General features: G+C 33.8%; 6 protein-coding genes across 6 annotated transcripts in view; 4 read left to right on the forward strand and 2 right to left on the reverse strand.

The window, feature by feature from the left end:
- The window catches only part of LOC130648405 (L-tyrosine decarboxylase-like), a 9,413-nt gene extending 5,826 nt beyond the window's left edge, over positions 1-3,587 (reverse strand). The window contains exons 1-2 of the mRNA XM_057454454.1: positions 3,428-3,587; positions 175-457 (exon numbers count right to left, since the gene is read on the reverse strand). Of these exons, the coding sequence (XP_057310437.1) occupies positions 175-457; positions 3,428-3,504 (360 nt within the window). The 5' untranslated portion in view covers positions 3,505-3,587. The remainder of the gene's footprint in view (positions 1-174; positions 458-3,427) is intronic.
- A 6,232-nt stretch (positions 3,588-9,819) lies between these two features.
- LOC130648404 (L-tyrosine decarboxylase-like) lies at positions 9,820-21,247 on the forward strand. The gene is made up of 15 exons (XM_057454453.1): positions 9,820-9,976; positions 13,558-13,840; positions 13,967-14,270; positions 14,387-14,556; positions 14,628-14,814; positions 15,072-15,211; positions 15,865-16,045; positions 17,103-17,302; positions 17,516-17,746; positions 17,852-17,990; positions 18,246-18,478; positions 19,258-19,439; positions 19,697-19,806; positions 20,046-20,233; positions 20,630-21,247. Exons 1-15 carry the CDS (start codon positions 9,885-9,887, stop codon positions 20,864-20,866), a joined length of 2,877 nt encoding a protein of 958 aa, XP_057310436.1. The 5' UTR covers positions 9,820-9,884; the 3' UTR covers positions 20,867-21,247.
- Positions 21,248-22,845: 1,598 nt separating this feature from the next.
- LOC130648408 (putative nuclease HARBI1) lies at positions 22,846-24,624 on the forward strand. The gene is made up of 2 exons (XM_057454457.1): positions 22,846-23,251; positions 23,326-24,624. Exons 1-2 carry the CDS (start codon positions 22,968-22,970, stop codon positions 24,422-24,424), a joined length of 1,383 nt encoding a protein of 460 aa, XP_057310440.1. The 5' UTR covers positions 22,846-22,967; the 3' UTR covers positions 24,425-24,624.
- Positions 24,625-43,716: 19,092 nt separating this feature from the next.
- LOC130649257 (transmembrane protein 272-like) lies at positions 43,717-48,670 on the forward strand. Its single transcript, XM_057455511.1, has 5 exons — positions 43,717-44,170; positions 45,864-45,909; positions 46,123-46,236; positions 46,468-46,527; positions 48,189-48,670. The coding sequence occupies exons 1-5, from the start codon at positions 44,084-44,086 to the stop codon at positions 48,575-48,577; spliced, it is 696 nt and encodes a 231-aa protein (XP_057311494.1). The 5' UTR covers positions 43,717-44,083; the 3' UTR covers positions 48,578-48,670.
- Positions 48,065-51,504, reverse strand: LOC130649259 (uncharacterized). The gene is made up of 3 exons (XM_057455512.1): positions 49,801-51,504; positions 49,486-49,627; positions 48,065-49,058 (listed from the first exon to the last, which is right to left on the reverse strand). Exons 1-3 carry the CDS (start codon positions 49,912-49,914, stop codon positions 48,649-48,651), a joined length of 666 nt encoding a protein of 221 aa, XP_057311495.1. The 5' UTR covers positions 49,915-51,504; the 3' UTR covers positions 48,065-48,648.
- Positions 51,505-62,869: 11,365 nt separating this feature from the next.
- Positions 62,870-72,089, forward strand: part of LOC130649325 (adenosine receptor A2b-like) — a 9,390-nt gene continuing 170 nt past the window's right edge. The window contains exons 1-3 of the mRNA XM_057455582.1: positions 62,870-63,237; positions 69,306-69,973; positions 71,825-72,089. The exon at positions 71,825-72,089 is cut by the window's right edge and continues 170 nt beyond it. Of these exons, the coding sequence (XP_057311565.1) occupies positions 63,204-63,237; positions 69,306-69,973; positions 71,825-72,085 (963 nt within the window). The 5' untranslated portion in view covers positions 62,870-63,203 and the 3' untranslated portion in view covers positions 72,086-72,089. The remainder of the gene's footprint in view (positions 63,238-69,305; positions 69,974-71,824) is intronic.

The following is a 72,089-nucleotide window of genomic DNA, read 5'->3' on the forward strand; positions in this document are numbered from 1 at the left end:
GTTGGAATAGTTAAAAACACGTTGCACAATTTAACCTTAATATGAAACAGATGTGATGTAATTTTATTTGTTTTCAATTCATAGTACAGCTAACATAAAACACTGTCTACGTGCAATAATTAATACGAATAACACTTAAAAAACTTTCATATTAACTAAGAAGGAATACAACACCTGATATCTGGTACTGAAGAAGGGAATTGAATCTGTCAGTTCATCATGCATAACTTTCAGTTGATTTTCTGTGTCCTCAATTTCGCTGCAATAAGCTTTGGAGGCTTTCACGTTGTTATCAATATAGCAAGGATCGCCGGGATAGTATCCCTCACGACAATCCGAATACCAATTGATGATTTGCGTTGTGAGACGAGAGAAAACCTCTCTGTTCTCCGCGCGAGGTCCAAGGAACCAGGCGCCTAATGCTTCCCATGGTTTTTTGTAGCAATCTGAATGCGGCCTACAATGAAAAAATATTTTTTTTTTTACACTGGGAGCACTTACGTTGATAAGGCAATTATATTTCACTGATTTGTGGTGCTTGCTTTAATAACATTTTGGACTCAAAGTTGCTTATTTTTGCTAATGCGAATTCACATTCCAAAACGTTTTTTAACTAAGTCCTCTGATTGTTTATAGCCATAATTTGTATCCGTGTCAAAATTTTTCTTTTTGTAAATAAAATTAGATAAAGTTTTATTCACGGGCGAGCGGGCGAGGGAAGTGGATATGTTGTATAGATAAGAAGATAATATAGCTAGTTAACCAATTCAGTCTCGACATATGAATATACCGAGGGTTCGAGGTTTGTGTTTTACAAAGTATACCTTGCCGCTCTAAAAAAAACATTGAGCGCAATAAGATAGAACGAATTTCCCCAAGATTGCACAAACATAAATTCAACATTAATTGTCTCTTTAGCATGTTATGGGTATGGTTCACGCAAGAGGGGCGAAAACAGTTTAGTTACATGGCTAACTCACCCCGTGGTGAAAAACGAACAAGTTTACCCCGTGGGCTGAAAGTAATATCTATATTATAATACCCGTATACGTCTGTCCGTCACGCAAAATGGTACCGCAATTAGCGACACACAAAATTCGGTAAAAAAAGAACGGACGAACCCGTGGATTTTTTCCACGGGCTACTGACTAGTTTCATATAATCACTTATGTGAAACACGCAAGTAGCACTTCAAGAAATAGTACAATATATAAGCACATGAGCCATAGAAAAACATTCCTTCAGCATTTTTTTTTTGCGCATTTACTCCTAATATGTACGCTCTTCGCCTGGAGCAATGTGGTGACATGCAAAAATCATGAACTTTCGCCCCGGAGTGAAATCTCGCCCCCTATGCTATAATCACCCCGGGGTGAGATTCACCTCATCAAACGCATGTAACTACTAAGTACAGCTTGACCAAGCATGGGGCTGGTTTCACCACGGGGCGAAATTGTGCATGTAACCAGGCCCTATGAATTCCTTTCCGAGTCTTTGCTCTCCGTCGTAAAAAAAAGATATTAACGAAATATTGTTGACAGGAATAAAGTAACCACCTGTATGGTTTAAGAACTATGTGCAGTCAATGCTGTTGTTTGTAACTGTTTACTGGGGTTTGTGTCGGTGTGTAATGTTACTTGATAAAATAAAACGCCTGTCACACTTATAGACATAACAAAAAAACTATCGCGAGAATAAATATTTGTGTCTGTGTTTAAAGAAGTTATGATGTAAGCACAGCCATCTGAAAGATCAATAAATAAAAAATATTTTTTATGTGGTTTCTTCTGATCCACCGTTATATGATTGACAATTTTACTAATAATTGAACGAAGACCGGTGGATTTATTTACCATGGATGTAAACATATTTGCGACAGCTATGAAATCACCAGAGAAAAGAAATGCGAATGACAATTAGTGTACTTTTTTAATAAATGTATCTATGCACATCGACATCCCGACAGAAAATTTGAAATATGAAAGTCTATAAATTAAAAACAGGTTAAATATAGTTCAAGTATTAGCACGTAAATACGACAAGTGACAAAAACGCGAGGGAGGATAGTGAAAATTACTAAATAAACACATCTCACTCTTTATCAGGAATTTTCACTGGTAGCGACAATTGATGAACCCTGTTAGAAAGACCATTGTGTTACAAACCTATTTTGCCTAATTTAATAGCGGCTAAGCGGCCCTGGCACACCTTGGTGATGCGATTCCTTATAATTTAGGAAGATTAGGCTGGCGTAATAATTAGGCACTTCCCAGCAATAATTATATATGCCCGCGCTGTAGTTTATTGTGAACAAGAAGAACAAATATACTGGATGATTTTTTTATAATAAGACAAGCTAAAGATTTGAACATATGCTAGAAAAGAAAGCATTTTTACTTCTACTTGACATTTATTTGGATAGTTAAATCGACTACCATATTCGAGGTGTTTGTATTTCCTCTGCATAATGTAGCTAGCTAGACAATTGTCTATCAAGTATAAAGTGTGTATTTTGCATTAGACTACAAAAATATAAAAGTTTCTTTAACTTCATGTGTTTTCCTCGCACGCCATCTGTAAATTTTGCTTTGAAGCGAACGTCGACTATACATCTCATTAGCTTAAGAATCTGAGTATTTTTGTACCACGTGATCAGTCAGTAAATATTATCCACTCCATAATAAATGTTCACAGTCTAAGAGACCCTGTGGACAAAGATGTTCCGTGGTGTTGTTTTAGGCTGCAATATTTGCATTTATATGTTTGTTTGGACATGTGAGTTATTAAAATTTGAAAGTTTTCGAATTCTGTTTTTTTAAAAAAACAAATAAATTGAGATTAACAGAATTGCTTTTGTTTTCAGGTCCAAGGGTAGTCCTTTCTCCAAAGGCTCTGATATTTAATCATTGACGATAAAAATACTATCTTCGCTCGCGTACATACGCTCATTCTCAGCAAGTTTCTGCCGAAACAAGGATAGAGAATATTGAAAATGCATAACATGTTTTTCCAAACGCAAAAAGAAAGGTGGAGTAGTAAAAAGTAAAAAGTGACATTCAAAAGGTGGAGTCCATAGAGAGATTTTATCGCTTGTGTGTTTTTTTGTATTTAGGTTATATGCTTTTGTGTTTTTAAATGCCGCAAGCGATGTAAAAGGAGATGCAAACATTTAATCTTCAAGTCATCTGGTTATCTATTGCTTAAAAAATCCCTCACAAAGTTCACGAGGAAGTTTTATTCTATCGCTGAATCGTAAAAATTTCTAAACCAGCGGCGTTTTTTGACTATTGCGCATGCACAAGTAAATCGCCCGTGCGATTCACAGTGGCCCAAAATGCTTTTCTATAGAAATTCATTTGAAGTCGAAGTACTCCGTTGTCTGTAAATAAAAACTTATAAAATAAATCATTCCGAAGTTAGTACTTACAATGGATCAAACACAGTCCCTCCTTCGTTACTGCTCATCCCTTTACTTTGTTTTTTTCCTTTATCTGCCATCATCATAGAAATTGTAGTTCCAACAAGAACTTACAGAAAGCGCGAATGTGCGAAAACTAGCCTGAAGGATGATATTTGAAGGCCTGGTTCCGGCTGACTGCGTTTATTTTTATTTTTAGAAGAAAGGATCATAAAAAACAAAATAAAAAATCTATGGTCTTGAATAAACGCCGCCTGTTGATTAGTTATTTTCGAAACTGAACTATATTCCTTCCGCTCGTTCTTTGTCTATCCATTTCCGCTCGTTTTTTCCCTCTAAAATATATTTGAATAAAAGAGAAAGCTGCGCCTAAAGTTTGTTTTACTTATTTAGTCATAAGTCTGATCACAGTGATTAGTTTAGGTAGCCGAACACATGATCTCGAGACCAAATGTAAGATAGCTTTTTTTAATTGTCTGTAACCACAAAAAGATAGTCCTAATGTAAATATTAAAAGTGGTGTCATGTTGAAGATAAGCGAAGTTTGATGGAATAAAAAATATGACCACTTAACTGTTCAGTCTTTGTCATAGAATAATATAGATGTGGCCTCTTGATATAAAGAAGGGGAATTGAAACAAAGCTCGTTATATCTACAGTTCGTTGCATCGAAAGGTGCGAAAAAATCAGGAAATTTTGCCTAAATTGCTTAAAACTCGTGACCCCTTTCCAGCAAGATTGATTTCAATTACTGAAGTGCTTTATATTGATCTGCGATGGAAATATATACTCTTTTTTATCTTGATTCACTGTTCGTATTGCGATGAATGTTTTTTAATTGTTAGTTTTTTCTTTATATTTATATCTTTTTTGTTATTTTCTGTTGCATTTTGTACTTTAAGTTCGTTATCGAGGTTTTTTAAGTTCAGGGGAAGAAAAAAATTGGTTCGTTAAATCAAGAGTTCAATATATCGGGAGTATGTTATATATAAAATATTTGTAAAAGTTTTAAAGGCTAAATCCTAGGGGAATAGACTCTGATTCGTTATATTGAGACGTTCGCCACTGTATTATCATGTCATAAACAAACGAACTTATTCTATCGCAATCGATAGCTATAGCTGTCATCGACGGGCAACGATGAAATAATTAGTGGATAAAAATCAACCAATTAGATCACAGCAATTAAAGTAATTAACTTTTTACGAACCCGGATGAAAACAATAGATTAATTAAAAGCTTTATGATAATATAATTTCTCTGAAAAAAAAAACAAAAAACAATTATCGCAAGCTGTATCTCAAAAAAATAAAAAATAAAAAAAGGTTGATATTATAGTACTTGCTATGTTTTTGTAAAAATATTACGGAAATTGTAGCGCAGATCTATCCAAAGTTCAAAATTGTAAAAATATGTTTTGTCCTGTATACATAATTAAAGATCTGTGATATTCATTGGCTTGTTTTGTCATAGATAATGACGTGTTGAGAGTTAATCTACTGAATGTGCGTTAATCAAGTTTTAATAACAGCGTGACTGTTAAAGTTTCTAATTTTGATGTTTGTACAAATAGACGTAAAAAAGCTGGGCCTTAGTTCCTTGTTGGACAATATCAAATGACATGAATTAAAAAAACAAATATTCAATTAGTGGCAAAAAAAATATGTCACGCGGCGTTGTTAAATTTGGAATAAACGTGATTGCGTAAATAACGTCTTGGTGGAATTAAATTTTGACAGGCGAGAAAAAACTCCGCACGAATGTAAATCGACGTAATGAGTCATGATCTAGATATAGGTTCGAGAAGAGGTTGTTCCATATAGACCTATATCGACATTCGGCAGCTCAAAGTGTATTCCTCAAACACCTGCCGCAGGGAGATTTCTGCAAGATCAACCGGAAGTTCTAAAGCTGTCTCTTTTTTATATTACAGTGAGAACATGGGGTCTTGTCTCTTATGTCAACGAAATTTTTTAAACAAAATTGAATGGAAAAAGAAAAGTTGCGAAGAACTTTTTTTTTAGTTAAACGCCAGTGGCGATGTTGCATGGCTGATTCTTAATCACATTCTTTATATTATCTTGAGAAATCTGATCCACGCAAACAAACTCGGATATGCTTGCCAGCCAAATCTTTTAATGAATGATCTCTTTGGTGTTGAACTAAAGACTTAAATTCACGTGCTCCTTCAACAAAACCTGCCGGCAAAAAGGTGTATCAAGAGGCCACATCTATATTATTCTATGACAAAGACTGAACAGTTAAGTGGTCATATTTTTTAAAGGGATTGTAAAACAGAAATTATCTTTCAAAATTAAAGTCAGTAATACGAGATTTTTATATTAATCGGTGTAAACTAGATGGATAGGAAGAAAGAAATCTCTCTTTTGTCCACCTAGGTCTAAATAGTATTGCTGTTATGATGATGTTGTGAAAAATTTTTGCATAGAGAATAAGCAGCAAGAGCTACGATTTTCAGGAAGTGGCAGAAATGTCGTAGAAAGAAAATTCGTACTTTATTTATCACAGATCAAAATTTAGTCAGACAAAAATTCTATCTGCGAAGAAGAGCGCCAAGTACAAAGCACAATCTCAAAGAGAAGATTGTTAAATAAATATTTTGTCGAACTGTCAAATGTGACTCCTGTAAACAAATGGAATATTTACTAACAAGTATTTTAAAAGCACAACTTCTAACGTGTCTTACGACTTCCTGACTTCAATAGTGGTACCATGTTCTACAGTTTGCAAATACAGTTGACTTTATCTCTAATCCGAATCTCTATTATCCGAATCTTTAATCCGATCAAATTAAAAGTCAACATCAATTTTCCTTAAGAATCTCTTATAATTTACTTTCTAATATCCAAATCTCTGTAATCTAAAAACCTCAAGAATCCGAACTAATTTTCAGGTCCCTGTTCTGCCCGGATAATGAACATCGGCCTGATTAAGTACGGCAGCTTGCACCGGTTAAGAACAGGGCAGAAAATACATAATCAGGGCAACATAATCAGGACAGGCCGGCTTATTACTCAAAAAATATTATTTGGCACTTATAAAAGGGACATATAATCAGGGCAGGCCAGTTTATATACGACAGTGCAATATTATTTCTCATTTATTATAGAACGAACATAATCGGGGCAGGCCAACTTATGTATGACACAGTCAAATATTATTCGAAACTTATAGAACGAACGTAATCGGGGCCGACCGCTTTTATATCATTCGTCATCACTTCTGACAAGCGAATAGCCCTGGTGGCAAAGTTGTTGTTGCTCTCAAATGAAACGAAATTTCGCGGCAAATACTAAATTTTGGGATTCGCAAGTTTAATAACTTTTCAAACTTAATTCCCGCAAAAAGAATAATTTAGGTTCCGTGAAATTTAGTTACTTCAAAGTATATTATGCTGAAATGTATTTACTACAAGATTAGTTTATACTAAGAATTACGTCGAGACTTTTTTCTTCCGCCATGTCTAGTTTTTAGGGGTGTTCTATCTTCCAGAGAATGTTTAATTCACAAAAGTTCGAAGAAAATGCCAATCACAGCCTGCCTGGCCAGCCATCATATCAGCGTTCATAATCCGGTCACCACTACATAACCAGTGCAAAAAAAACATAATCGGATCATGTGTACATAATCCGCCTGTCCCGGTTGTAAACAGGCCGTTTTCGCAATCTGGGCAGAACATCCCTTTGATTAAATTCTCTCTATAATACAAATTTTTAAATGTAAACATACCATTAACACTTTCGAATGTTTTTGTTTTTCGCAATTTGAATCTCTGCCGAATTCGAATGTTTTGATCTTTTTGTATAAGACAAAGAGGAATCGCAAAAAAATTTATTTTTGTTCAAACTTACTTATTCGTTTTTATTTCTCACCTTTTTTTTAATTTTTTTTAAAAAAGTTCGACCCTTGAGATTCGGATTAGGAAGAGTCGACTGTAATTTAAAGCAACATTTAATCAGTTGTTCACTTTATCGACCTGATCAAGGCGACAAAGTCTATTCGCCCTTAACATTTCGGAACATAACATTTTAGTGACTATGTTACTTGCTAGATGCACATTGTGAATATGAAGTACAAAGATGAAATAAATTAATATGTTAAGAAAAATCGTAAATTGGTTTAGCTAGGAATACGAAGTTGTTTTGAAACTTAACTTTAGCACAACAAAAAAGACACCTCACCAATAACTTTTCACTTACTTTATGTGTACAATGTAATCGCGTGCTTTCATATGTTGATTCAATAAATACCATTTACGTGGGTCTTAACTCTAGTCTGTCGTAAGGAAGTTTCGCCGTTAAGCAAGGTTAATTTACTTTCAAGCGGCGGCTTTGATCTTCTCTTTCTTAAATAGAACATTTACTTTCAACAGTTCGTCAAATTGTGATGTTTGCTTTTGCACTTTTTTATTGCGTACCGTGTATTTCACGTTAGATCTGTGTAATATCAGTACCTGCATAATGGCGAAGCAAAATGGTAATTGAATTCTGATTATGTAAACAAAGCATATGTTCTAAATTTTGGAAACTTTAAAGGTGACAAAATACGGGCCTAATTTTCCTCGTTTCTAGATTCTTTGTTTACCTTTTTGTCAGGGTTTTGTTGGTTATTTAAGTTTTTTTTCTTGAACATGACAGTAAAGTATGCTATATCGTAATTCTTTATCTTCTGTTACTTTATTCTCACTCTTCCAAATGCAAAAATAAAAACCATTTCCATAGTCTAAAAAGTCGAATAAAAACATCAAATGACAGGAAAGTACTTCCTACAGCTACAGCTTATTCAACCTCCCCCTTCGAAAGTCCCTTACTCCTCTGCACACCTACCACTCGCGTTAACTTTTGAGAAAAATTGCCGCCCGTTTACTTCAGCTAAGACAATCCCCTGGATAATTCCCCGCAGGAGAGATTTAATTGCGCTACAGCTCCCTTCATTGCAGGACTGTGATTAGCAACAGCACAGAAAGAAATTAAGAACATTATACTGGATAAATAATGTGCATAAAAATTTAAAGGAGGAAAATTGCATCCATGATAATTCTTAAACACTATGCAATTTTGAGAATGTACTATCATTAAACTAATGACGTTAATGACGGGTAAAAGGAAAACTGGATTTAAATAAATAAATGTTTCTAGACACAAGTTTCTCTTGGCGGTTGACGTTTGATAGTTCAAACTGAGCAATGTGACATAAAATCATGCCACATTGTCTCTTTAAAACAATTAACTGACGTGTAATGTTCACTACTACTGTCATTTTGAAATTTAAAAGTTAAACAATGCATACATTTCGTCATAAACACAAAACGTCAACCTCTGCAATTTAGCTAAAATGATAATTAAAAAATGGTCTAAGAAAATGGGGAGCTTATATCATGTGGCAGTTTTTCATAAACGAACAACATAGTGAAAATAATCATCTGCTTATGGCTTAATGAAGACTTTATTTGATAGCATGACTTTCATAGAAATGTAAAGAGGATCCTATATCCTATATCGAATAGAGATAACTACTCTGAAGAGTTTAACCAAGAATATTCTAAACTTTGGAACCAAATTTATCCTAATTCCCAGGATACACATATAAATTGGACATATCTGAGATTGCAAACTGTTGTAAAAGTCACCCTAAAGTACTTTAAACGAAACACGAGAAAAAACATTTTTCATCAATGATAGGAGACAGGTTTATAAGTTTCTTTTTTTCATAAATTCCAAGATGCAAGCAATATGTTAGGAAACTCTTAACTTTTTGTCTAACTTCATACTGAATATTTTCATAACGTATAATCTTATAAAAAAGCGTGTAGTTTGCGATCATCAATGTAGCTATATTTGTGCCCCAGGCTCTTTTCAGATTAGAACTTGCTATAGGTCATTGAAGAATAATTTTCACTAACATAACGGGCACTATCTACCCAGTAACGTTTATTTCGCGAATATAAAGGAAAAGTTGTTGGGCTAAAATATCACTTATCGCCTGCTTGCAATATGGAATTATATATCATCATGGATTTCGCAGGTCAAAATGTAACTGACTGCCCGCTTGCAATATGAAATTATATACCATCATGCATTGCGCGGGCCAAAATATCATTTACGCATAATATTTGCAGTCCACAAAATTATAATTAAAAGAAAATCAAACACCAAGAAATTATTTGATTGTCATTTGACACGCATGGATTTTGATTAATCGCTCTCCAGTTTACACTGGCTCGATAATGGACATAGACAAGGAACTAACGGCCAGGTAAAAACAACAACCTCCTTATTCATCAAAAACACCGCTTGTTGAAAAACAGTAAATATTATTATTTTCTATATATAAACTCAAATGCAGTCAACTGTGACCACTCCTATATATACCCCTTCTTGGGGATAATTTTAACACATCACTAGATGGTTGTTAGAGTTGGAACATCAAGTACAACTCAGTGAAAATGGCCGAGAAGCGAAAAAGACATAGCTTAACACCTGGTAAGGGTAAGCGACCAAGGCAAGGCGAATGCAGTGGAACAGTGTTTGACCCATTGTAAGTAATCACTTCAGCATTATTTTTACCACATTTAATTACAGCTTTTCGTTTTTCTAGCTCACTTTGACTTATTACACGAAAATAACTAGTCAACTAATTAACACGAATTTGATAATTTCGCGTTAATTAAAACCATGTTAATTTCATACCTATTAGATTTCTCCTCCGTTAATTTAAAATTCGCTTAAAAAAACATCTGTATATTTCAACGCATCTTATATAATTTATATGTACCTTTTGCAAAATGCCTTTCAAAAATATAATAATATGATTTCGAGATCTTCCTTTTAATCTAGAAAGCGGTCAACACAACATAAAACGGAGAGATGAAGTGTTCTTTTCTTATTTCTAACAATCAACAAAAGTCGCCAACGAAATTAAAACTTGATTAGTTTAAACCCCTTTACTGTATGGTATGCTATATCAGAACAATAATGATTTCCTATGCATATACCCAATTTCTGTTGTTCTTTTTTTGCTTTAAATTCATCTAATCTCGAGAAAAGAAATATTTTAATGGTTGAAAATTCGCCTTATATAATACCGTTTATAATACCGTTTGTTTTTTTAAATTCGCGTTAATTACCACACACTTAAATACCGGAATTTATAAATTCGCGTTAATTTCATGCATCATAATTAATCCTGCTTTATTAAGTTGACTACTTATTTTCGTGTAATAAGGTATATATGCTGACTCAAACTTTAATGCCAGGAAAGAAGAATAAAACACTTAAATGCGTTACATAGTCCCCCACTTCACCCTGTCGTTATTAATTCGATATTTATAAAACGTACCAAACGCGTTTGGGACTTAAAAAACATTTTTATATATATTAAATGTTACTTCTTTTAATAGATTCTATTTGGATATGGGAGTAAATTATAATGACACAATACAATGTGTATTACACCGCCCTGTTTTAGACTGATAACGCCCTGTCTTGGACTAAGGCCGCTTTTTGTCGGACTGAGACCTCCCTGTCCTGGACTCAAGGGGCCCTGAGAAAAGGAATATTCAGGCTGAAATTAAAATTTAACAATTATTCAACCTAATCTCCCCGCAATCGTGTGAGCGCGAAATATTTGTGTCTCGCATAGAAAAATATGAAAAAGCAACAACAATAGACTTAAAGTAATGTTTTTGTCACTAACCATGAAATCAAATGTCATAAATAATCATACAATTTTGGTTGGTTTAAATATATGATTGCTAAACTTCTGACCGCCAATAACCTATGCAAGACGATCGGTTTAAATAAAAAAAGATAAAATTTATATACTCTGAATTTCGAAAAATCTGCAATATATTTATATGTCCATAAAGCTCAGCCCTAAATGAAACCCACGGCAGAAAACAAAGTTTTTTGGGAAATGTCACGTCCATTCTTTAAAGTTCTATCGGACATTTTATATATAGCTAGTTATATTTACGCACTTGCTACAAACCCCTACTTACACTTTAAGGAGTTATTTAACTTTTTCTTGAAACTGCGCCTATGAACGCCCTCCAATCTTTTCTATTTTATTATTTTTGTATTTTCACCTTTTATAAGGTTTTTGTGGGTTTGGCGCCCTATGAAATTGTATATTTTATCCAAAACAGTAAAAAAGTGTCTTTTCAAACTGCGCCAAATAAAAGGACTTAATAAACACCTAAAAAAAAGCAATTTAATTTCTTTGAACATTTTCCACATTCTTAGAAATTGATAAATTATGGCTTTACAGGTTACAATATTATTTAACAATCCAATAATTAATTTATAATACTTCATTATAATATTATGAGGCATATATCGACATCATATATGCCAAAGAATAGATTTGCGAAAACTTGTATTTAACAAGAAATTGCTTAAAAGTCATCATTTTGAGGCAGGGTTTTTATCTCTCACCTGACAGATATCATCCGTATTGATTAAGTTTTATGACTTACAATCCAACAAACTGAGCGCTTGGCGTAGATTAGGAAATGATGTTTACAAATTATCTACTGCGCATGCGCACTATAACTCATCTATGTACATAACTGTCAATCACATTATCTTACTTAGCAGCTTCATGTGAAGTGTAAATAAAACTCTTTGATTGTTTGACATAAGGCAACTCAGTGGATTATTTTTATTTCACAATTTTTTTAATAATATTTTTTAATTTTAACCAAACATGTTGGCACAGCTGTTTTTAAGACATTAAATTGAGCTTTAAAATAATAATAATGATCATTTATGTGATCTTACAACAACGTACAATGAGAATAAAGATAGAATGAACTAGGTCCATGTTGGGTCAGAATGATGCATATTAAGTCAAGTTCAGGGAAAATTATTTAATCCTAATTCTAAAGATTCGGGTTTTAAAAGTTGTCACCAAAGGTTAGTACAGCCGAAAGTCATTTGAGAACGATGTTTAACTTTCAAATTGTAAAGGATTTTATAGATAAGCTATATATAAGCTTTTATTTAAATTTACTGCATACCTCCAAACACTAAATATTGCTTATCATAAACGACTTTATTTACGTTTTTTAACACTTACTGAGATTAACCAGGCTTTCTTTGGCATTTAAAAATTTGAAGCAACAACTTCATATTCATAAAAATAATATTTCTGATAAAAGCATTTAAATGAGATTAAAAAGGAATTTCATTTTAACCGCAATGGGTAACCTTTAGTGTTCTTGTAGTGTCATTTTCACACTTTAGAGACACTAAAATGACAATATTTAGTGTCATTTCATGCTTAAATAATTTATGTAGAATAAAATAATACCCTGGTCAAGGTCTATAATAGCAATCTTCATTACAATAGCAAACTTTATCGGGGTGAAAACCGTCGGGAAGTATTCACTAGTGCGGTGCTAATTAACATGTAAATTTGCAGGACGCGATTTATTAATTTAAAAAAGCAACCCTACATCACTTTTCATCATGTGGATTTCCAGGCTCATACGAAAAAAAATAATGATTTCGCATCATGACTATACATAAAACAAGTAGCATATCGTAAAATGCCAAAATCAAGCGCAGCGCTTATCAGTGAAGATGGCAAGATTTTAATGCTCTTATCTGAGGGTTATCCACGGGTGCGCTTATAAATGAGTATAAAGAAATGCAAAATTTCAATTATGTATATTCTTTTTTCTGCATCATTTTATCCGTTTTATATTCTTCTTCATCAGTTGTTGAATAATCAGAAGAAATATCTAAACAAACATCACTTCGTTCGTACTCAACACCACAAAAACTATATACGTAACAAAATTAAAGAAGCAGAAAAAAGTCTCGCATTTTAAGTGAAACAAACATTGTATTCTAGATCTTCTTTCCCTATATGCGCTTATCTGAGAGTGCGCTTATAAAAAGGTGCGCTTGATTTCGGCATTTTACGGTACCTATTGCATGATTCAGCATGATTCTTTAGTACCAGATACATTGACGATATTCTATAATTACAAATCTTTGTGTTATTGCTGCAAACATATGTGGTGAAGGAACAATTAACGGGTAGAATGTCATGAACTTATAGGTTGGATCCACATACAGCAAAGAATATTAGCAAAGTGTTTATTTTATTAGGCCACAGTCAGATTGCTACAAGAAACCATGGGAAGCCTTGGGTGCTTGGTTTCTTGGACCACGTGCAGAAAACAGAGAAGTATTTAGCCGTCTTATATCGAAAGCCATCGAGTGGTATGCAGATTGTCGTGAGGGATACTTTCCCGGCGATCCTTGCTATATTGATAGCAAAGTAAAAGGCTCGAAAGCCTATCAGAGCGAAATTGCAGACACGGAAAATCAACTAAAGATTATGCATGATGAGTTAAGCACATCAACGCCATTTTTTAGCACAAGATATCAGGTGAGATGCTATTTTTTTCTGCATTACTTGCTTCACCAATAATATCACCTAAGTTAAATAAAGTCATAAATAGAGGAAGATAGGAGTGTTCGTTCTTTTAAATTTATCAAACATTTGTAATTTCAGGGACATATGTTATGGGAAAATACAATGCCATCCATGCTTGGTTACTTCTCTGGCATGCTTTGGAATCAGAATAATGTGGATTCTACCATATCTCCAGTCACAACACAATATGAAATTGATGTTGGACAGCATCTGTGTCAACTTATGAACTTCGAAAACGATGAAAAAGTTAGTCCATGGGGTCATATTACAGGATGCGGTTCCATAGCAAACTTAGAGTCTTTATGGGCAGCAAGAAATTTGAAGTTTCATCCATTGGCCGTACAAGCTGTTGTCATGTCGAAGAATGCTGGCAAACTTGCTGGTAAATGATAAATCACTTAATAACTACCTGATTGGTGGTCATCGATAGTATCTTCTTTCTATGATTTGAAACTTGTCTGGACATATTTTAAGCAATAGTTATATGATTTTTTTTAGTCGCTGCAGATACTCCAGTATACATTCCACAAATGGACTCGCACGTAGAACTAAGTAAATGCACAAAGTGGCAACTGCTCAATCTTGATGTCGACACTGTTTGTAATTTATCAGGAGAAGTTTGTGATAGGGCAGGAGTGGATAAAAAAGTGCTAGAGGAGAAGTTAAAAGTAAGACACTTGCTATTTAACTTTACTCCTTAATCTTCTCCTGCATTGCTTATTTAATTTTATTCCTTTAGAGCGAATCAGTTATTAATATTGGAATGACAGATTTTATGCAGAAGCATAAAATATTAAAAACACCAGTGGTGTGTTCTCCAGGAACTTTTCATTACTCGTGGCCAAAGTCTGCGACTGTTCTTGGAATTGGCGATCAATACGTTTTGCCTGTCCATGTCGACGGAAATGCAAGACAAGACATGAAGGGTACTGTTTCCTAATTTATAACTCCAAGATTATAGTTTTGCAGAAAACAAGAAATAATATCCACGTATTCTATTCCATATATTTTTCTTTAAAAATACAAGAACATTACGTAATTAATCTATAACCAATTTTGTTAATGAAATTACTGCAAACACCACTCTATAAATGCTAAAAATATATATTAAACGAACTAAAATTTGTGGAGAAATATATGCAGGTTCATTTATTTAACGTTGTTATGTTACTTTTTTCTTAAGAATTGGACCTAAAACTGGCTGAATGTTTGAAAAGGAAACAGGCTGTCTTTATGGTGGTTGCTGTCATTGGAACTACAGAAGAGGGGGCAGTTGATCCGCTCGACGAGATTGTTGCTATGAGAGATAAGTATCGAGCACAGGTAGGAATTAAATTGAAAAAGGGAACAAGGACTGTTTTATCGCGCTACTTATATTTAAGTAATTCGTTTGTCCCAACATTCGGATTTACAAAATCTTTGAACCTAGAAAATCAACTATAAAAATTGTTTTCGAAGTTACAGTAACATTATTTTGTACAAGTTGACTTCCAATATGATCAAGTTTTGCAAATACATTTTTTAGATATAAAAATAAACAATCATGATGACAATGCTACTAATTAAGAACAAAGTAAGAATGGCAAAGGATAAAATTCTACTGATCTTCTCATTTTCCTAAAAATCAAACAAAATCAAAAAAATGTTAAGAATAAAAACAACTCACACTAAAGGCAATTTCGTGGTTTGCATAAATGTATAGATTATGCTCATGCAGTGAATTTTTCTTCTCATATGATCAAAATATTATTGCTTCTAAATCTATTAAAGTTTGAACTTCGTTTAAACCACTACTCTTTTTTCTTGCATAAAGAATATTTTAACTTATTTTTAATCCTACAAAATTCATAACTTATAATCACGTGTTTTAAAAGCGCCACTGACGCAACCCAGTGCAAGTAGAATTAACTACAAATGAGGTTTGTTGCTGAACTTGAAATTATACTTTAACCGTTACCCTTTTTTAATCCGTTTAGGGACTTAATTATGCCATTCACGCTGATGCTGCGTGGGGTGGATATATGTTAACTATGATTCAACCTCCTTCAGAAGAAAGAAGAGCTACTTGCGAAGAACGCGGAGAGGATTTCGTTCCAGCAATACCTCTTTCTGATTATGCAAAGAAGCAGTATCAAACCATCAAACATGCAGACACAGGTACGCTTATTTTTTTCTCTGATCATGTTTTGTAAACGGTAGAAAAAGCTAATCCAAATGGGGTTTATGTAAAGTAACGTAATAAAGTGTTGTGTAGTAGTTTAAAGCAAGCTAACTATCAAAAATTGAATGTTAAGCTAAGGCTCTGATTCGTAATAGACCGGTGAAACATTAATAAGGAATTTTATTAAAACCGAGAAAAGTCATTTTTATCATCTTAGTATAACCAACTAGCTGTTCGACCTTCCTTAACCCTATTCGGTCCGGGGGGGGGGGCGGGTTCCGCCCCCCCTGACGGTTTTTTTTTAATAACTCCTGATTGCTTTCTTATATGGCTATGATACTTACTGAGTTTCAACATTTATCTATTAGACACCTGCATGCTAAATTTTTAGGTCCCATACCATTCAGAGGCTTTGATATTGGCCATTACTCGAAACTACCCCTAAAATCTCTATGAAATCCTTATAATGGGGAAAATATAATAACTCTTGTTAGGATTATCCTTAGAACTTGAAACTTGCAACACAAGTTTGTTTCGTCAAGAAAAATCATTTTGAATAATTTTGACACGTGACTAATCCGATTTCCCGATTTTGTCGGATTTTACCCGAAAATCGGGAAAAAACGGATTTTCGGTCAATTTTAGGCAATTTTTTATTCGATCCATGTAACAAACGAAAGATATGTTAAAAACATTTTATTTAGCTTTTAGAAACTTCAAACAGAATGCAAAAATTCGCTCTAGAACAAAAGTAATTATATTTTAAGCAGTGGCATTTTTAACAATTTTTAAGCTTCTGATGACGTCACAAAAAATGTGCTGACGCAAGCAAAAATTTATTGCCGCCATTTTGTTCCTTTTATGACGTACTATAAGTGTGCCAAGTTTGATTCAATTTGAACAATCCTATGAAAAGTTATTGAGGGGGGGGGGCGGAATCCGCCCCCCCTCCCGGTCATAATATGTTCGAAAAACCCCGGACCGAATAGGGTTAAGGATATATGCCGTTGTATTGGTGCAATTCCAAATATTCCAAATTATAATTTCTTTTAGTAACCATTGATCCGCATAAAGCTGGTCTCTGTTTATACCCAGCTGGAGCACTTTGCTATAGAAATGGAACAATGAAAGATCTCATCACTTTGGCTGCTACTGAAGTGTTTCATGGTGACAACGATATTTCAGTTGGTGTGTATGGGTTGGAAGGATCAAAACCTGGAGCAGCTGCAGCAGGAGTTTTGTTGTCTCATAGGGTAAATATACTTTGATTCTTGTTTTATGACGCACATTATCAACGCATTTCATTTAATCTTCTGTTGAAACCAAATGGTATATTGAAAGCATGTCATAGGATTTAGTACTTTATTATTATCCGCCCTTTTTTGTACAACAAATAATCTAAAGCTGTATGTGTTCATTTTAAATATTTACATGTCTCTGTTAGTTCCTTCCACTTATAATACCAGGTTATTGGACTCGACCAAATGGGGTATGGCAGAATTTTGGGACAATGTCAACTTTTAAGCAAATTATTTTACTGCATGTGGATGACAGTTGCTCAGGATTATGATGATTGGGTGTGTGTCAATTTCATCGATCTTCCAGAACTACCACCAGAGTTCCCACAAACAGAGGAAGAGCAGAAGGACTATATTCGAACAAGGATATTGGGACGAGATAACGAAGAATTAGCACAAGTATGTTTTTGCACGTCCAAAAATAGTTTAATAGTCTTCAAGTTTTAAAATCAAGGGAATTTAAACCTACAATGAGTAATTTATATTACTGATTTCTCGTAATAGGACGAAGAAGCTATGAGGTTTTTGCGAATCGTCGGTCCAGACGCCTTGATCAATACATGTGCAGTTAACTTGATTGGTAATTCTGATAATTTGGAAGCAATGAATCAACTTCAGAATGACATTTTCGACGAAACAAACGGTACGTTTAACAGTGACTTACTCTATCTAAGAATGTCTTACTTCTTCAAACTGCAGAATAGTTTTGGTTGAAAGAAATAATATTTTCACAATGCAACGTGCAGTAAGTTTGCAGCAAAGGTAAAGTTCAAAGTTACAAAATAACAAAATTAGAAATTCGAAAAATTTATGCCCATAAACAGTTATAGTAAAGAATTGCTGATAATTTAATGTTACGTTAGATAACAACACCGAAAGTAATATTTCTATACTTTAGCGGGTGTTGGTAAGAATCCCAAAAGAGTACCAATCTTTTTAACAACATCTACTTATGAAAGGGAAAAATATGGAGAATCTTTAGACCAGTTCAAACATCGATTGGGCATCTCAGCTGATGGTAACCTGGATTTCCTAAGAAACACTTGCATGAGTCCATTTGAAGCCAATGATCTTAACGTAGTGGTGTATGGAAAACTATTCAGAAATGTTGTACTGAATTGCATCGGCGGAGTAAGTATCTAAGACCCTTTCTGAAATGACAACGAAACAAGGCTACCAACTGGTCTTGTGGTTGCGCGTTCGCCTCCAGTGCGGAAAGTCCTGCGTTCAAACTCTGCAAGAGGCATGCCAGAAACTATAAAAGTGTTAATCGATTCTTCCTGTTTAACGTTCAGGTGAGAATAGGATTGATGTCTTGGGCGGTTGTCTAGTTGAGCGGCTGATGTGCTTGCACGATTTCCTTATGTCAAATGGGAGCTTTAAATGCACCAGAACCCTCTTTGGAGGACCCTCATATATAACAGTTTTATTAGGAACTGGACAGACCATCCTAGGCAAATAATGAAAATAATAATAACGGGTAAAACTAATGAAGGTTGCATCTACCCCATTCGTTAAACTGATGTGGTGCCTAGTCTATCTTTTGTGTGGATAACTTGACACCATTTGGGACCAAAATGAAACAATTTCATAAAGTTGGGTCAACTGTCCATGCTTAGTATTCTTTGCTGTTCATTGTATTATTGAAAACGAGAAAGTGATCCAGAAACCTACACGTTAAAAAAGGAGACCCTCATGTAAATAGTTTATATGAATTAAAGTGACAGGTAACTAGAAAGCTCAACAAGCCTATGGATATTATTCTTTGACACTTAACACACGCTTAGGATTAAGAAGGTGGAGGTAAAAAAGCTAATAACCAAGCATTGTTAGGTTACAAATCCTGACAGTATGATGTAAGAAAAGAGTGAATACAAAGGGTAAAAAATGCACTTTTTCTTCTAATTTAGCTTGAGGTTGGCGGTCTGGGGGATCCCAAAGTTCATCATACTTTTGTGGTTGCTGGTAAAGCGGATGACGAACACGGCCGTGTATTCTTGGATTATATTCCATCCTTTTCTACTGCTGGTAAACAATATCACGTAGTTCTTTCCATGCTTCCCGCCACAGATACAGACCGTGATCGACTAAGGTAAGTTTACGATCTTAACATCGGCTTTAAATTATTCTGAATAACAATGATGTCAAGATGCAGAATATCATTTAACAATATAGGACACAAGAATTGCTTTTAATGAGTGAAAACATCATCATTAAATGTCATTAATAGATGTATCCTCTCTTTGTGCTAACAAACGCATGAAATAATATTAGCGCACGAAATTAGATTTTACATATCAAACGGCTAGCATATATGTAGACGCCAATAACAGTTTGAAATTAATTTAGAAATGCTCAACGAAACCAACTTTCTACTTTCTATCTGAAAACAAAAGGAGCTACAACGATGAAAAACTTTTTGCGAAGTGATAATACTTTCATGATGGAAGTTTACAAAGGTATTATTATTGTTTTTGTTGTTTTTGTTGTTTTTGTTGTTTTTGCTGTTTTTGTTGTTTTTGTTGTTTTTGTTGTTTTTGTTGTTTTTGTTGTTTTTGTTGTTTTTGTTGTTTTTGTTGTTTTTGTTGTTTTTGTTGTTTTTGTTGTTTTTGTTGTTTTTGTTGTTTTTGTTGTTTTTGTTGTTTTTGTTGTTTTCTTTATTGCTGCTGTTTTTACTCTTCATTTATCGCTAATTTAGGTACTAACGCAAACAAGATATGTGATGTGACCATGAAAGTGGATGAAGTGTTCAGATACTTTCATTTGGAGAGTTTGCAAGCCAGTGAACACATTGAGTATCCCGAGCACCAAAAATATTTCTTGTATGGTGATACTAAGCGAGCATTCATTTCACATGTGCCAACTAAATCACCCGACTTTCATCAGGTCTGTAGAAAATCCTGTTATGCGTGCGTTCCACTTTCCTCTTTCTTCTCCTGAATTTTTTCTTAAAGTAATTATGACTTTCTTCTCTTGAGTGTTTAAAGTCGTAAGTTATGCTTAGCAATAGTGTCAAAGGGAAATCATATTGAATAGGTGCGGTATTGTATTTTGTCTTTCAAAGTCAGAACATTTTGAACACTTTTTTCATTTATATATTTGGTTTGGCCAATTAAAGTAGTACGGAAGATGCGTTTAGTCATTTAATTTCTGAACTATTGTCTAATTTTAAGTGTCATTTTCATATTTAGTTGAAGGGTTGATAGATTAAATTAGAATCAAAGCAAACTTTAGATTGTAGCGATATTAACTGTTGGAATGCATTTCCTCTATTATTTACAGGTTATCGAACTTGATGAACTCCCACACAGCGTCACACCAGAAATGTTAGATCTTGGCGTGATTATCACCATTCCTGAAATACCTGGGAGACCATTGGAAATTCGAGGATCCATTGCAGATCCATTGCAACGTGATACTTACACTGTTTCATTCAAGGGCGTGCAATACGCTGATTGCGAAACAACCATTACATTTGCGAATCAAAACGCAAAGAAATATTTTAATGGCAACATCTAGCTTTTTTTAATGAAATGCGAACAAAACACAACGAACTGTGTAATTGGAAGATTTATTGAAATCATAAAAATATTTTCTCATAATTGATTGATTTTTAATAAACAATTTTCTAGTTATATAATAGAGGGTCGAAATCTTATGTGTGTGAAACTGTTGAAAGATATTTCTGTCTGTTTCATATTCATTAGCCTGTTGCATTACACTAAAATAAATGTTGAAATTCATTTCATTAATTTACAATTGCCCGACTTTATATTTACGTATTAGTATAACCATAATTTTTTGTAATTTCTCGTATTTAAATGAATCTTGGAACTGAGATTATGCTGTAGAGAAAGAAAATAGTATATATTTTCAAAAAAGTTATAAAAACAAACATTTCGCCACTTGTTTTTTCTGCATTTCTTACCCTCGCACTTCTTGACCACTATCATCATGCTCTGTTTTGACGCGAAAAAAGAACTAGGCAATTCGCTGAAATTACGGAAAACGGTAATGACGTCACAAAATGTATTGTATACAGTTAAAGTCCTTTTGAGAGGTCAGAAAGGAAATTTTTTTCGACTTGACTTGGTTTTATATTTTCTAAATATATAATATAATTCAGTACAAGAATCCAGACAAAACAGAAACAACCAGAAGACTGCACACGAGTTTGGGTGTACCTTTGACAGAAAGTATGTCTTCATGCCACACCCCAACGATGGTAATGTTTACAAAGTCGAGATTAACCAGCAATTGCAATTTTTGATTTGATGAGGATCGCTGTGGTGTATCCGGATTCTCAATTTAATTAACAAATTCCGCTCTTTACATTGCAACAAAACCTGGCTATAAATAAATTTAACTTGAGATGCTTTATCCAGCTTCTTATTTGGTGAAAGTTGTACTGACAGCTCTTTTGACTACTGCTACCTGATTGTTTTTGTCATCAGATAAATGAATCTAAGCAAATTATCGTATTTCCTTGTATTGACTCCAACGTTCAGTGATTGTGGTTTTGTGCGGGTATTTCTGCCATTCAGCCGCAATATACTGCCAACTCCACACATCTGTTTAAATATTATTGTGAAAAAAATTCGCGGTAAAAATTTTTCAATGATAAACAGAAGTTTAATTTTGCGGAAACTAATTTTTGCGGATGAATAAAAAATTACCAGAAATTTGTCAATAAAGGTGGATTTCATGGTAAAATTTTTCGTAACACAACAAACCTTAATCTCTAACTCTTAACGTAAGCGAAATTTCTGACAATAAAGTACATATTTTGATTTCATCTTATAACTTCATTTCCGAAATTTAGAAATACTTTAGGGATAAAGCTGAGGCTTGATATTTAGACACAAAGTTTGAATACTCCGAATTATTAACTATTGCATTTCTCTCAAAGTAACCTCGTTGCCAGCGCCTGTTGTTTCTTTTTTATATCAGGACGGCGAGACAACAAGTGTTGGGAACGAGGTTGCTCCTAAAAGAAAGCCATAACGCAACAAATATTTTTAAAATGTTATACGTTGGTTCTTATATCCAATCCAGTGTTTTAAATATCTCGCATTTGTTTAACAGATTTTAATAAATCATAAGAATGAAATAAATTGTAAATTGTTCTACAATTATTTAAAAATTACTTTTAATAGTTATTAAGCTGAAAAAACAATTCGGATTTGTTTCGCTCTAATTTCAATACACGATTTAAAAATATTTTTCGTATTTGAAAATATGATTAATTCCAATAGAATTATTTTATATTTGTGTTCCAGGATTCCTCTAATATCTTACAAAAAAGCTTCTAAATGGTTAAGATTTAATTTTTGTAAACTTCATTCAAATTTAAGAACGCTAATTTCAGTTTTGCGAAGTATTTTATTTACAAAGAGTGAGCATTTTTTACTAGATCCTTGAAATTAGTTCAGAATGAACGAACAAGCTTATTAATGTATCATAACGGAGTCACATAATTTGTGACAAAAAACTTTTTACGTTTCTTTTTACTCAATTAGGGGCTGTTTACACGTACCCGACATGAAACTCATGCCGGCATGAAATTTCATGCCGGCATGAAAATTTTTTGGTTCACACAGAGCGTTCCTGCCGGCATGAAATGAGTTTCATTTCATGCCGGCATGAAATGAAAACCATTCTCAAATACATGCTGAATTATGAACTTTCATCCCACAGATTCATTTTAAACATGGCTTCCAACAAGAGACAGCTTGCGCTTTTTTCAGCCTTGAATGCAGTTCTCGTGAGCTGCACGTTGTTACAACTACTAAGTATTTTGGTATTGAAATTTTTACAAGAACAGAGGAGGCTCAACAATTTGAGATATCAAGCAGTTATGGAGAGAAATACAGCATTGTCGAGGTACAGACGTGCAAGGTTGAGGTAAATATTTATATTGTTTTGCTGTGGATTTTTATTGTTCTTTTTCGTTTCCTGCACAACTACTCATTTTTTAGATATGTTAGAAGCAAGAGAAAATGCTGGATTAAACCTGGAAGAACTGATAAATGGTGGGATAACTTGCACATTGTTGGTAACATGTGTGACGATACTTGGTTACAAAACTTCAGAATGACAAAACAACAATTTATGAAACTTGTCGAATTAATTAGACCTTACGCAAAGGAAAGGTCTTCACAAGTCCGCAAAGACGTAATTCCGCTAGAAAAACGACTAGCTATTACGCTTTATTACTTGAAGGACCAAGGTTCTCTTTTGATGATTGGCAATACATTTGGCATAGCAAAAAGTACGACAAGTGTTGTTGTACATGAAATATGTGGCATATTAGCGAAAGATATCGCTTCTTTGTTGATAAAATTCCCAGTGGAAAAGGCTGATGTGGAAAAGATTTCCAGTAACTTCCTAAAACGATTTGGATTCCCTCAGGTGATTGGTTGTGTTGATGGCACACACATCCCAATAAAACAACCCTCAGAAAACTCTCATGATTACTTTTCCTACAAGATGTATTACTCGATCAATTGTCAAGCAATATGCGATGCGAATGGACAATTCCCGAATGTCGAAATTAAATGGCCAGGCAGTGTTCATGATGCTAGAGTTTTTGCTAACTGCACGGTTCAGGAAAAGTATCTTAATGGAGAGTTTAAATTATTTTACAAGGAGATCGTAGAGGATGGTGAATCCGTGCCACAGTTGCTTTTGGGAGATCCTGCATACCCTCTTTTACCACATGTGATGAAGGAGTTCGATCATTGCATATCGAATGAACAAGTCATATTCAATCAAATGTTACGCTCCGCCCGTAACCAAATAGAATGCGCATTTGGAAGGCTTAAAGCTAGGTGGAGAATTTTAAATCGCGCTATGGATCTGCAAGTGAAACATGTTCCAAATGCTATACTAGCTTGTTTTGCATTACACAACTTTTGCGAAATCGAAAAGTCGTTTGTAGACCCGAAGGTCGTAGAGGAATTGGCATTGAAAGAACGCAGCCTTGTAAACACAGTTGATAAACTTAACTCTTACACAACAACTTCAGGAACCAGGGTTAGGGATACTTTAGCAAACTATTTCAAAGAGTTTTTGTAAATTTTTATTTTCTTCAAGGTTACATTATAACTGTTGGTAAACTTTATTTGAACTATCACTACTGCTGCTCGAGGTTTGTGAAGAATACGAGCTTGGAAAGCTTCCTCGAGCAGGTGTAAAACTAGGAGAAGGCAAGGTATTCTGAAAATTACTTCGCAATGGAGTTTCATAAGATGTACCATATGGAGTGTTTGGATGCATTTGCTGTTGAGTAAAGTATTGTGGGTAACTGTTGAGTTCCACTGATGGCTTGGGCAAGTAATGCCAAACCATCACCAATTGATTTACCGACACTAGCTATTGACTCGGATATTTGACCAAATGCTGTATTGGAATCTTTTGTTGCTTGGGTCAATTGGTTTACCATATTCTCCTTGAGACGGAGTTCATCTTTAGCCATGTTTAAATACATTTGATCACGCTGGCTTGAAGAAAGATTTTTTTCCATCATTTTACGTTTGTTATCTACGAATTTGGCTGTGACTTTTTTTGCCATATTATTATCAGCTGTAGCATTAACAGGCAACTTTTCACTACCTTCAGGATTATCAGTTTCTTCTTGGTTTTCATCATCATCATCATTGTCGTCATCAGAGTCCTCGAAAAATCCTTCAACGTTTTCGTCGGCAATCGTACTTTTGGAGTTTGAGATGGAATTTGTGGCTGGTGATCCACCCCAGAGATTCTGCAACAAATCCCAGTTGTCGCATACTATTTTGCCACTGCCACTCCGACGACCTTCGTTGACAGCCTTTCTGTAGTCCTGTCGAACTTCTTTAATTTTTGCTTTTATTCTAACGTAGCCACCTTTAATCGATTTTTTGTCATTCATAGCCTTTGCTTTTTGTACTGCAAGTTCTTCCTTAGGCAGTTCGAGGTCAACTTCAGTCGCCATAACAGGTCCGAAACCACTATTTTCGAAACGCTCTGCCATCATCACACGAACTTTGTTGTAAAGTTCCACCAGATCACTTTCGAAATCTACCCCTTTGTACTCATACTGAGATTTCAATTCATTCATGCAATCAAGAAGTGCCTCAACCATAGTGTTTTGCCATCGGAATCTTGTCGATTTTGTTTTCACTTTCTTTACTTTTTTCTGTGGCGGGGGGTGATTTTCGGATTTATCAGAATCGTCACTTTCACTCATGATTGGTGTTTGGAGTTTTTTTCATTAACGACTTTTGAGGAAGGAATTCTGAAAAAAATATATATTTTCTTTTGTGATGGTTTTATTTCATATTTCTCTCATTTTTTATAAGCAAATAAAACGCTATAAACTGAAGTTGTTGTTATTTCTATAAAAAAAGTTACCTTGCTGCTGCATTGGCCATATTTTTCTTCACAAAGAAATAATATTTGAGTTTTGTATAATTTAAATTCTCTTCTCAGTGACTTCTGTATTATGACTTCTGTATTATAGCTCATTTCATACCGGCATGAAACACGTTTTGCGTTCACACGGTAATATCATGCTCAAAAAGCCTTGACATGAAATTTCATGCCCGTCTTAAGGACGGGCATGAAATCATGCCGGCATGAAATTTCATGTCGGCTTCGACGTGTGAACAGTTATAGGTTTTCCTTAAGACACCGAAATGAACTCATGCCGGCAGGAGTTTCATGCGGCATGAAAAAATGCGTGTAAACGGGGTCTTAGTTTTACGTCTTTTGGGACACGTTTTTTTTTACATCTAGTGTATATTATCGTGATACACTTTCATTTTACCTAATGATGTAGTAATATGCTACGAAAAGCTTCTTAGTCGAATATGATATGTTTTAAAAGGATTTTGTTTCACTTACAATGACGAAAAAGTCATTTTTACAATGAATTTTGTCAAAAAAAAAATACAATTTATTTGATTGGCTATTGGAGTAAGGTTAGCATACTAATTTATTTAAGCCAAGATATTTGCCACAGGAAGTTGTAAGTGCCTATATCTTATGAGGTATGATATAACTGTCAATCCAAAGGCAGGATCACCATAGCATGTTCATTTTGTAGAAGGACATGCAGATTAGGTGGAGCTTTCCAGTTTGAATATGCGACATTTAAGGTGTATTGCAGAAAAGTCGAAAATAAAGAGTTGTTTAGTTCTGGCACCCGTGCATTCGCTTTTATTGGCTAAAGAGAACTATTTAAGAAATGCACATGTGCAGTCAACGTTGTCAATAATTAGTTTGTTTCGTCCTAACCAACAAACAACGGAGGGACGGCTTCACGCTAATCGAAACAGACCATAATGCGAAACGAACAAAAGATCCCGTAGAAAAAGATTCCTTAACCTGTGAGTATTTGCAGCAGCGCTCTGGAACAGATAGGATATATTTCTTTCCATAAGGACATTCATAGCATTTATCATGTTGTTTGGCTTTCATAGCAATGCATTTGATAAAAAGCGTACCCCTTCAAAGAAGGTTTGACAAAACACTTCCCAGTTTCAACAATTGTCCCAAATAGAGTCGGTGTATTTTATATAAAGTAAATTGATCGTTAGTTTATCTTGAAATTCGCAAATTCAAATTCGTTTTCTTTAAGTCATATAAAACCCTGTTACAATAATTACTGACTATCCCAGGCAAAATATCACCCGAGGTTAAAGTTCGGTGCAATGACTCAGAAGACAGTACTGAAAAATGTTTATCCGTCGAATAGAACTTTATGCAAGGTTTTTCTTGACATAATGTTACTCGCAGTTGTTAGTATTTAATCTTGTTGACAGTGTGCTAAGCCTACGTCATGTCTTCCGCATCTTCTTCCTGATAACCAAGCCGTACTGTAAATAAGATGTCTCAATCGCTTTCATTTCAAATTTCTTATTTTTTTAAGTATTATCTATATACAAGTTTATGATAGACTAGTTATTTAAACTCGTGGAAAAATCCACTTAAATAATTGTGCTTCAAAAATGTTTGTTAGAATTTTATTAAGAAGGCTGAAAAACGTTTGAACAAAAAAGCCTGGAGGAATCCACTTAAGAACGTTTAAAATTTCTTCTTAGTTTTATGTCACAAAGTGATTTCCTGTCAATTTTAATAAAAAAAAGTATGAACAATGAATTAAAGCTTTTGAGCAAAAACAACGTTAATTGGTTGTGACTTATCTGCACAATAATTTATAACAAAGTACTCGTCACGGTAAATTATATTAGTATTCAATGAAATTCTTAGCTAATAAAATCATTCTGTTTTCTCACATGATTTGTTTTAGACAAATACAAATGTAATTAAAAAGTTCTTAAAATACAGAACATTTTTTTAGGAGATATACTATAACCGCTTTTTAAGAAAATTGTAAAAAATATAATCCACTTTGCCTGTTGCAAACACACAGACAGACACATTCTTCGCATTATTATATAGATATATAATCACTATTTTTAAATAAACAAAGATATATGAGATTAATATTATTTTAACGCAAACTAATATGTCTGGGCGAGTCAACAAATGAAATATAATATATAAAATATAATTTATAATAACAAAATATTTAAATATATGTGAAAGAATTAGTCAAAAGAAATTGAAACCATCGAAAAGCTTGGCCTAACATCATTTAATTCTTATGTTCACTTCTTTTTTGAAATACTTTAAATATATTTTAATTATCTCTGTTAAATGCACTGAGATTTTCAGTTTGTCATGGTTAAGAAAAAGTTCATGGTTGACTGGGAAGAACCAATGGTTTCTTTGTGTCCATATACTTCAAGATGGCGGTACGGAGCTTGTGACGTAGCTTCTTTATGTCTAAAAAAATATTTTTTATCATTAGTTTTATCATTATTTCAGGAACATTCCCTGAGTAAATATTATCCTAAACAACTGTCTTTTCCTAATACTTCTATCATGATACCATCGTATAAGGCAATGTATAACAATTTGGTTGGTTGCTAGGGTTACTCGTTGCTAGGTAAAATGAAGACTGGTTTTTGTAACTTCGTGCTGGTTATAAAAGGCAAGAAAGAGGTGTGGCTTTAAATGAACTGTCGTGTTTCTTTTCTCAACCCTAAACGCTCTGTGTTCAATTTCTCTAAATAACTTTTATTGTTTTGTTATGTTATGTTTTAGATACCATTCTTCACACAAGTTCAAACATAAACTATTATTTCGAGAAATAGGCAGCGTTGATATTGTGGAAGATCGTGCCACGAGATTGCTTACATCATAGCGCGCAATATCTGGTACTTTCTGGTACCATAACAACTTTGTTTAAAATTTAAATATGGTAGCATGAAATATAAGCAAACACGTAAACACAGAAGTAAATATTGCCTACTGTACAAAAGTTTAAATTGTAATTATCAGTGAATGAAAATATGCAAATATTGACATTATATTCGATTACTCTTTGACTTATTACGAGTTCCTGAATGACATGCTTTTTTTAAAAAATTTTAGAATTTTGATATTTTTGACGTTAAGATCATAGTCAGGATCATTGAATTTGCGTGTGCAAACATTCAACATAAACGTGGTTTGGTGGTAACGCCACGGTCAACGTCACAGTCAACGTCACGATCAACGTCACGGTCAACGTCACGGTCAAAGTTTTCTAAATTTTTAACTTGTACTAGTAAGTTTCTTCAATAAGTAGAAAATTAAATTAAATTAAAAAACAGATTGTTATTTTGCTGTATGAATCTAAAGATTTCACATTTTATAAAGTTTCAGGTGAAGATTTCAAAAATCACATTTATTTTGTTGACAAAGTTAAGAAATAGCAGTGGTACATCAAGGAAAATTAATTCGGGAAAGTTTTATTTAAAACAATTCTGTTCAGTTCTATCGTTCTGTCGCTTAATCGCGATCCCGATTTGCATTACTAACCACTAAGCGCGTTGAATTAATTGGTGTTAACTCTTGAAGATTGCAAACCGCGTTAAATTAATTACGTAAGTGTTTTCACTTGTTTTACTGCGTTAATTTCATTGACAGTTTTTTTTGGAGGATCCTAATTTTTCAAAACTTTATTTTTCTTTAACAAGTTGCTCATACAAAATATTTAAAAACCTAAAGATATGTTAAGCAACTTTCATCTGGCTATATATATCAAGAATTTTAAACAAAATGCTAAGATTCGTTCTTGGCATTTAAGTTGAAGGATTTCCTTAGGTAGATAGAAATATTTTGGAAGTATTTCAAGCTTCTGTCTACAGAAAATATATGTTATGACTATTTTGTTCGTTTTAAGACATTCTAAGTTTGATTCAATTTAAGAAAGCCTATCAAAATATAGGGAAAGGGTGGTGCGCTGCCAAGGTTACTCCTCATACAACACCGTTGGGTCCGCTTCATAACTATTTGTTGCTTAATTTAATTACGCATTTTTTATTACAATGCTATGATAGGTACCACAAAAGAACTGGTGCTGTAGTTTCACATAAACTCAGTCTTTAAACAATATTTCGAATTTTTTTTATTAGCACCTAAAAATCAAATCTGATATTCTACCCGAATGACGATGACGACAATAAGATCCTGTTTAATGTAATTCTCATGGCACTAAATACAATTGCTTTTTGCTTCTTGTTCCGTTTTTTTTATTTCGATAATCATAATTGTTAGCATTCCAAGTGATTGATTAACTACGTTGGAATAAATTTTTGTCGTGCTTCTTTTTTATATTTTTAACGTTAATTTTCTAACCTGCATAATAGAGGGTTTAATAGAAGTATTTAAATGTGCGGTGCCCCATGGAATTTAATCCCAATAATAACATATATATGTCAATTATACAAGGCACATCTCCATTTAAGAATACATTGATATAAAACTCAATTGGAAATAACAGGTCGACATGCTTGTTTTTTCCATTTTCTATCAAGGATTTCCCGCCCAATGATGTTACTATAGTAAAAGGGAATCGATCTAAATGTACTTTTATTACTATTTAAAAGGAGATATTCGACAATTAAGCTTCAACAGTGTTAATTGGTTCAATAAATGCATAGGGAATGTTCCTAAGCGACAGCAAGTTGAAAGGTTTGTTACCGAATAAAGGAGACTATATCCAACAATCTAATATGTTTGATTTTGTACCCTCTTGATATTTTTGATTTTGTACCCTCTGGGGATGTTTGAATTTGTCTGTAATTTAAATTGCTAGTTCTTTTTTTTTGATTAACTATTTTGCTATCTGTCTTTTTACTTGGATGTAACAAAGCTCTCTTAAATAAACATTTTACTCAGACGTTTAAAAATTCGCTAGGATTTGAAGTATATAATTTGCATCTTACCATCTTTATATCTCCGTCTGTCTTTCTTTAAAACAGCAGTTTCTTTATCGTCCAAGCATCCATTCCATCTTCTTCTCACACATCTACGAGGAATGGTGAATGTCATTTCTATGCCACAAAATATAAATAAAATACAAAAAATCATCGAGCTAAGTGTACTAGCTTTCATCTTTAAACAAACAGTTTGGCCTTCTCTTTTCACAATGAGTTCTTTTAATTAAGTTAACCGCTAACTTGGAGAACGTTTTCTATAATTATTTTGCATAATGGCAATAGGAATAAAGCGGAACTTGTAAAAGCCCTTCAACTCAACTGAACCTTTAGATGTTCAAATTTACAACGTTATAAAATGTTGGATTATGCATGTTTAAAAAGAAAAAATAATCTCTATGCACAGTGATTTATTAATTCTAACTTTTATATATTGTACATGCATTAAAAATCATTTATTGAACAGCTGGTTATCACAATTATGTTTGAAATGTGCAAGCGTATATGAAACGATTTCCCAGGCTAATTAATTAAAAAATGTCAGGTGACATAGTTTGAACTGATTAGAGCGATTACAAAGTTTTTGCTTTCCTCTGGAGATGTCAATATGGTAAATTTTAACATCCAAACTTTTCTATCACTGTCGGTATCTGTATAATATCTGTAGTATTAAACCTATACAGGACTGGGACAGAGTTGAGGTTTTAAAACAGCCCCCACTCTGAAATTTTAAAGTTTATGGGTTGTTTTTTCATGATTTCCAACGTATTTTATTCAAAATGTCACCTGGCGTTGTACGTTTTGATCCCTACAACTAAAACAACAGAGCGCAAGAATATCTAAAAATAAACGTGCGATAATACAAACAGGGATAGCATGGTTGAAACAAACACGTGAAAGCTTTCTGCCGGAAACTTTCAATCGCGGCGTTCCAATATTTCATACATAAATACGCATTTATTTAGGTTTGGTGTTAAGCCATAAGTGAATGTGTTACCTTCCGTTGAATGACAGGTTGAGTGCTTTAGTGCAGGTAACACGAATCACACATCCAGGTACAGATTTTAGTAAAAGCATACTGTGTGTCGCAAGTGAAGCCCTTACAGCAATAAAGTCTTTTGGATGTAATGCGTTTTTAAAAATTTCTCTGGAATGGATAAAACATTTGGTCTGAAACGTAGAGCATGTATTATCAGGACCCTGTCTGACTTGTTTCAATCACAGGAATTGCTATTAATGTTTTCCGCGCATGTATCTGTCAAAATTAATATGCTGTCAGAAATTGCTAACCAACGTACTCTAAAATGCATAAATTCAGAAACTGAGGTCAAAAACGTTTTTGCTCTATTTTACTAAATCGGTCAAAACCATAACATGCCAAGTTTTAAGTCATTGTTTCTATTTTTAGGGTATCTTTAAAACTTTTACCTTTAGCGAACACGTATTTAAACCGACAACATCGAAGTTGCTCCTGGGAATAATACACAAGCCCGATATTCCCCGGGACTGTGTGGGACAAAGGGTTCTGGGTGAAAGTTAGTGTACATAAACCTCCAACGCCTTAAGCTAGTTTTTTATCTCAAGCTGCAAAAATTTGTTTTTATTTTATTTCTCAAATTCATTTAAGTTATAAGTTTGCCGTGGATTACGAAATTGTTAATAGAGTGAATGTTGATAAGTTGAAGATATTCATGTGGTTTAAAGGTTTAAGGGTAAACAGCTGAATTGGTAGCTAGATTTTTTGCTGCTGTTAAGATGTTTCACTTGTTAAGACAGATAGGATGTGGAATGTTAACCTCTGAAAGAATATCAAGCTAAACTCCTACATAATTAGGTACTGATCCCAATTCTGTTTGGATTTGTAAAATTGATGGTTTTACTCATTAGCCTCAGATTTTAATCCTAACGACTTTAGCAGTAGGCATGTGAGCGATTATAAGAACTCAAAAGCGTACATTTATTTTAATAGGATAGGGGATGGCTTGAAGATGTTGGTAAGCCACGTCGTTAATTTATCAAGCAGATTGTAGACAGTCTGAGAGTATAAATAACACACCACATAAACTTTGGATATGTGTCAAGAAAAGCACTAAAAAAATTATTTCAGCCTACTGCATGCATGCTTGGCATTTCGAGGACATTTAATCAAAACATAGCCATTTTTGTTGCGTATTGAGGCAGCTGTCAGCCTGGGCTTCAATGTACAGCAAATTAATCTAACGTTTATCATTGTTAATCAAATAGTCACCTGCTCCTGCTGTCCAAAAGCTTCTTTGAAAGTGAAATGTCCTTTAATTGTAATTTTTTGACAACCGAACATCCAAGATTCTCCTTCCCTTACTTAACCAAAGTTCATGGGGAGTTAAAGCTTAAAGAATCAGATAGATAATTCAGTCAACCTCAAATGCAAATGGGTGTTACAGGTTATAAACTCTGTTATTTTTATATCTGGACACCGCATGAATACGTTTTGCTTATATTCCTGTGGTCTAATGTCTAAAGTAATTTCATAGGTGATCCAGGTTCAAACACTGGCAGGATTTTTAAATATTCTTTTACAACATTTACATCGAATTCAAAATTAAACAACTTGTCAAATTTTCGTTTATTATTAAAACATTTGACAACAAGACATTGTAATGGACCAATATTAAATGCAACCACAAAATAATCTAAATTGTGTACACGAAAACCCCTTTTTTACGACACGAATGCCTGTTTAACCCTTCTATTGCACATCAAAACAAATTTTTGTGTACACTAACTCTGCTCTGGATCCCTGACTGCGTATTAAATTCAAAATGGGGCGCGAAAGTTGCATTGGTGTATTGGTTTGGGAGTTAGTTTGAAAAATTTAACAAGTTTACCGCCTTGTACTGACATTAAAGACCTAGGGATAGCGTTTTTTTGTAAATATATTGATGGGTAATATCAGTATTTCTATCAGACAAAATGCATAAAATAAGGAAGGAAGGTAGCTTAAGATTACTATAAAAGCTAAATAGGCACAGCCCACAGTTTTTGTTAAGTCAAAATCAGGTTGGTTAAGATAACAGAAAAATAAATAATCCTGACTAGGATAAAAGGTTTTAATAAAAAACTGAATAATAAACCTAGTTAGATAGTTAAAATGCTTCCTCAAAATCTACCTTTCTAGCCAAAAACTTAAAATTCGTTTGTTAAAGATGGCTAAAAAACGCGTTAAAATGTTAATCTTAACCTATAAAAACATATAAGACTTGAATATTTCCACAAAACAAACCATTTCGAAGGAAAAGAGGTTCAAAGCGGACCTTTCAAAATGGCTAGATACATCGTCTTAGTAGAACCTGCTAAAAACAGCCGGTAAATCTCAGTCAGCTAAACTGGGTTTACCCTGGCGAATTGGGGAAACTTACTAAATTTGATAAATTTTCTTTATGCTGAGATTTCTCCGCTTATAAGTAATAGAACTCTATTTTAACGGAACCAGAAAATGTCCTTACTTTTTCACGTTGGGAAATCGAAGTTGCAGCAATGTCGAAATAACAATGTCGGTCTACATCGAAAAACTATCTTATATAATAAAACGGAGTGTTGCAATTTATACATTATTTTGATCAGCGTTTCACTCTCTACAGATTATAGACAACAAATGACTAAATTTCACCAATTTTCTTTTTGTATATGCACTTCTGACGTCAGCAAAAATCTATAGCAACCTATTTTTCCATTGTTCTTCTGCCTTAGTGGATTTTTCCACGGGCTTTATCGACTAGTCTCTTATAATAATACAGAGACTGTGTCGTTTTGTAACAGGCAAAGTGGATATCGTCATTTTCCTTTGATGTTGCCGAAAAATACATGGCTATTATGTTAAATTTTCTGACGTTGCGGCGCGACGTCAATATCACTAATTTAAAGTCAATATCCCGCATTAAATTAATGAAGCCATTCCATTGCATCTATAATTTTGAGGTCAAATAACATGGAAACGAGGTGGTCATGTCAATGATTTTTAACCGCGTGGGTAAATAGGGACCACCTAGGACCAATTTGGGTAATTTCCACGTGCTTTATCGACTAGTCTATATTATAATACACGTATGCGTCTGTCTGTCACGCAAAGAGGTACTGCGAGTGGCTAGACGCACGCAAAATGATATAAAAAGAACAGGCGAACCCGTGATTTTTCCACGGGATACCGACTAGTTCATAACAATTTTTTTTGTCATCGTCGAACGACGTTGTTGCAATGTTTGTGGGTGAGTTGGTTGAGAATAGAAGCTTAAAGTTCTGCCGAATGTGAGCACAATTTTTCACAATGCGCATAACAATTCTCTTTGGGAAGACTTGATTTATACATTTATATTTATAAGATGTCGGATAAGGAACCAGCATCGGAAAAATTATTAGGTGAAGAAGCAGCCACAAATCCATCTGTTGACAATGATAAAGAAGACGCGGTAAGACTTCCGTCAAATTTCAATTTTTTACTGTTTTTACCCACCTTGAGTTTTACAACAGTGAAAAATGAATAATAAAAATTAGTATTTATGTTCCTTATAAGATCACCAATTGTAATTTCGCCCTGAGTGTCTACCATTGTCGTTTGAAAGCAGTCGACTAATGCTCTCTTCGCAGTAAATTTCTGCATATAAGACATCTTGGCACAGATTTTTATGGCTACTTTATATCATGAGGTTTTTTATGATTGAATTATATCATGCTCAAAATGATACGTAGTTTAAATTGTATATTTACAGAATGTATAAATAGAAAGTTGTACTCATTCAAATGGAACGATTTTACATTTCGACACTGTTTTAAAGAACTGAATTTATTCATGTGAAAAAGGTTGTTTGCAATTTCTTTCTTTTGAGAATTTGAGCATTATTTTTAACCACGTTTTAAATGCTTAAATGTTAGAACATTCCCAGAATTTTTTTGAAGCCATAAGGGGTCAGAATAGACTTTTACCGGTCCCTTAGTCCCCCTGGGGTTTCTTTACCTTAACTCGTAACAATTATAACATCAATAATAAGGGCTTTTTACCTTTTTTACGTAAGAGAGATTTTAAGCACTTGTTGGCCTTGCATTGAAATATGATTTACTGTGACGCTGTACAATATAGGGTTCGGCGCACGTTTCACACAGGCCTCAGTGGTAGATTTTAAAACAACATAAATCACATCATTTCAAAAAAGAGACGTACTAACCGATAATATAGGATAAAAAACGAGATACAAAATCAGCTAATGTGGTAAAACCGAACCTTGCTTTATTTACTTATTGCATACCAGCTACCGGGATAAAAAAATTAGACAAGTAAAATGCACATTACATTTTGTTAAGCTAATCTTTAAACGGCTGATTGTAAACCGAATAAGAATTTTTGTATACATTGGCAGGTTTTTGTAATATTACAATGAAATTGTTCTAATCAGCTAATCTCTGTTGTACATAACTGCAACGCAAGTTTGCTTAAAAGCTAAAAATGTAAGGCATTTTAACAAGGCGCGTGAAAAGACGGCAGTAGTTTATTTCTATATCCTTTAATAGAGTTTATTTTTCCAGAAAAAAATTCCATTGCAACATGACCAAATTTACTTTTATAAACTTATAACCCACAGGTTAAGATCTAAGTAAGTGGGTCGAAGATAAAGGGTGGTGAAAAAAGACCTACCCAGAAAGATAGATACATATGCATATTCTACATGGTTAGCCTTGCAAATATCGAGGAATATAACCTCTCTATTATTTCCAGGAAGGGCCATACATAGATGGGGAGTCCTAAAGTATTCAATGCTTATTTTGGGCAACGCAGAGCCAGTTAGAGTCTGCGCTCTACCAGACAACTCCGTGCCACATCCAACGGCCCACACAGTGTGCCATCTCCCATATTCTCTCAAAAACTAACAAAGATGGTAGCATAAGTTTTCATGTATAGTAGCATAATTAATTCTCCCATAATATCAACAAAAATTTGAAATGTTGCAATACAGACGTACCACAAGGCTTTAAATGCATTCAACATGTTTTGTAACTATACAATAGTATACGAAAATGTTTTAAAACTACATTAAGTATTTTTAATTTGTTATTAGCTACTCGTTGCTAGGCAAGCAAAAAAATGAGCGCGGGTTTAAGCTTGCAGTTGCAGGTCGCGTCCCTGATTTAGGTAGACTGATATTTTCGCAGTTTTCGATACGTTGTCTATGGTGAAATAAAAAGCAAAAATACATTTTTTCCCAAAATAACTCAAAGCTAAAACTCTAACAGAATTGAATTCACTTAAATGATATGCCGTGGTTATCTCTATTACGTAGGGTGCATTCGCAAAAGAAAAACAAAAGAATATGTCGGACAAAAAAAATCTAAAATCTAAAAAATTTAACTTATTTCATTATGGTTTGATACTTGAATTTTCCTCGGTAAATTGTGTTTTTTGGTTAGTATTTCTTTACACCACAGTAAGGATGCTAAGGTTTTATTATTTACCTTTTACAATCATTAGATGTTATGTGTAGTTAAATCTGTAGTTAAATGATTGGAACACCGTCAAATGAAACCCAAAATTGCTTAATTGGAGTTCAATTTTTTAGGAAAATACAGAAAATGCTGAATATAAAAGCAGTGAAAATATGGCAGGTATAAGCTTATTCGTTTTTAATTAAAGGATAAAAGTTTTCTAATTTAATAAAAAAAAGAAAAATTTTCATCTCCATATTAACATAAGTACAAATTAACATAAGTACAAATTAACATAAGTACAAATTTTTTAACTTTTATTTGCTGCTAATTCTGTTTCTGGTAAGACAATAAGTAAGACAATAAGTTCAAGGTTGGAAATAGTTCAGTTTTTGTCAAGATTAATCTTTAGATGCCAATCCACCTAGTTATGATGGTCTATTTGGAAAATACCGTCAATTACGTGATCATCACTCTGACAGAGTTGAATCTATCTGCGGCTTCGTGGTGTTGTTTGCTGCTACTAGTAAGTTTTCTATTACTGTCAACTCACCAATCAGGTCTAACTTTTCCTGTAAAGACTTTAACGTATTCCGCAGTATTTCCGCATCCATGCATCCATAGATGCATTTTAGTGTTTGTAGTCAATAGTTAGGTATTGCGTTGCATGCATTTTACTTCTTGTAATTCTTTGTATCAATGTTCATTTTCTTCTTATTTTTTACAACAAAAGTAAACAATTTACGTTGAAACTGTTTAGGTTATTAAAAATCTTGCTAATGGCTGAATGTCTATTAAATAAAGGATACATGTAAAGTTTCATCCCTTCCAATAATTCCTAATCTGATATTGCTCACATTTGTGATGCCCCACCCTCTGGAGATACTGAAAAATCATCATCCATCATCATTATCTTGATACTTTTTTGTACAATTATGCTGCACATATACGACTTTTAGATGTTGACATACTTTTTGCTTTTTTATGATAGCTGCTATCTTTGTCTGTCTTGGCTTGATGATAATACTTCCAATATCTTCCATTGTCTTAGGTAAGTCAATGACTACATGTATGAGAAAATTACAGTGTGGCTAGCAAGACCCGTCTAATAATAATTATTATTGAAATTTGTGTACTCAGGATAGTCCCTTCAGTTCCTATTGGCACTGCTGTCAACGATGGCCCTAGTACATTTAAAGCTTCTATTTAAAACAGATAAGCCGTGCAATTACAGCAATCGTTCAATTAGACAATTGCCAAAGACATTAATCCTATTTGCATGCTAAATGCTAAGCAAAAAGGATAGATTTACATTTTTTATAGTCTCTAGAACGACTCACTCGGGGTTTAAACCCAAGAACTACTGCACAGGAAGCGAACGCTCTACCACTATGCTACCAGTCAGTCGGTTTTGTTTAAAAGTTGTTAACACACAGCAAAGATTTTTTTGTATTTTGATTTTTGATGAACGTAAAAAGGGAAGGCTTTTGACGCAATGTTTTTATAAGCACAACAAAATTTTAGTTGATGGTCAGTGTTTCGCAAGTTATATTATAAATGCTCACCTGTTGCTTACTTCTTGTTCATCTACTTCATTCACTCACTAGCTTGCCTTAATTGAAATCAAAAGTCCATTTTGATCACTTTTCATCATATAAAATTTTAGAAGAACTAAATCGCGGAAAATTTTTCTGGTATTAAATTTCTGCAGATTTTCATTTTTATTATTTCTTTTAATAACTTTAAACTGGCTGCTGCATAAAAATTTCAGCCTTATGTTAGATATTAACATCAATTTTTATCAGTAAATTCACTTTTCGGAATAAGAGGTTTACTTAAAATTAATAGAAAACTGCAGTGATATAAAATTATATATACAACGTTTTCTCCTTTAATATTAGCTACTTTAGTTACAGTTTTTATTTCAGGCATTATTTATCGTCATCACTGTCCGATTAATGTTAACATTCCCATATATTTGATTGTATTTGGAACAGTTGGTCTTGTTGTCTACATCTTAGAATTATTTTTAAAAAAACCGTCGTCAAGTGTGTCGTCATGTGTAGGAGTGCTGCTACGTGCCTGTCTGCAATGCTTTCTGTTCGGATGGTTTATTGCTGGCAGCGTCTGGATATATTTCGCATATAAACCAGAATATGTGGATAAAAATAGTGCCAGATATTGCCATATCATTTTATACCTGTTCGCATTTTGGACGACTACAGCTGTATGGATCGCACTTAGTGGGGAATTTTGCTGGCTGTGTTTATGTTTGTGCTGCATATCGATGTTTGATTGAGAAATGTAATCTTTTTACCTAGTGGTTAATTGACTTTGCTACTTTTTTTACACGTATCATATCAGGGTGGCAAAAACATTGTCAGAAATAATTAACTTTGATCCTTTTCCAAAATTTTTTAATTCCACAACCACAGTCAAGTGTTACACTCACGAATGAAATCAACACAATGACCAAAACCAGAAAGAGTAGTAAAATAAACAACCACGTAGTAAATGCAACTTAATATATCGCTTCATGATTGCATTTCCTCCAGTTTTTGGCCACCATATGACTTCCGTAAATTGCGGAAAACATAATGATTTATATAATTATTGAAACGAGAAAGTAACGGCATGGTTGCTGTTTTTTCTTGATAAAGTAACCAAGAGAAAATAGCAGTCTCCCTCTGGCGTGTCATTGTTGCTGTAAGTCAAATACGCGATGTATGGAATCATTAATATTGCATGTCAACCAATAATAATTAAAAATCTAGGTACTTCTCTTGCACCAGGAAAATCTTTAAGCTACATGGAACCCATGAAAAAAGTCCAAATAATTACAGAGGCAAAAAATTAAATTTACATGACGTCAACAATTGCCTGTTTATACTACGCTTGTTACCGGAAATTGTTAAGCCGTTCTTTCCATTGGGTTGACTGGTTGGGTAAACACTGGTTATATTATGTATATAAGAGAACAGAGTTGGAAGAATGTGTAATGACGCTGTCAATCCGTTTATATTCGACAAAATTGTTTTTATAAATTCATTAACCCTTTGACTCCATTGTGTAGAACCTAAAATGGTGATTAAAATAATGAAGCAAAGGATGAGTTTTTTTAACAAAGTTGCAAGTATAATAGAAATTCGAAAGTATAAAACAACATCGCTCAGAATGAGGACATAAACGACAACGACAACGATAACGACAATAACAGCTATAGAAAAATATTACATAAAAATCGCTTTGATTTTCTTGGGTGTTGAATTAATAAGCACCAAGTTTTCCAATTTCTTCAGAAGTAGAGAATCATTTTGACTTGACAATTTGTGTTTATAAGCCACCATTTCGGAATGGTAACAATATTACATTGATTGCAAATGTTGCAAACATACTTGAACTTTTTATAACATATAAATTTTTATTTTGTTTTCAGAACATGGCCATTATGAACATGATATAATGGTCATGTTTTGAAAACATAGAGTTTAATTTTAAAATAAAGCAGTTTTCTTCACCGTGCGTTGTTCTTGTTTAAACAACGAAAGGATATATGTCCATTAAAATAGTAAGAGTAATTTCTCTGGTTAGTGGTGAAGAGAATAAGACTTCAAGTGTTTCTCAACCAAAAGGAAGTAAGAAAAAATATTTTTGTAACAAGAACTATGCCACTTCAGTTTTTTATAAGAACAAAACATTTAGTTATGGAAGATATCGTATTTTTATAACGCAAAAACAAAACACCAAACAAAAAGATCAATCTAAACAAGTGTTTAGGCTGTGCATTATGGGAAATTAGCAATTAGCAATAAATTAAAATTGTTAATTCTTTACTTAAATCAACACTTTTTGCTGTGACGTCACAATACGGCACAGCCATGTAACGTCACAAATACGGCACGGACACCAACCAGGAACACCAAACTAGAATATCAATCTAAACAGGTGTTTAGCCTGTGCAGTATGGGCAATTAACAATGAATTAACATTGTTAATTATTTACTCACATCAGCACTTTTGGTGTGACATCATAAAGACGGCACAGACACCAACAGGAGTTGTAATGGAAAAGAAAACATTATTACAAGGTAAAAAAAATGTAATGTGTTTTTATTAATTTCTATTAGCAGTTCTTTAAATTAATTAAATTCCCATGTTTCTAAAGTAAGCTTTTTATTAACATTTCTCGTCTTTAGCAACTAGTTTTATTAACTTAGCATAAAACTTAAATATTTAAACGAGCTTTTTATGATACACCACAAAAACCAAACAGATATTTTTATAAAGAAAAATATTATCTCGTTTTGTTGTTACACGAAAGATGCCTACCAGAACATGCTACACAGACATAACCGTCTAGTTTTACATTTCCGAGGGAAGCTTAGCCTCACACACCTAACGCTCCACCAAATGTGCTCAGAATTTTTTTTATCATCATGAACAATGGTAAATGTTTAACCAGCAATGATAATCGATTATTTAATAGCTGTAATTAAATGATTAGCAAAGGGTAAACTAATGAAGAGAATGGCTGAATTATATCTTGAAGTTCTCGAGATAGTCAACTTTTTCTTATTCTTGAAATTCTTTACTAACGGAAAGTTCTTGCAGCGCGTTGCCTTGTGGTTATGGAGTTCGCTTCGTAATCAAAAGGTCCGTGGTTCGTTCCACAGCGTGGGCATGTTTAGTAAGTGTCTTTACTACAGCTAACCCATGCCATGTGAGGGAAATTGGGTAGGTATTGCCGGTCTATACTTAATGTATACATACCGAACACAGGACTCACATTGATAATAGTGTTTCAAACACTAGAGTGGCTATATCCTGTATAAATATTCGGAATAATAATAACAATAATTGTTTGGTTATTTCACATGGTGCGATTTGAGAGCAAAGCATGATGCTTGAAAATGGTGTTTAATAAGTTCAAAAACCTTCTCATGTGTTCATGAAGACTATGTGCGCTTTGATGCACAGATTTTTCTTGCACTATATTAACAACAAGTTTGTAACACATATGCAGTAAAAAGTCTGGAGGCACTAAAAATATTTGTGTTTTTTTTTTTGTTTAAAAAAAAAGTCAAGGCTAACCCACTTTAAAAGGTCAAAAATAAAGTTTGGAATAGTTATGAAAGCCAATCAAATTCAGCTCGAATTCTTTAATGATCGTTAAAATTTTTGCAACAAGCATTATTCGCTAACTTTGCTGAAAGTGGGGAAAACTTAGAACAATATAATAATCCCATGACATTGAACTAACGCCTAGTAAAGTAATTCTCTAAACGCAGCTAAAGAGTTTGATGTACAAGTTTTTTTATTCTCTACAGCGACATTTAATCTAGTGGAAGCGCTATGACGTCACATAATCAAGTAACTTTGAGTTACTACCCTCCTTTTTAAACACAAGGGGAAATTTTTATTTTATTTTACTTACTAAAAAAAATTAATTACTACATCATAAATATGCATCTTAAATAGTTGAAACACATTATTAAATCTTGAGAAACTCAGGACGATCCTTTTTTACACTCAGAAACTGAATCAATCAAATATAAAAGCTTACGCCTGTTTATGTAAGCAAATCTATTTCCTAATTCGGCAACAGTTACTTAAAGTAGATTAAAGATTTCAACCTTAAGGATACGAAGTTGCTAAGCGTAATATAAAATTGTCAAGATTGCACCCATGAATGTGTAATATGCATCCAATCCGGAGTTAAAACAGCATAATATCATAGTTTACAGGATTTAGGTGTTTTTAAGGAAACCATTCAACCATTAACGTTTTTTCAATGGAAGTCCTAGCGTGAAAAATGCCTTTTTGAATCTTTAGGTCTTCCAAAAGCTTCAAAAAGATGCGATTTTACATCTGAATACAATCCGATTATGTTGCATTGCGTGCGGATGAAAATTGCATCTTGATGCAGGGTAAAATGATGGGTTTTATTTCTAGTAATGCGACTAAATTCGTCAAAGAAAATGCTGCAAGAAATCAAACGATTTGATTCTTATACCATTTTTTTTAAATGTTGTGGACAACATGCAGCAAGATTTCTGGTTATTGCATCGTCTTCCATCGTTTACAACATCTTTTCTTTGCTGCATGATGATAATCTACCAATCAGAATACGCTATTTTCTCCAAATATTTTTTTAATATTGCTGAATGATTAAAACAGAAAGTTCATAGTACCAGAATTGTTGTTGTTGTTGTGTGGAAGAAAAGTTGAAAATGAACGAGCAAGAAAAACAAGAACTGATAAACTCATATCGAGAAAATCAATTACTGTGGAAAAATGACGAGCCAGATCACAACAATAAACAGAAAAGGTCAGCAGTAAAAGACAGTTATATTCTTAGCTTGATGGAAAGCATACAATGGAAGTATTTGAAAACACTTTGCACTCTCTTCGTACGCGCATGGGCAGAGGGATCAAAAAGAAGAATGGAAGTGACTCACCTAAGGAATTTTTGAAGAGGTTATATTTTTGAAAGAGAAATTTCTACGCCGAAAAAAATTTTGAAGCATCAAATATTGACACAGTGAATAACTACTATCAGTTAAATCCTACGTTGTGGAATCAATGGTGTTCTACGAGATGCGCGTCTTCATAAATGTGTAGAAGAATTAGATGACAGATGCAGCGCGGATAAAATTAAACAACATTGAAACAACTTGGTGACAATCTACAAAAGAAAGCATATGAAGCAAGAAGCGTCAAAATCTAGTGGATCTGGAACAAGGAATGTGTATGTTTTTAGTTGGGAGTATTTCAACAACATGACCTTTATTACAGCAATATGTACGGTCGACAAGTTGTTCAAGCGTTACTGCAACGAAAGACGTTGCTACAACGCTTGTGGGTGAGTTGCTTGAGAATGGCAGCTTAAAACTCTGCCGAATATGAGCATATTTGTTCACAATGCTCATAAAACTTTCATTTGGGAAGACTTGATTTAAATATTTTTATTTCTAAGATGTCGGATAAGGATGCTGCATCGGAAAAATTATTAGGTGAAGAAGAAGCCACAAATCCATCTGTTGACAATGATAACGAAGACCCGGTAGGATTTTAGTTTAATCTTAATTTTTTACTGTTGTTACTTACCTTGCGTTTTACCACAAAGAGAAATGAATAAAAGAAATCAGTATTTATGTTCGTTACAAGGTCAGCAAGTAAGAAGCAAAACAAGCATTCTGCCCTGAGTTTTCAGTATTGGCGTTTGAAAGAAGGCTCTGCCCGGTAAATTTGTGCAGATAAAACATCTTAGTACAAATTTTAATGGCTAAATTTTTTCATACGAGTTTTTGTGAATGAATTCCATCATGCTCAAAGTGAGACGTAGTTTAAATTGTATATTTTTAGAATGCATAAATAGAAAGTTTCACTCATTCAAACAGTACAATTTTAGGTTTCGACGTTCTTCAAAGAATTACATTCATTCATGTTTTTACCTTTTTTACATAAAGGAGACTGCAGTTCCTCGTTGACCTTGCGTTGCGATATGAGTTACTGTGTTGCTGTACAAAATGGAGGAGTTCGGCACGTTTTGATTAAAAGAAAAAGAAATGGCGGAAATTGATTGCATCATGAATAAATTTACTTTTATAAATTTATAACCTTCATTTAAGACCTCTGAGCGGGTCGAAGATGAACGGTGGGGTGGTAAAAAAGACCTACCTAGGCAGATAGGTAGATGTGCATATTTTACATGGCTAACCTTAAAAATATCTAGCTAGGGATATGCCCTATCTATTATTGATAGGAAGTGCCATGGCATAGAGCATTTAATGCTCATTTGGAGCTACACAAAGGCAAGTCCACTAGACAGCTCCGTAATACATCCAACGACATGCACAGTGTGCCATCTCCCCAATTTCTCTAACATGGTTTGGGTTAAGCCGGGGTTATGGCTACATTTACTCGCCCATATTAAATGGGCGCAAAGTGGTATCGAACCCCGGTCTTCCTACAAAGTGCCACAATTATAACTACTAAACTACGCCACTGTTTCTTCTAAACAGCTGTCCTATCTTAAAAAGTGGCTACCTAGGAGATATAGTAATTCATCAAAAACTTACAAAGATGGCAGCATAATTTTTTATGTTTGGTCGCATAATTAATTCTCACATACTCTCAACAAAGATTTGAAAAGTTGCAATACAGACGTCCCACAAGGCTTTAAATGCATTCAACATGTTTTGTAACTATACAATTGTATACGACAATGTTTTAAAACTACATTAAATATTTTTAATTGGTTCTTATCTTCTCGTTGCTAGGCAAGCAGAAAAACGTGCGCGGGTTTAAGCGTCCAGGGTGCGTCCAGGTCGCGTCCCTGATTTAAGTGGAATGATGTTTTCGCAATCTACTTTATGAGAACTGATACGTTTTTTATGGTGAAAGAAAAAGGCAAAAATACAATTTTCTTCTCAAAATAACTCAAAGCCAAAACTCTAACAGAATTGATTCCAGTTAAACCATATGGCGTATAAATCTCTATGACGTAGGGTACATTCGCAAAAGAAACAAAACGAATATGTCGGACAGAACAAATCCACTAACTTATTTCAACATGGCTACGATACTTAAATTCTTCTCGGAAAGTCGTATCTTTGGGTTAGTATGCTCAGGTTTCATTGTTTACCTTTTAAAAATCGTCCAGATGGTTTGTGTAGTTAAATCTGCAATTAAGTCTCAGTAGGAACACCGTTAAATTGAACCCAGAATTGTTTAAGTGAAGTTTAATTTTTTAGGAAAATAGAGAAAATCCTGAAAACAAAAGCACTGAAAATGTGGCAGGTATGAGCTCATTCGTCTTGTAATCAAGGAATAAAAGTTTTCTAATTTATTAAAAGAAAGAAAAATTCCATCTCCATATTACGATAAAACTATAAATTGTTTTTGATATTTTATTTGCTTCAACTGGAATGTCAGCAGAGAATTCTGTTTCTGGTAAGACAATTAAACTTTAAAGTTGAATAGAGTTGTGTTATTGTCAAGTTAACTCTTTAGATGCCAGTCCACCTAGTTATGACAGTCTCTTTGGGAAGTACCGTCGATTACATGATGATTGCCCTGGAAGAGCTGAATTCATCAAAACTGTCGTGGAGTCGTTTGTTACAAGTGGTGGGTTTTTTATTACACTCAACTTTAAGGTCATGTTGTCACCAATAAGGTCTAACTACTTTTTGTAAAAACTCATTTTAACGTATTCCTCACATTTGTGATGTGTGGCCCATTTTCTAGAGATTCTGAAAAAATCATGATCACCCGAAGGATCTTGGTACTTGTTGTAACAGCATGTTGCACCTATACGACTTACAGATGTTGACATATTTTTTCCCTTTTTTATGATAGCTGCTTTTCTTATCTGCTTTGGCTTGATGATGATACTTCCAATATCTTCCATTGTTTTAGGTAAGTCACTAACTAAACGTATGAGAAAATGGCAGTGCAAAACCCTGTCTAATAATGGAAAAGGCATTTTAAGACAAAACCATCAAAAATTGCTTAGACGCGAAGGTTGAAATTTTTTTGTGCGTACAAGCTATCCAAACACAACAAAAAATTTGTGTTTGATATTTCGAAGAACGTAAAAAGGGAGGGCTTTTCACGCATACAGACGGTGCTAATGTTTTTTATAAACCCCACAAAATTTTAATAGAAGTCCAATGTTATAATTCACAAGCTCGACTGTAGCTTACTTTTTATTTATCTAGTTGGGAAGGCCAAATTCACTTGTTTGCTTGCGAATCTGTGGTGCTGCTAATCGAAATCGAAATCACATTTTATTCATATAATTTTAGAATAAGCAAATCACGGAAAACGTTTCTGGTATTAAATTTCTGCAGATTTTCATGTTTTATTATTTCTTTTAATAACTTTAAACTGGCTGATGCATACAAATTTTAGCCTTATGTTAGATATCAACATCAATTTTTATCAATAAATGCATTTTCGGAATTCGTCGCGTAGATTTTAACGACATGTTTTGTTACCATTTTAGAAAAAAAAATGTGGAAAAACAGCCGTTTTTCTTACAGTAGAACTATGTAAAACTATATGGTGCACGACACAAAAAAAATGAGCTATCAAATAAAAATACCCTATTTTGACAAATTGACCTCCTAAAAAAATATTTAACCACAAAAAATGCGTTTGACAGCCGTTGAACATTATAATACTATCTTTTGGGAAGTGGAAACACCAAAAATTAAGAAAAAAATAGAGAAACCTTACCCCTGGCAAATTCATTTCCAAGTTGATACACTTCGCAACTTTTTTAAGTAATCAATCAAGTAAATGGAGAATTTCCAAGATAAAAAACGTTGTATTTTTAAGTCGTTATCTTGCAAGACCTATCTTCTTTCTATTAAGTTAAAATTCCAATGTTGATATTTTTTGTTTCTTACGAGAGATGAACCAGATTGCATTCTCATGGCAGACATAGGCATCCAAAAATCTTGTTTTATACTTCTGTTTTGTTTCATACTACGATTATCTACGAATTTCACATTAACAAAGTTATGTTTTCACAGAAGATGATAAGGAAGCAGAGGGTTCATTGCTGCTTTTTTTTAAAAAGATCAGAGTTTTTCAGATTTACACACCCCTGGAACTTAATTAGGATTGTCGCAATGATGCCCGACTAGATAAACTTAAAACATAGTCTTCCAGCCTTGTACAATTAACACAAACAAACAGACTGGTTACTAACTTGCTCATGAAAATTTCCTCCTCGGCGCGAACTTTTAAGGCTCGGGTTTAAAAAAGAAGTGGCCTCAATTGTGAAGAACAGAAAGCGCTAGAAACCTTAACAGCGACAATGCGGCTTATTTTATATCGAAAGCGTAACACATAGTTATATTCCATTATTTTAACGAATCAAAATAGCGCGTATATGCCGTCAGGGGCTTAGGGTATAAATAAACGCGGAAAAAACGAGAGCTCCCTGTGAAAATATTCTACGCCACGTAGAGGTTTACTAAAAACTAATAGAACACTGTGAAGATAAACAATTATATATACAATGTTTTTTCCTTTATTATAAGCTATTTTAATTATTGTTGTTATTTCAGGTGTTATTCATCGTCACCACTGTCCAATTGATGTTAACATTCCCATATATCTGATCGTGTCCGGAACAGTTGGTCTTGTTGTCCACATTTTGGAACTATTTACAAAAATAAAAAATAAAGACACATCGTCAAATGTGTCGTCACCTGTACGAATGCTACGTGGTTGTCTGCAATGCTTTCTTTTTGGATGGTTTATTGGTGGCAACGTGTGGGTATATTCCGCATATAAACCAGAATATGTGGATCAAACTAGTGACAGATATTGCCATGTCGTTTTATACCTGTTCGCATTTTGGACAACTACAGCTGTATGGATTGCACTTTGTTGCGTATGTTGCTGCTTGTGTTTTTGTTTGTGTTGCACAATGATGTTTGATCGAGAATTGTAAACTTTTTACCTAGGAGTTAATCAACTTTGCTACTTTTTTACACGTATCATAACAGGGTGGCAAAAACATTGTCAAAAATAATTAACTTTGATCCTTTTCCACAATTTTTCAATTCCACAACCACAGTCGAGTGTTACACAGACAAATGAAATCAACACAATAACCAAAACCAGAGAGAGTAGTAAAATAAACAACCATGTAATAAATGCAACATAATATATTGCTTCGTGATTGCATTTCCTCCAGTTTTTGGCCACCATATAACTTCCGTAAATTGCAGGAAACGTAATAATAAATATCGTTATTGAAACGAGAAAGGGTAAAATTACCAAGAGAAAACAACAATCGCCCTCTGGCGTGTCTCCGTTGCTATAAGTTAAATAGGTGATGTATGGAATCGTCAATATTGCATGGCAACCAATAATAATTAAAAATATTGGTACTTCCTTTGCACCAGGGCAGTCTTTAAGGTACATGGAACCTAAGGATAAAAAGAATTTTAACACTAACAACAAAAACTAGTTAAAGACCCCTGGAAAAGCTCAATTAATTACAGAGGCAAACAGATATAGGGATATGTTTACATGACGTCACCAATGGTCTGTTTATACTAGAGTTGTTTCCGAAAATTGCTAAGCCGTTCTTTTTATTGCGTAGACTTGAAACACTGGTTATATTATGTATATGACATAACAGGGTTAGAAGAATGTGTAATGACGTTGTCAGCTCGTTCATATGCAAAAATCTTTTTTTACAAAGTTAAAAACCCTTTGACTTCATTGTGTAGAGCATGAATGTATCCAATGCCGCATAATTTGTAAAATAAGACACATTTTACATCGACTAAACAATCACACTTTTACTTCTTTAAATTGTACTAAAATGTATAGAGTATTTTAGATGTTTACCTGAAGCAATCAATGCAATAGATAATGTAAAAAGAATTACTATTCCTAAGTATAAGGATATCCTTTTGATAGTGAATCTTTTACGTGTTGGTTTGGTCTCCGTGTCAGCTGTATAAATGACACAGATTCCAGATGTCTTTGCCTAGATGGAAAGGGCAATAGAAGTTCGTAAATATAAAACAAAATCAACGATAACGACAATTCAACGACAACGACAACGAAAATTCAACGACAACGACAACGACAACGACAATTCAACGACAACGACAACAACGACAATTCAACGACAACGACAGCTATAGAAAATAATATTACATAAAAATCTCCTTCATTGTCTTGGGCAATAAATTTGTAAACACCAACTTTTCCAGTTTCTTCAGACGTAAAAATTACATCATTTCTGCTTGACAATTTGTTTTCATAAGCCATCGCTTTGTATTAGTAGCAATATTAACTTGATTGCAGACGTTGTAAACATACACGAACTTTTTATAACATATAATTTTGTATTTGTGTTCAGCACATGACCATTATTAACATGATATAATATTGATCTCTCGAAATATAAATAATATAATCCTTAAAAACATAGAGTTTAATTTCACAATGAAGTAACCTTCTCTACTGTACAATAAACAAATACAAAAAAGTCCATTAAAAAAGCAAGAGTAATTCCTCTGGTTAGTGGTGAAGATAACAATTATTTGCTTTTTTAAGTGTTCCTCAAGAAAAGAGAAGTAAGAAAAAATGTTTGTAGTAACAGGAACTATGCCACTTTGAATTCAAAATAAGTTTTTGCCAAGTAGGACACGTTATTTTTATAAAAACAAAGCATTTGTCTATAAAGAGTATGGCAACTTCATAATGCAAAAATAAAACACCAAACTAGTATGTCAATCAGCATAGGCTGTGCAGATGCAGAGAGAAGAGGGTGGGGTTTGTTTGTTTGTTTAACTAAAGTTTTGCTTACAAAACTTGACACGAATGAAGTGTGGGAAATTTGCAATGAATTATCATTGTTAATTATTTGCTCACATCAGCACTTTTGCTGTGACGTCCACACAGACAACACAGGCACCAACCAGACATAGTAATGAAAAAGAAAATATTATTAAAAGATAAAAAGATAAAAAAAGAGATAAAACAAGATAAAATAAATGTGATGTGTTTTTATTAATTACTATAAGCGGCTCTTCTTGATCATCATATAAAATTCCAATGTTTCTTCACAACTCTCCTCTTTAGCAACAAGTTCTATTAATATTATAGCGTACAAGGTAAATATTTAAACGCAATTTTAATGACATACCACTAAAGCCGAACTGATATTCTCATAAAGAAAAATATTATCTCGTTTCGTTGTTACACGAAACACGGATACTAAAACATGCAACACATACATAACAATCTAGTTTCAAACTTCCTAGAGTAGCTTAGCCACCAACAGTCACCTCCTCACTCTCCACCAAACGTGCTCAGAACATTTTTAATCATCACGCCCAATGTTAAATTTTCAACCAGCGAAGGAGAGTGACTGAAAAATAAACGATATTTTAAAAGGGACAATTAAAGGATTAACCGAGGGTGAGCAAATGAAAAGAATGGCTGAAGGATATCTTGAAGTTCACAAAATAGCTAATTTCTTGAAATCCTTCACTAACAAAAAATTATTTGGTTAGTTCACGAAATGTGCGATGTGAAAGCAAAGCATCGAGACTAAGAATGATATTAATTAACCGTAACAACTTTCAATAGCCTTAATATCTTCTCTTGTGTCCATTTAAATGTTCGTGACTATCCGTGCTTTGATGCACGATTCCCTCCTGCACATTATCAACATCAAGTTGGCAATCATATATGCAGTATTTTTTAAAAAACATTTTTCAGCTTAGTCTATTCTAAAAGGACGAAAGTAAATATTAAAATAGTTCTGAGAGCTAATTAAATTCAGCTACTTTTCTTTAATCATCGTTTAAATTTGCGCGAGGAAAACTAGTCCCTAGTTTGGCTAAGGGCTTTTAATCGCATAACATTGAAATAACGCAGTAGTAACTTTTACTGTCTCTTTAAACACGAGGAGAAAATGATTATTTTATTTTTCTCGCTCAACAAAATTATTTCAGACTCATGACGCGAAATCAAATTAACAAGCTGTACGCCTGTTTATATAAGCAACTCTATTTTTTACTTCGGCATTGATTACTAAAGGCAAATTTTAGATTTCAGCTTCAAATATGCTAAGTTGCTAAGATTTTCAAGATTGTAGTCATGGAGGTGTAGTTCAGTTTTTACTATTATTTCATTAAGAAGGCTGAAAAAGTTGTTTTAAACGAAATACCGCGGAGGAGTATTTAAATTTATTTTATTTTATCACAAAATAAATTGGTGTCAACTTCATTAAAAAGACACATTCTGTGTGTCTCTTTAATGAATTTAGGAAATTTTTTATCCAGCTATTTGGTCTTTTTAATAAAACTGGATATTAGATCATTGTTTGTTTGTCGACAATGTAGCTAGTTAACTCGCTATATTGAAAAAACCACCAGACAGAATGAATAAGAGTCGAGACAGGATGATTGCCAGGACGGGACATTTGCTGGGATCCCACCTTCATAAATAATTCAACTAAAAATCACTTTGTTTTTATATCGATATTAGTTGTCCCGGGACAACTAAACTATTAGCTATATTGTGGTTCTCGAAAGGCAACGGCCAGATTAAAAAAATTCTGTTGAATCTATCCACACACCTGTGAATACAAAAAACAGACCAACAGACAAACAGACCAGTATGTCCTTCTTTTGATTCTATTTTATCGTTGACTGTCCACGCCTTGAGGGTCAATTTAATTAATATTTCCGACGTACATCTTGTTTTGACACACGCGTCCCGCCTCTCTTGTAAGCAACTCCTCAGTTTAAGCGGGGCAAAATTTTTGGCCGACAAAAATTGTCGATGTAAGCACAAAGTGATTAACATAATTATTGATGATTCATCCCGCAAACACCCCTTTCCAGAAAATATTCCGCTTTGTCTGTTATATATTAATAAAATTAAACGCTGCAGAAGTATACGTACAAACACGTCAGCATGCATATACATATTATTCGTTGCTTTCTCCGATTTGGTATTGTCTTTCTTGAAATGACCTTTTCCAGTTGGATAATCAGGCTATTTATCGCATTTATTCATGCCGGAAAATATGTTTAGCTAATATCTTTTACTTAACTATAAAAATTTGAACAGAAAATTCGCTCTTTAAGCAGATGATGGTGTTTTGGAGAAATTTCAAGCACCTGATGCCGTCACAGAAAAAATGTTGTCATATTGTGTTGGCAATTTGACCTAGCCTATCAAAGTTTATTAAGGGGGTGACAGTTTCTGCATTATGTGCATGTATTCTTGTTGTTGACAACTTATTTATCACGCTGAAGTCCCCGATTCGGTACTGTCTTTCCTGGAATTTTCTTTTCCGGCCAAAATAATCTAAACGAAACAAACCCAGTGCACCTAATGAATACGGATTAACTTAAATTGTTTAGATACATAACATGTAATCTAGTAAAATATACCAATTATTTCTCACCTGTTATTATTTTTTAGGGAAAAGGGATTTTTTAAAAGCCAGTAGGATAGAGATAGGTATAGCTTCTCCCCACTCGGCCAAAGAGAACAAATAATTAGCTCGAAACAGGATAGGTAACCGAACAAGATAATTATATGATGCGCAAGGACATTTAGCCGATCATGCAGATAATTTTACGGTGAATTTCATTTATGATATCGACCTTCGTTTAGCCATGTATCTTCTTTCATATCATTTAAAAACACAACAAGAACGAGCAACGGCTGGACAAGCACGATATTAACTATTGAAATCGGCTGATTAGCACCAAATCAAACTTTACTGTATCGTATAATGAGCTGTACATCTTGTACACAATATTACCCTATGCCGTATAATGAAATAATGATTCACAAGTCTACATAAAAGGCAGACGTGTTATTTCAAGCTCTCGCGTATATAGAGTGAATGGATAAGGATTTTTGAAATTTAGTGATTGGTGTTTATTTTTGAGTTAATTGTTTTCTGTATTGTTACTGAAAAGGAAATCAAAGATTGGAGTATTATTATTCTATCGTTGATAAGTTACAGAAGTTTATTGATATCACCACAAAAATTTAATTCATGTTTTTCCACAACTTTCTCTTATAATTCTAAATCATCTACGGATGAGAACATATGTTTTTGTTTATTTGCTTATTGATTGTCGAATTAGAGTAATCAACAACAAATACGATCATTATTACAATGGTGAATCTTAAAGTAATTACAACACATACATGCTCACATTGTAAAAAGGTTTGTAGAAGTACTCATGGATTGAAACGTCATATGAACTCGTGCACAAAACGACCATTGCAGTTATGTACAGAGGATTCACCCGAAAAAGACACTCCGTCACAACTTACATTGGATTTAGTGAATACCATCAATGAGGCCAATTTACCATCCATCGATATCATTCCAAAAAACATACTTGAGTCCGATAGCGATTTTTGGGTAAATATACATTATGCAGAATTTATAAAAACGATAAATAACATCTATAATGAAATTGTGCATTTTCGAAGAATTATTTGCAACCTTCCTACCGGTAAAGCTGGAAAAATGTACATAAAAGAGTTGACGTATTGGCTGAAACACTTCAAAACATCATGAACAAAAATATTGAGACTAAGGCACGTTTTTACTCATTATCCAAATATGGACAAAACAGTCAAACAGTCAATGCTCTGCAGCCGGCAGGCTGCAAAGTTGCTGCTTGTGCACACAAGTAGACTAGGCAGAGAGCGTTGAAAAGTTGCTAGTCACATTCTTTAGCACGCCCGCACACCGAAATAATTCAAGTCGGGGACCATGAAGGCCCCGAAATTCGTGATTAATGGCCTTTCTGACGTCAGTAACAATTAGCACATTTTAAGAAATTCGTATTTACCAAATAACCTAAGATCCAAGTCGTAAGTTCACTCTGAACATTGGCAAGTGAACGTTGACAAGTTTAAGATGTGTGAATCTAATATAGAATGAGCCTACGCAATTACTTGTGGTGGCGAACTGCGAAATTCGTTGTCTTGTCCCAACATATTGTGACCACGATTGTAGATCTAAGACGAAAGAACACGCTGAATGTATGTTAGGTTAGAAATGTGGCGGAACGGTGACTTGAGTTTATTGTTCAGAGAAATTAAAACTACCAAGCACAAGTTTATTTCATCGAAAAAAGAAAGATCCTTTGAAGATACTTCTAGAATCTTTTCAAAACTTGTAATGGGAGTAAAGCTATCAGCCGCTTTGAAGTTCCTTGAAAAAGAAAGTTCCAGTGCCGTTCTTTTCCTCTCAGAAAACGTGGAAAACGAACTCTTGGAAAAACATCCTAACCCTGCACCGATAGTCGACAACGTGCGCACCTATTGATTATGTACCACCGCACATTTTTAACTCTATCGATAAACAATCTATTTTGAAAGCTAGTCTAACAACTAAGGAATCTGCTGGTCCTTCTGGAATGGATTCTGATATATAAATCGCCGCATCTTATGTTCCAAAAATCTCAGTATTGAAGGAAAGAATTTGAGGAAAGAGATCGCACGAATGGCAAAAAACCTCGCAACATTTTATTATCACCCAGATCTCCTAGAAGCATTTACTTCATCGAGATTAATACCACCCGACAAAAACCCCGGTATACGACCAATAGGAGTTGGAGAGATACTTCGAAGGATTGTTAGAAAGGTAATAGCGTGGACAGTTAACATCGAAATAAAAGCAGCTGCTGGACCACTGCAAACGTGTGCAGGTCATGTCGCAGGTGCAGAGGCGGCAATTCATGCTATGAAGGAAATTTTTGAAAATGAAGCAACCCATGCAGTCCTACTTATGGATGCAAAGAACGCTTTCAATTCAATGAATTGATCAGTAGCTTTAAACAATATCCGAGAAGTCCTTAAGTATTACCCTCGATGGAAAGAGACACTTGGGTGCTGTAATTGGTTCGAAAACTTTCAAGGATACGTACTGTAGTGATAAGGTCGAAAACTGGGCAAAAGCATTAGCTAATTTGTCTAAGATAGCTCAAACTGAACCACATGCAGCTTATACAGCATTCACCAAAACCTACAAATCGAAGTTTACTTACTTTATGAGAACAATACAGGGTCTCGAAAACCATTTGAAACCAATTGAGAATGTATTGAACGATCACTTTCTGCCGACAATCTTTGCACAGGATGAACTGCTACCAGAATACATTAAAGCATTGCTTTCGTTATCACCAAGCAATGATGACTTAGGTATCCCAATTTTAACGCAAGAATCACAAATTCAATTTGCAGGATCAAAGTTAATAACCAAACCACATGTGGAATCGGTAATATCTCAAAGTAATATCATGTTTTCCGGTAGTTGCGATGGTAAAACAACCAAGGAACTGAATAAAGAAAATTGCAATGCTCTATTGAAAGAGAAAATTGACCATGTTGACTCAATTATGCCAGAGGATTTATTACCATTTGTCAAACAAACTCGTGACAAAGGGGCGAGTTCATTGTTGAACGCCATTCCTATTGAACAACAAGGGCTTGATTTGAATAAAGAGGAACTTAGTGATGCTATAAGACTCCGTTACAATTTACCATTGAATGGTTTACCAAGTTTTTGTACATGTGGAGATGCATTTACTGTCAGTCATGCTCTTTCGTACAAGAAAGGTGGATTTGTATCGAAAAGGCATGATAACGTTCGTGACTTACTAACATCGTTACTTAATCGCACATGTCACAACGTAGAAGCTGAACCACACCTTATTCCACTCACAAACGAACATTTTCGTTTGAAATCAGCAAACAGAAGTGACGAATCTTGACTGGATATAAAGGCGAATGATTTTTGGCATGGACAAACGGCATTTTTCGATGTTCGTATCACGCACGTAAACTCCAAAATGCTACAAAAATCAATCCACAACGAAAACCTTTCATGATCAAGAAAGCGAAAAGAAGAGATCATATAATGAAAGGATAATAAATGTTGAACATGGTACTTTCACACTGCTTGTGATGGGTACAAATGAATGTATGGGAAACGAATGTCACGTTTTTCGTCAAGAACTTGTAAAGAAACTCTCTATAAAACAAAACGAAGACAACCCAACAGTGATTACATGGCTCCGAACAAAACTGTCCTTCAAAATTTTGAAGTCAACAATTTTATGCGTAAGAGGTTCTAGAGTGCCATGGAAAATACCAAACAAAACAGACGTTGGTGTAGATATCATGTTGAATTCTTTTAACCCTATTCGGTCCGGGGGGGGGCGGATTCCGCCCCCTGACGGTTTTTTTTTAATAACTCCTGATTGCTTTGTTATATGGCTATGATACTTACTGAGTTTCCACATTTATCTATTAGACACCTGCATGCTAATTTTTTAGGTCCCATACCTTTCAGAGGCTTTGATATTGGCCATTACTCGAAATTACCCCTAAAAATCTCTATGAAATCCTTATAATGGGAAAAATATAATAACTCCTGTTAAGATTATCCTTAGAACTTGAAACTTGCAACACAACTTTGTTTCATCAAGAAAAATCATTTTGAATAATTTGAACACGTGACTAATCCGATTTCCCGATTTTGTCGGATTTTACCCGATAATCGAAAAAAAACGGATTTTCGGGCAATTTTTGGCAATTTTTTATCCGATCCATGTAAAAACCGGAAGATATGTTAAATAACTTTTATTTAGCTTTCAGAAACTTCAAACAGAATGTAAAAATTCGCTGTAGAACAAAAGTGATTATATTTTAAGCAGATAGTGGCATTTTTAACAATTTTCAAGCTTTTAATGACGTCACAGAAAATGTGCTGACGCAAGCAAATTTTTTTTGGCGCCATTTTGTTCCTTTTATGACGTACTATAAGTGTGCCAAGTTTGATTCAATTTGAACAACCCTATGAAAAGTTATTGAGGGGGGGCGGAATCCGCCCCCCCCCCGGTCATAGTATGTTCGAAAAACCCCGGACCGAATAGGGTTAAAGAAACTATGTTTTGAGACTTGAGATAATTTTGACACAAGTGATTGGTATAGTGGTAGTCTCTCCCCTATACTCATCGTCTTGGCTTATTCGATTTTTGTTTTTAACTTGTTTATGATTTGATTCTGTTTTCCTTGTTGTTTGTTTTTGTTTTTAACTTTGTCTTCTTGAAGTTTTCGAGTGTTATTTTTTTCTTTTTAAGTATGTTTCAAATAGCTATACTTGAATATTTTAACGATTTTATATTGTATTTTATATATGTATGCTATGCATTATTTATTGTATTTAATATATACTAAACAATACAGTACTATGTCTTTGTAAAAAAAACTTGCAAAATATATAGCAAGACATGAAGAATATGAAGAAGCCTTTAACTAGCTAGCTACAGCTACTGTATTTCGCATGATGGAATTTAGTCCCAAACTATAGGATATAGTATCATTTATTACTTGTGCATTTTTATGAATTTTGCATTCTTATCGACGCAGCTACTGATTTTAGACCTTTCCCATTTCTTCCTTTCCCTGTTGTTCAACACGGTGCTTTTCTACCAGAGTTCAGGTGTATAAGTAGCTCTAGGTAGCTCCATAGCCAGTTATGCTTTCTTAAACAAAAAATTAGAAAATAAATATAATTTCTGTAAAGATCAAAGACTAAGCATTTAGACTAGCTAGCTTATTACCTTACTACTTAACTAGCTAGCTTACCCTACACATCCCACAATCAAATCAGGTCTTTTCACACTCGAAAACATAAACAGTGCGGCCATGATACTTTTTGCCATGTATGGCTTTTATGTGATGTATTGTTTAATTTTTATAGGAGCGAAATATACTGTTTTTCGGAGTGTAGCTTAAGACCGGTAAGGCGATGAATAAAGTTTCACTTACAGTTAGAGAATTACAGTTTCTTACGCTCACGAACCAGAGTACTCTAGAGTGTTTATGTTGCCAGTAATTCGAAAAGTTGCGAGGTACATTGTTTGTGCAACCCGACACAAAGATTATTTTACATTGTATTTAAAGAAGGTGATGTTAAAAACTACGTATGCTTTTTAACGTCGAAGCAAGAATAATTTTGAAGAATTAACACAAAAGACAAAAAAAACTTTGTTTGAGACTTCGTTTTGTTTTCACAAAGTCCGTTCAAGCGTTTCTTATAAATCGACACATTTCATTGCGTATAATCATTTTACACTCTTTATTAAGTAAAAATAAATAAAAACAGCAAGCTAAAAAAGTAAACAGTTTTCCTTATTTTTTAGCTTGTTGTTTTTATTTAATCCTACCCAATATCACTATGGCGTACAATTATAACACATTTGACCCCTCGTTTTGAAGAAACGTGCCTTGTGGCGCAATTTCTAACACCCGCTAAAGATGTTTTGATACCAAAATGAATCGGGTGATTAACTTACAACTAATATCCATAACAGTGAAATCTAACCAATTACAAAGTATGCTGTTTCCAAGACATATAAAATTGATCTCAGACAATCACAAGAGGTATATTTAAGTATATTCGTTCAGCATTGCCTCGCTTTGTTCAATCAGAATGCGTTTGTTTACATCTCCGCTCTGTACGGAACACAAGTTAGTAATTTACAGAATAAAAAGTTTTCATCGAAACTGTTATGGCGTCGACTGCAGTACTATTTTAGCCTTATATATCTTAAGAAACAAGACTCATAAAAAATTGACACAGTTCTTATTCACACAATAATGAACAATTTAAATTCAACTTGTTATTAATCTTTTATTCTCTTTTAACAGAAAGGTTTGGCGACAGTTACGATCTCTTTTTCGCCCCTCAATCCTGGAAAAAAGTTCCTTACTTTTTATAAGACCTTTCCTTCTTCTTGTGGCAAGTCTGGAAATACGCCACTCTCGCTAGTTGGGTATTAGAATATTTGCAAAAAAGTAAAAGCAAAAAAAGTGACATAATAGCACTTCCTTCTAAAGCTTCTAATCTTTAAAACTCCTCTTCCTGCTCGAACAAACACAAATAAAATATTCAAAAAAATCTCGACTACTTTCAAAACCTGAACAAACTTTTTAACGTTTGTTTTGGTTGTCAAGGAAACCTGAATATTTTTTGGCAAATAAAATTGCTTTATTTCAAACACTTGATTTTATTGGAAAAAATCTTTTTTATTTTGTCACGTGATTGCAAAATGTAAAAAAACAAAACCCGCACCTTTTCTCGATAAAGGGGACATACTGCTTTGGAGAAAATGAACACATCGACTTTGCCTGTGACAGACAGATAGATAGAAGTAGTCTAATAATATGAAGGATTTACAACAGCATATGTATGTTGCCATACATTTTTCTTTTTTTTACTGCGTAGATAATTTATTCCATTTAATACCAGAAATTCTTGCCTGCCTACACGTTTTTATAAGAAACTTTGCGAAGGGTCGTGTTTTAAAAGTTTGTTAAAAATATTTATTCAATGGATGATAGTTTTAAATATTTCTAAATTGAACTTTTTCTCCGCAATGTTTCACTTTTTTTGGTGATTCCATATGTAAACAAAGTCGCTTGCTTCATCTTTAAAAATATTTTGTAGTTTTTTAAACCATTCCTTTTGTTTTAAGGAACAAAACAAACTCTGTCTGCCCACAAAAGCCATGTCCCGAGGCGGAAACAAGAAATTTTTAAAATGCGCACCAATACCAAATGCGATATATTTTTTTCCACTTTGTTGCGACGGGTAAATTTAAAGGATGCGCGACCCCATGGATATTTTCACGGACTAGCGACTAGTTATTTAATAATAGCCGTACTCCGTCTGTCTGTTTGTGCGCGAGAAAAAAGTCGTATTACGGAAACGCAAAAAAACGTTATATAATGGACGGGCGAATCCGCAGATTTATCAACGGTGTACTGGTCTCTATAATAATTGCTGTTTCGGTGCAAAATTGTACCTCTAGTCGTAAGACACACGAAATGCTGTATATAAAGGACGGGCGAATCCGTGGATTTATCCACGGGCCACCGACTAGTCTTAAATTGTTGAGCGTTCTTACGTAGTAAATAATTGGCTAGGCCTCTGAATGGTATTGATAACATACTGATTTTTCTTTTTATCTCTTGATTCTACTGGGTTGTCGTTTGGGGGAAACATTGGCTAAATTTGTCAACTTTATATTACTCTACAAATATTTTTAATATCAAAAATTCTTAGTCTTTGTTAAGGATATTGATAGCTGTTACATACTTTTTACGCAGCAGACCAAGCCAGTCAGTGTGGTCTTCAAAATCAACACAGGCATCATGAACTTTTATTCGGCAGGCGTGTCGCAGCACACAGCTTGTCCATTCTTTAAGTAGAACAAAAAGTTATAAAACCCTAACGACGAATAATATAAAACACCGTGGCGTTTCACTAAATTTGTCCATCAATACACCTTTCCCGAATTTAGATTTTGTAAAATATTGCGTGCATGAAAACGAGGCAAATCTTGGTAAACATTATTCGCGTTCATATAAACATGGAGGAAGACAATACTATGAGAGATATTTTGCTTAAAATAATTGAGGAAAATATAGATTTAGTCTTCGATGAAACTGAAGAAAAAGGGTGAGGGAAAACATGGAGGGAATGCCACCGTTCACGATAAAACAAATTGAAATGCATCGACAAAATAGTTGTAAACAGCACGGTGTGGCAATTATTAAGACTTTGGAGCGTGGCAGAAAGTTTAGGGATGAACTATACATATCTGCTGATAGCATTTTTACATCAACAACTACATTTGCTCCAAGTAAAAACAAAATTTTTTTAAAGACTTAGTTATGATCAGCCCTGTAAAAAGTAATGCTGACAAAAAGGTATCCATCTAACGTTATATGATCCTAGAATTAATGATAGTTTGTGTAACATAAATCCAAGAATATTAAAACTGCAAGAAGATATGCTGATGGTTGACAAACGGGTTGGTTTTGCTCATTGTATTGACAGTACACGAAAAAGAAAAAACAACATTAAATATGCGAACTTTCTTGTTTGATCTACATTGTCACACCAACTAGTACCGTTAGAACATACCATCAAGATTGTTACTAATATTAATATATCAAATACTTCAAATAAATCAAAACATAACGAAACACAACCCTATGAGTTTATTGATGTAAATCCTGTATTAATCCCAAAAGATTGGGGTAAACTAAATCAACATTACACACACAGCTAGCTGTTCAGTAAAGTAGTTTATAGTATCATCAATTAGTTTTTCTTTTAACATTGAATTCCTCAGTTTTGATAGTTTCTAATTCATCAGGAGTAAAAAAACCCAGGTTGTTCTTCAGTGATCTCAGCAGAATCAGATGAAGAACTTTCGTATGTACTTTCAGAATCTGTTTCGACTATTACAGGAAGTGCTCTTTTTTCGGACTTTTCATTTTTTGTGTTGTATTATTTTGTTTGAACGTAAATATATAATGGCACAGAGCCATTAATGTTTTCCGTTCACAACCAAAACCTAGTTTTACATAGTGTACTTCAAAGCATACTTTTGTGTTCTTGTTTACTGTGAACACATCACACCTCCCCTTCTACGATATCTTGAAATGATGCTTACCCATTGTTTTCTCAAACTTGGATCCGCTGGAAATGAAAACATTCCAATGCCTGTTTAACTCTGGGTTTATTAAGAGTAGAACTTTTGCATAACAGTACGCAACAAGAGTTACCAGGTCGAGAGGTCGATATACCTGGATAGATTAAATTATGATAAATTTCTTGCTGACCTTTCTGATTGCTACTCGCCATCACAAATACATATTCTTCTTTTACAAGACAAGTATGTTTTTAAATACATTATAAGTGGTTTCGTTAAGAAAAACCTGCAATCCTTTAGAAAAATACACAATAAAAGATCATTTACAACGCATAAGAGTATCACACTCACCAGCTGTATTTTTAGTGTTTACAAAGTTTACTAAGAAGTGCCTCGTTTTCATGCCGATGATGTAATCGATAATTTAAATTCGGGAAAGGTGTATTTAATAAATTTGTTGGTCAATTACCACCAAATTACATTAACAAGATGAGCTACTACAAGTCGTCTTGTTTTCCAACATTATCTACTTTATAGCGTAATTGACAATGTAATTTGCTCCTTACATTTCCTTATTAAAGAAAATAGCATTGTTTTAAATAAAAGATCTAGTACACATTAGCTTTAAAGCAGATAAAAGAAATTATGCTTTAGCTGCGCTACTTAAATTGGTAATGTTCGAAAGTTTTCTAGCAGCTAGGCGCAAACCTTCCGTGAAATGCCAAAACTAAACAAGTGGAAAAAACCCTTCTTAAAGACGTGACGCTCTTATGACAATAAATCTTTGCATCCGCAGCAAGCAGTAATTTTTTATTAATAAAACAGGGTAGACTTAATTACAATTCATGCTGTGTCATTAAACATTTTTAATTTGTAAACTTAATTAACCAGACGTTACAAATAAGTCTTCAACGGCCTGAATTAATTACAGTTTGACGAAGACCAAGCACGCGAGAAAATGCATTGATAAGAAAATTAATAAAGTTACTAAGTTTTATAATTAGATGCGTATAGAAACAGGAATCAGCGTATAGAAACAGGACAAATACTTAGATGGTCGGTCAAAAAAAGAAACTTCTCCAAACAGGTATGTCTCGACTTATTTGAACAGCAATTTTCAACAATATAATTTTCAACATCTTTGAACTCTAAGAGCGCAAACTTTTTCAACAGAATCTCTAAGAAAGCTCTAAGGGGTTTGGGTGTTTGTGAATGGGTGGATTTGGGATGCGGTGTGTGGGGATATGGGGATGTGTTTGGTATTGTAACTCAGAGGTTACTACCGTATTTTCCGGTATATATACGGCGGGTTATAAGTTGATTTTTACGACTTCCACCGTTGGTGCAGGTTATAATGTGGTGCGGGTTATGTGATGAGTTATATATTTTCTGTCATTCATTGTGAAATTTAAAGTTTATACATTCAATGAAGAAAATAGTACCAACGGGATAAAATGAGTACATTAATATAACTGCATGCACGATCTTATATCTACGTAATCTTACTTCAACTACGTGATTTATTTTTTTTCGCATAGTGAAATTGCTTTAATTTTCTATAGACCTACTTCAATATCGCCTTTTCATGATCAGCCGTAGTTGCAAAAAAACAAAATTTGCATGAAAACGAGGTTAGTTTAGATAAAGTTCAGGACGCCAAGTTGTTAATTAGCTGTTCTGACCTTAGTTATCAAGAAATGTTGGCTTTGTGATTTTCAACTGCCATATGGAAAGGGTCGTAGTGGATACAAGTATATTGAGGGTGTCAGTGGTGGTAGTGTGACAATAATTATGAATATTTATTAAGTGTGTATTTACTGGTTAGTCTCTATAATAATGGCTGTCTTGGTGCAAAATAGTACCTAGCTATCTATAGCTAGCTAGCCAACAAACGTCTTGTTTCTTACTCCTACAAAAAGTTTATATTCTATACTGTAAGTTATAAAATATTTACCTAGTTTACTGAAACTTCATATAACTTATATAAATATAATTTATATATATTATAATTAGCTAGCTATATAGGTTATAATTATTGTCCTAAAGAAGTTACCCAGCTTTTCATAGCCAGAGATTATAGGTTGGATGTTATAGCTAGCATGTACTCAGGGATGATGTGCTGCCCAGCTATGTATCCTTATTATTGTCACACTCCCTGCCAATATGCTTTAACCTTTCCATTTAGTATACATTTATAATAAACATATTTTGACTCAACCCAGTGTACTTAATAATCACAAATTGTTTATTGTTTTGGTTTTTCTGTTCAGATTCATGCTAGTATTGTAGGTTTATCGTTCTTCAAACATGTTCAAGAAATGATAAACCTACAATAGTAATCACAAATTGTTTATTTTTCGGTTCTGCCATAAACCAATTTTTTTCAGAAGGTGAAGAAACAACTGAAAATGCTGCTGTTCTTACGAAAATGTTTTTATCACAGGTCACACATTTACATAAATTTAGTAGGTGTAAATAGATTCAAGGTGTAGCTAAAATTCAGACCAATCAACCTTAGCTAGCCAGCTAAACACTAAAAAATAATATAAGCCAGCAATTTTAATAAGCCCAATGGGTATAAAATAAGTGCGATTCTATTTTTTTACCAAAAGTTCATAATTTGCCCATTTGACAAGTTAATTTGAGAAATAATAAAGGTAAACAAACTATATGTGCATCACTTCGCTAACAAATTAAAATTGTCTTTAAACTAACCTCGTTTTCATGTTAGTATGTTTATTCCGGCTGTGTATTTTGCGGAATGGAAATGGATATTGAAATAGGTCTATTGCTTGCCAGTGCTAATATTACGAGCTCTCTCTGAAACACAATTCTGGAGATCATTTTTCTTTTGTGTTGAATATAATTCTAATCTATTTATATCTTTGCAATCACATTGAGCACATTGAAATGATTTGGTTCTGGTAATAGAGCAGTATAGCAGGTATCATTTTTAGGTTTAATTGACAGGTATTTCACAACCTAGTGCCCAGGACTTAATTATTAATTTCTGTTAAAAATATTGAAAAACGTTAAAATTAAAGTATAGATAATAATTTTCTTTTTTATCTTCGCTACCTTAGAGCAACAGGTGGCCACTAAAAATATCAAAAAAAAATATAAAATACAATTGATAAGACACACGCAACTATCTCCTCCTCACTCCCGCCATTCATTTTATCATGCACACTGTGATTGCTGAGATATAAATAGTTAACAAAATTTTATAAACATTAGAAAAGAACGTTCCGTACATTGCTGTTACAGACAATCTGTGATAATTAATATGTTGTTTATTTTTATCATAAAAAAACTTCAATATACAAACAGAGATTTTACTTTAGGTTTATAACTTGATAGAATGTTTTTTTTTGTTTGTTTGTTTAATCGCAGGGAGCAAGCGTTATTATTGGCTGAAACTAATGTCTACAAATAAAAAGAAAACAGCGTTGTCTGATTTAATACTGTCGGCATTAGCAGAAGATCGACTTCTCAAATTAATTTTAATTCATTATTATTTCGGCAATCGGAGACAAGGAAGTTAAGACTGAGAGAGTCGCTTGTTCAGACACTTAGTTCTCGTGTTTGTGGTTCACGAGTTTAAACGTCCCCAACTTGTCTCCAGCATGAAAAAACAGAACACACGAAACAGGAAACAGCCTGTTGTTAACACTCTACCGAGCGCTAAGTACAGGTAAACCGTGCTGCGCATATAGTATAGGTGTAACACAATCTTTCATAAAGACTTTACCGCAGCTTTGGTTTCAAAAGAAATCAGGAAACAGCCTGGCGTTAACCCAGTTAAGAAAATCGCCCGTTTTTTATATATCGTATTTCGTGTTTCCGTAACAGGACGCGGCTTTCGCGGATACACAGGAAGACGACGGCTATTATTAAAGAGTCGGTTACCCGTTGAAAATTCCACGGTGTCGCCTGTCCTTTATATAATGCATTTCGTGTTTTCGTAACACGATGTATTTCTCGCGGACAGACAGACGGACAACGGCTATTATTAAAGCGATTAAGATTCGAATTAGAGGGAGTCCACTGTAGATTCATTTAGCGTTGCGTATTCTCGAGTATTTTATTGAGATGCCAAATATAAACAAGTTGCAAAAACTTGTGAATTATCCGCAGCTTTAATTGCGGAATTCTATCACAACACAACTACGATCCCAGAGCTTTTTTTTTCGTTTCCTTACAAAAAAAGGCAAATGCCCCGAGGTCAAGTTTGTTTACGACATTAAATGAAAAGTATGTTTTTTATAAGAAAATAGATGTATTCGGGTAGCAATATATATTTGATTTCTTCATATAGAAGAATGATAAGACATTTTTAGTGATGAAACTTTTCATAGAAAGAGGTGTCGCATTTAAAATAATTAATTCACAAGTTATCAAATTTAAAGCGCGGAAGTGATAAGTAATAGAATAAGTTTTATTGTGTCTGAACATTTCGCCAACAGGAAGTTGAATCAGATACTAAAAAATACACAACCAACTAATATCTGTTTTTGTAACTTCCGCGATTATTTGGTATGGGTTTTTTTGACCCTTGTAAGTATGGGAGGGCGGACTGTCATTTTTTTTCAGTTTGGTTTTAAGTGACCAAACTTGGCACAAAGAAGCATCAATATGTTGTGACTTAATTAGTGACAAAATATTAATCGATCAGAATTCAATTCTTCAAGTATTTTCTTTGAAAAATCTATATTTGGGAACCTTAGTGTTAGTAGCTGTCATGGCATAAAACTTGCTATATTTATTAGCACTTATGTCAGTAGCTACTTAATAAAGAGAATTTGGATTAACATGGGAGAAATGACCCATGACGTCATCATATAAGATATGAAATAGAGAAATAGGAAATTAAAAATATTCCAGTCTGTAAACTACCAATATTTTGGTCTGCAAATTACACAGTATGCATGTCAACATTGTATGATGACTTTTCGTCACTGCCACATACATAATCCCATATTCATACAACTGCTTAGTTTAGAAAGCATTTATTTTAAGCTCTACAGTAAAAAAGTTGACATGACCACCTGTCAAACAGGACAAAGTGACATTGACAGGAATATTTTTGGAAATATTTATTTTTATTTTTTGAAATTCCAATAAATGTTAGAAAAAGTCACAAAATTTGAAGTAACTTCATCCAGTATTTACAAAGTTATTAGACTTTGGAAATGCCGTGGGCACTTTAACCCCCCTCCCCCCCCCCCCCCTCAACCCCCACGCCCATACTAAATAGGGTTAAAGGGACTACAAAACGGTTTAAAATTTATTGCCTTTAATTTTTTTACGGGTGCGCCTATTAACCATTTCTATAAAATGTTCTGTGTTTTATAAAATTTATTTTATAAAACACGGAACATAATCTAACTTTTAGTCTAACTATAATTTCATTATGCATAATTCACGAGCAATCAACTTTTTTTTGTTTCCTTTGTCTAGGAAATTCAAATGTTGCCTATTTTATGTAAAGAAATTTTATTTTTTCCGTCTTTGAATAAGATTTATAACAAACTTTTTAATGAAAAGAGCAAGAAAATATGGTGTTTTGGAATAATGTTTGGTGATTTCTTGAACTAAAGACTAGTTATCGCGCTGAAACTGGTACACTATGACATATTTTTTTCTGGTTCTAATAATTTTGTTTTTATTTTCGTCATATGAATGTCCAAGAAAAATCTATTTATATATTAGTTATTAGAACCAAACGGTATTACTTTCTATCTAAACTTAATAATATGTATTCTTGCACAAATTGGAACTGAGGGTAAAAAAAAATCATATCTCAAACTTAATAAAAAAAATGAAACATTGATATGAAATAGAAAAATCTATTTAAACAGATAATTAAATACAATTAAATTTATCAATAAAAACTTTAACTTTATTTGAACGGAGATGTTGTTATTTCTTAGGACTGAAAATACTACTTAGTCGCTATACAGTCAGAGTTTTACTGCATTAAATAAATTGGTTACAAGTACTTTTCTGGATTTAAGCTATACAATGTTTGGGAGAGAAACGGGTTTAACGTAATAATAAATGGTAGATAAAATAATCAAACTTGAGCAATATTTTACTGTGTTACATTTTGTTATATTCATTCGTTTGCCTGGTTCTCATTTAGTATGTTTTTTGGTTTTCTTGTATTAAACTTTTTTCTGTAAGTCAATAATTGTAAATCAACCTTTTCTGCTTACGTATTTTCCATGCTATTGTCTATTTTGAGAATTATATAGGAAACTATTTGTTAACCGGTGGAGAGATCCACGAGGCCGCCCGTCAACTCGGCGGGGACCTAAGCTTAGCGCGCGAAGCAAAATTGTGAAGCACGTTTGCTACGTGAAGTATACCAAGAGAATTACTGAGCTTTTCAAAATTTTGATGCAAAAAAATTACATAAAATCAGCGTCAAGAAATATGACTGACCGTTTGTATCAGCTAGGGTAATTTTTTGTCCACCAAAACAATTAAGTTTAAACCCAGCGGCTAAAGTATAAGTCTAGTAAAAAAGCCAATAATTACAGCTCGTATATTGCTTACCTGGATTCTCCCCCGTCTTTTTTCTCTTCTTTCATGTGTAATTATCAGTCTTAGCCAGGATCAGTCTTAGCAGAGATCAATTTAACACACATAAAGGTAGCTGCACGATCCAATATTTCAATACGTAAAGTTTTTAAATTGTGTTGTAAATTGTGTTGTGTTGTAAATCATTGAAAGTAATTTTTAGAATAAGCATAGAGTAGCTATATATTATTACTGGACTGATAGCGACAGGAGAACCAGTAAATAGTGCAAATATAACATCTGGTGTTAGAGTAATCTGACCGACTAATTTTTTCATCATAATTTTTGCTATAATGAGTCGGTAACCTGTTATTGCCATTATAAGTGAGATGTGCTTAGGTCCCCCTCTAACAATTAGGCCCAGCCAACAAAGCAGGAATACCTTAGTCTAATCGGTTTCCCCGAACCGGGGATATTAAAGTTTTTACCCTTGTCGTCAAACCTGCTTCCAAATCAGAAGTAGCGAGGTACAAATATCGGTTGGTTTCAGTTCTGTCTGAAGCTTGCAAACTACTTTGCAATCAATTTTTTTAAATTTTAGTTGTTGTTTTAAATATACTTTTTATTTAGGTATTAAACCAACGTTTATCTGCACGATGAAAGAATACGAACCGATTTTATTTCAGTATGTGACACCAGTTATCGGTGGTCTAGCCATTCTTGCTAACATGAGTGAAATCATTTCTATAATGTACCATCGCCATAACAATGGAGGGTACGCTTTAGTATATATCTTCAGTTTATCAATGTCCGACTTGCTCATGGGCATCATGATGGTTATACTCAAATCGATGCATCCATTTATGAAAACAACACTAAAAGGAAACACTGGTGCCAAGGAAGCCTACGATTTGATTCGCTTTGGTTGTATACGCTTTGCATTATTAATGTCAATTTTTAACTTGATTGCTTTGTCGATAGATCGAGTAAGGGCAGTAAAAAACCCGATTAAGTACAGACTACGGGACGGGAAGCACACGATTTGGATTCCTGTCGGCTTGTGGTGCATGGCTTTTCTTTGCATATCCCTATACTACTGGATATCAAGAGAACTTTTTCAAAATACTAAGAGGTATATCAATTTGATTTTTCCTGTAGCTATTTTTTCAGCGTTCATTATTTTTATTGGTTGTTATGGAATCATACTTCATGCTTTGGTGAAACATAGAAGAACGTTTGATATTAAAATACAGAAGTTGCCAGATGATAGACGTCTACATCCAAGACCGAATATAGAGGTAGGCTTCTGTTATTTAACGTATCCAACATATTAACAACATAACTCTGAAGTACGAGTCGGACTTGTCAAGTCTATTATTGGTCAAATGGATGTCCATGGACCAACGATTTCAGAGTAACATTAGAACAGTCAGTATCATTTTATCGCATTGTTAAACAATTCATGAACATAATATTAGGTTGATATTCTTTAAGAAAGGGAAACGTTAAAGTTTTGCGACATATTAAATATTCACGTTCCGCCCAACAGAATGAACATTCATTGAACTCCATCTGTTTTTGTTACAGATTTTACTAATAACCCATATATTTAATCGTTAAATAAAAAAAATGGTATCGATGACTTGTTTTTATTAAGCTTAGGCTTGTCGTTTCAGATGAGAAGGTTTTTTTTAACCTCTAATGCCGGACATGTCATAAAACTTTGTCCTTCTACTTTTTATCCTAGTCGAAGTAAATATGTTTATTTTCATTTAAAATAGCCAAAAAAGGTAAATTTTTAAATACGTTATGCTCCTCATCATAAAATAGCATTACATGTACCTCGCATGATTTGGAATCAACTGGTTACTATATGGAATTTACTTTCCCCCCAAATATCTTTTTAACGGTTCACACTATTTGAGCTCCACAAAATGGGAGAAGTCAAGTAGTTTCTGAGAAAAGAATTTGTGTATGTTAATAAGCCATGTATGATGTCCTCGAAACCGATTGCTTCCCAATAAAGTGAACTTTAAAGGTTACAAATAGTATTGTACCCTTTTACATATAAAAAAATTGTACCTGACTTCACATAAAAACGCTTTTTTGTCCACTTAAAAACACTTGAAACTCCAATTGTCTAAAAAAATTTTTGTTTAAAAAAATGAAAACTTATTTTCAGGACTGCGCATTACTACGATTTTGTGCCCCTTTAATAAACGACCACTTGAATACAGATCTTTCCTTAAATTTTATGGAATAGCCAAGTCAATTAAGTTTACAGGGGATATAACATTTTGTATTTAGATTGTATTTAAGGTAACATAAACTCAGTGTTCCTAGAGGACAAAGACTTGGTTATTTGGTTGGATTCAAAAAGTTAAACGGCGCTAATTCTTGCTAAAGTCAGTATGCCCTTACTCCCCAATTGCTTTGGACCTCACCTGGCAGTGGAAGATTTTTCCATAATGTGAATATCGTGGAAAATCTAGCTAGTGGCTTTTAGGCGTTGTTTACTTGGAATTTACCTCTGTTAAGGTAGAAATTTTGCAGCCATTCCAAGAAATAGCTAATTGAATCTTTTTCGTGGTTTCTGAATGAAATTTTAATGAACTGAAACCAAAACACGTTTCAATGTAAAATTTGATACTATTCAGAATTTAAGAGTAAACAAGTTTACGTTGATTCCTAACGTTACAAATATTTCAATGGTTATAATACCAAATGACCACTTTGGCCATTCTCAGATAAATGCTGATAAATTTAACAAACTCGTTCTTGCATTTAACTTGAGCAATATGATAAGTTATCTGTACAGCATATCTCTAAATGCTAAGTTGCTGCTTCGTTAGGTAAGCCATAGCATTGTTGTTCTTGGAGATTAGGTTGATCATCAAAATCCATTTTCAATAATTTTTCCAATAATTTTACTAATTCTAATCATTCTTCTATTTTTGCAATTTTGCCAAATTTAGCGACTTCAAACATACTGTCAGTCGACCAATTTTAGCGATATGACAACTTATTGCATATAAACTTTACAGAGTGACCTAAATTAACAAATATTTGAAAACAAGAAGTTGTTTCTCTTCTTTTATTTTATTTATGTTGCTTCATTTATAAGAAGATCATTTAAAATTTTGTTTTAGTACAAAGTGGTGAAAGTGGCTATCATTAACGTCATGGTATTTCTAACATGCTGGGTACCATTTGCAACAGTCAGCTTAATTCGTGGTTTAGAAACACTTTGTGTATCTCGTGCATTGTTTTCAACATGCTTTACGCTGGCATCATGCTCAACAGTGATCAATCCTTGCATGTACTGGATACGTACTAAAAAGACTTTCGGTCGAGCTTGCATCAAACCTATTCCGGACATTTTGGTAATTCGTCACTCAACAAGTAGCTAGCAGG

This window comes from Hydractinia symbiolongicarpus, chromosome 7 (assembly GCF_029227915.1).
Source record: "Hydractinia symbiolongicarpus strain clone_291-10 chromosome 7, HSymV2.1, whole genome shotgun sequence".
NCBI classification, from domain to species: domain Eukaryota; kingdom Metazoa; phylum Cnidaria; class Hydrozoa; order Anthoathecata; family Hydractiniidae; genus Hydractinia; species Hydractinia symbiolongicarpus.

Excerpts from the sequence above, each read along its gene's own strand:
- LOC130648404 (XM_057454453.1), top strand. The coding sequence starts at position 9,885 with ATGGCCGAGAAGCGAAAAAGACATAGCTTAACACCTGGTAAGGGTAAG. Across the intron at positions 15,212-15,864 it reads GAGATAAGTATCGAGCACAG|GGACTTAATTATGCCATTCA; the intron begins GTAGGAATTAAA and ends TAATCCGTTTAG. Across the intron at positions 17,747-17,851 it reads ATAACGAAGAATTAGCACAA|GACGAAGAAGCTATGAGGTT; the intron begins GTATGTTTTTGC and ends TTCTCGTAATAG.
- LOC130648408 (XM_057454457.1), top strand. The coding sequence starts at position 22,968 with ATGAGTTTCATTTCATGCCGGCATGAAATGAAAACCATTCTCAAATAC. Across the intron at positions 23,252-23,325 it reads TACAGACGTGCAAGGTTGAG|ATATGTTAGAAGCAAGAGAA; the intron begins GTAAATATTTAT and ends CTCATTTTTTAG.
- LOC130649257 (XM_057455511.1), top strand. The coding sequence starts at position 44,084 with ATGTCGGATAAGGATGCTGCATCGGAAAAATTATTAGGTGAAGAAGAA. Across the intron at positions 46,237-46,467 it reads GGAGTCGTTTGTTACAAGTG|CTGCTTTTCTTATCTGCTTT; the intron begins GTGGGTTTTTTA and ends TTTTTATGATAG. Across the intron at positions 46,528-48,188 it reads AATATCTTCCATTGTTTTAG|GTGTTATTCATCGTCACCAC; the intron begins GTAAGTCACTAA and ends TTGTTATTTCAG.
- LOC130649259 (XM_057455512.1), bottom strand. The coding sequence starts at position 49,914 with ATGGCTTATGAAAACAAATTGTCAAGCAGAAATGATGTAATTTTTACG. Across the intron at positions 49,628-49,800 it reads ACAATGAAGGAGATTTTTAT|GCAAAGACATCTGGAATCTG; the intron begins GTAATATTATTT and ends CTTTCCATCTAG. Across the intron at positions 49,059-49,485 it reads TATTGCATTGATTGCTTCAG|GTTCCATGTACCTTAAAGAC; the intron begins GTAAACATCTAA and ends TTTTATCCTTAG.